Source organism: Aristolochia californica, unplaced genomic scaffold (genome assembly GCF_029961685.1).
Source record: "Aristolochia californica isolate CCGP_79_NKW_82.1479 unplaced genomic scaffold, dmAriCali1.0.hap1 SCAF_10, whole genome shotgun sequence".
In the NCBI taxonomy this organism is placed as follows: Eukaryota; Viridiplantae; Streptophyta; class Magnoliopsida; order Piperales; family Aristolochiaceae; genus Aristolochia; species Aristolochia californica.
This window is the reverse complement of record NW_027181771.1, coordinates 23005997-23078085: the sequence shown is the minus strand read 5'-3', so window position 1 is coordinate 23078085 and position 72089 is coordinate 23005997. Positions and strand designations below refer to the sequence as shown.

The window sequence follows — 72089 nt, the reverse complement described above, 5'->3', positions numbered from 1 at the left end:
CAGAAGATATTAAAAAGATGATGAAAGAATATTTTCAAGAATATCTTAAAGAACAAGGTTATGAGAAACAAGACTCAGAAATATCCAGTAAATCTAGATCTACTAGTACTAAGACTCTTCAGTGTTATTCTAAAGAAGAAGACGAAGGCTATGACTTTGACTAAGAAGCTATACACAATTTGACCACTTTAGATGGGAAATAGACAGACAAAAGTACTAAGAACATTATCTAGAAAAGAAAAAGATAATGGATACTTAGACTATTATTCAAGATAATGGATACTGAGAAGATTCTCTACAAAAGACATCTGGAAAGACTATCATTGACTCATAATAAAGATAGACATGATCCTATTTGAGAAGACAAAAAATTCAGCCCACAATTTCAGCACATGGTCTTCTAGTCTATGGTTTCATTATATGGTTTGAGATAAAAGTTTTCAACCCACTGTTTTAGCACATGGTTTGAGAAGATAAGCTTTCCTGCTCGTGGTGGTTTGAAGATGCCCCTGGTTTCCTAGAACCTTGTTTTTGACTTTGAAAAAATTTTGTATTTTTCCTTTTTGGGTTTTGTTTAACCTTAGCCACACACTTGTAAAAATTATGAGATCAGTCATTGATGATGGGGCCCAATGAGCACCCGTATGACAATCTCTACCTATTCCGTGTCTGCAAAGGTTTGTCTATAGATACCTAGTTGTAAGTTATAAAAGATATGAATGAAAAAACCTAGTTCTTGCACACCTCACTTTCTTAACCCATGATTTCTTTCTCTTCCTCTGAATCCCCTGCATAATTCCTACATCAATTGTGTTTCCAAGTAAGTTCTTATTTTTAAAATAGTAATTTTATTTACTTAGGGGTTATCCTAAAGGGAACTCATAAACCTTTGTCTGTTTGAATCCATAATTTCTTTCTCTAATCAGGAGTCAATCCCCTCCATGACGTAAAAGCATTATGGTGATCCCTTGATGTTTCACAGTCCAATGTCCATTAGGTTGCCTGTTTAGCCAAAGGAGGGATCAGGGCTGTGTTGTTGGGAAAAAAAAGAGGAGCCCGTGGCAGAACAAAAATTGCTAGGAAGCCATACAAGTCATCATATCTTTTGTTCTCTATACCCGAAGAAAGAAAGATAAGGATCCAAATAGTAAAGGTTTAGGATGTACCTTGAGAAAATTTCACATCTACTATTTTTCCTCTCTGGTTTTATCTTTATTTATGATACTACTTTGTGTTGTTATAATCATTATTGTTAGTCTTGTAATTCTAACGGCTTTTATAGTTTTTTTTTTTTAAAGTTCTTGTCGTATGTATCTAGATTTTATTTCTAATTTTGTATTACTGATCTTGTTATGCAAATTATTAGCTTCTGGTGTGATACCTAAAATCTTTAGGCAGGGTATACAAGCTTCTATAAAACATAAATTACATTTTTCTCTATTTTACTTGCTAGGGTACCAATTGCATTTAAAACAATATCTTATGGGATGGCCAAAGATACTAGAAGAATTGTTTTTTTGTGATCACTGTGAAACCTATCTATGACCATAAAAATACTCAATGAAAAGAGAAGGTTACTCCAGGAAAAGAATGATTTTCACAAAGAATACATATACACCATTGAAGAAGAAAACAAACAACTCAAGGCAAGATTAACAGGTATTTTTTCTACCCAGATACCTACTAGTGAGGCTAATTCACTAGCTAGTCCAGCTCAAACGGTAGTTGGTTAAGACACATCAAATTCGTTGACGACTGGACATTTTCCCAAAATGTTAGAAGAAAAGAAGAAAGACAAGCAGCAGACAAATCCAGAAGATATTAAAAAGATGATAAAAGAATATTTTCAAGAATATCTTAAAGAACAAGGTTATGAGAAACAAGAATCAGAAATATCTAGTAAATCTAGATCTACTGGTACTCAGACTCTTTAGTGTTATTCTCATGAAGAAGACGAAGACTATGACTTTGACTAAGAAGCTATACACAATTTGACCACTTTAGATGGGAAATAGCAAGACAAAAGTACTAAGAAGATTATCTACAAAAGAAAAAGATAATGGATACTTCGACTATTTTTCAAGATAATGGATACTGAGAAAATTATCTAGAAAAGACAAATGAAAAGACTATCATTGACACAGAATAAAGATAGACATGATCCTATTTGATAAGACAAAAAATTCAGCCCACGGTTTCAGCACATGGTTTTCCATGCCATGGTTTCATCATATGGTTTGAGATAAATGTTTCCAGCCCACTGTTTTAGCACATGGTTTGAGAAGATAAGTTTTCCAGCTCATGGTGGTTTGAAGATGCCCCTGGTTTCCTACCACCATGTTTTTGATTTTGTAAAAAGTTTGTATTTTTCCTTTTTGGGTTTTGTTTAACCTTCGCTGCACACTTGTAAAGATTATGAGATAAGTCATTGACGATGGGGCCCAATGAGCACCCGGATGCCTATCTCTATATATTCTGTGTCGGCAAAAGTTTGTCTATAAATACCCAGTTTTAAGTTATAGAAGATATGAATGAAAAACCCCAGTTCTTGCACACCTTGCTCTCTAAACCCATGACTTCTTTCTCTTCCTATGAATCCCCTGCATAATTCCTACATCAACTGTGTTTCCAAGTAAGTTCTTATTTTTAAAATAGTAATTTTATTTACATAGGGGTTTTCCTAAAGGGAACTCCTCAACCTCTGTCTGTTTGAATCCATAATTTCTTTCTCTAATATGGAGTCAATCCCCTGCATGACGTAAAAGCATTATGGTGATCCTTTGATGTTTCATGGTCCTATGTCCCATATGTTCGCCCATTTAGCCAAAGGAGGCGTCAGGGCTTTGTTGTTGGGAAAAAAATGCGGAGCTCGTGGCAAAAGCAAAATTGCTAGGAAATCATACAAGTCGTCATGTCTTGGGTTCTCTATACCTGAAGAAAGAAAGATAAGTTTTCAAACAGTAAAGGTATAGGATGTACCTTTAGGAAATTTCACATCTACTATTTTTCCTCTTTGGTTTTATTTTTATTTATGATACTAGTTTTTGTTGTTTAATCATTATTGTTAGTCTTTTAATTCTTACGGCTTTGATAGTTTGTTAAAAGAAAAAAATATTTTGTTAGGCTGGAAAATACTGGGTGAGGGCTAGTATATCTGAAAGATCCCGCTGCATTGAAAGAAAAGGACCGCTCCTGATTGTCACAACGCCACAAACTTCCTTTATATTTTGTATGCTTATTCTGTTTATAGTTTGATTTATAATTTTGTGTGCAAAAATTTATCTATTTTTAGCAATTCTGTATAAGATTTTTTATATAGGAAAAGCCTTCAGAATATAGCCTGTTTTCTTATGTTAGTTATTTCATTTACTTTAGCCATAGTTATAATCAATCTTTCATTAAGAAACCCCTTCTTAATACCAGTTTATTCCGTTCTTTTGCTTTAGCCATAGTTATAATCAACTTGTCCCTATTTTTCTGTATTTGTATTGTATTGTCAACCTATTCCTATAGAAGAATTATAGTACCCCCCAGACAAATTGGTATCAGAGTTATTAGAAATTATATCAGTAATACAAAAACAATTCTCTCTCTCTCTCTCTCTCTCTCTCTCTCTCTCTCTCTCTCTCTCTCTCTCTCTCTCTCTCTCTCTCTCTCTCTCTCTCTCTCTCTCTCTCTCTCTCTCTTTCTCTCTCTTTCTCTCTCTGTCCTTCTTTCTCTTCGATATGGTATTGGGAGGGTATAGGGATTTTACCTAGGGAAGGACAGCCTTGCCCCTTGTTATTCACGCAATAACAATATTATTTTAATTATTTTTCTTTAATTTACTTTATTTTATGCTAGTTAAAAAATTAATAGGCCACATGGGTATTTTTGGAATATTTTATTTATAGGGGTATTTTTATAGTATTTTATCTTAAACCTTGAAAGGGTGAACCCTATTTAAGGGGAAGAGTAATGAGAAAGGTAAGCATTGATTTAGAGTACACAAGGCTTTTGAGTTCTCCTCAACGAGCTCAGGGGTGTGTGTTCTCCTCAAAGAACTTGGGGTTTTCAGGCTTCCCTTTGCCTTGATCTTCATTTTTCTCTTCTTCCTCCCTATGAATCTATGTGTCAGATCCAGGACCGTAACACCCCCTCTTCTGAATGGAGATATGACTTCCAAGACTTGGGAGGGGGACACATTTCCTTGGTCTATTTTTTTGTTTACTCTGATTTTTGTTTTTGTAGATTTTTATTATTTTGATAGTGTAGAAGAACTTATGTTGGTGATTTTGAGAAACATATATATATTATTTCACATTATTATAGTTTTTAATGACCAATCCATTTTTTCAGTTTTTTCTTTCCTATTTTTTTTTTTTTTTTGCTATGCTTAATTCACTCTTCGCGGGCATTAAAACTGCAAGTAAAATCTCAAGCTCTTGCTTGCTACTTTTCTTGGACATGATATCTAAACATTTTTAAAAGTTTTTTCTATATGTTGATTTCCTATTTTACTGATTGGTAATCCAATATATAGATGATCTACAATTAAGGTATGTAAAGTCTGATAAAATGGTAGTTTTTTTCACTTTTATTCTTAACTTTAACTGCTTTTACTTCGTTCCTATGTGCTTTTAATTAATTCAAAATCCAAGGTCAATTTTAAAGTTCATATTCACTATGAGCAATGACATTCGTAGAAGCAATTACAGACAAAGTACACATAGGATTTTTAGGGTGGTTTGAAATCCTTCTAGTTGATGCCAAGTCTACCCCCTCGAGATGTTTCATAATCTTAAGGAGCCACTAATCTTGGCTTGCCCAAAAACATATAAATCAAATCACCTCTAAGGCCAATTGCGATGTTGCCCACAAATGGACATATGCTATTCAATTGACCATAACAACCAACTTACAATGGTATTCCCTCAGATTTAACAACTAATTAGGCATACATGCCTAGACCCACAAAGAGATTTTTCATCAATTGACTAGGTAGACAAGCACATAGATTTTCAACAACTCACTAGGCACACCAATCTAGACCCACAAAGAGATTTTCAGCATCACCTACCTACACAGGGTTTTATGACTCGAACAACTGCAAACACAACTTCCCACCTTCAATTCTTCAGCCACAATTTTTTTATCCTGAATAAATTTGGGGTGAGGATGGTCTTACCTAAGGAAGGTTTGACCCAATTGTAAGTATTACTTTGTTACAATGTAACACGATATTAATTATCTCCCAATAGAAATTTTTTATTAATCTTGGTACAAACATATATGTACATCTATCCAATGTAATTAGTAGCTTAAAATAGTCCTTAGTAACTTGATTTTAAAATGAAAACAACTCATAGTAGTCATTTATGATTTGATTTGAAAATATAGGCAGCAAAAGATGTGTTCATTTGAAAGATTGGCTCAATTTAAATATGGGATAGGCTTTTCAAGTTGCGAGACGTAAACAATTCAACCCAAAAATAATAAATTTCAAACAATAGCCCATAAGTAGCATTATAAATTATAGTGAATGATTTTTTAAAGTGTACTTAGCACTAGTTCATTGTACTCGACTAATTATCATTGATATATCTCAAAGTATATAATTGTAAATACTTGGATTTGAAATTCAATCCCAAAGTTTCAATACATAGTAAAAGCTATTTCAAAAACCCCAACAAAATAACATATAAGCATGCATTAATATGATATGAAAATCGAGGAGGTTGTAAAACTAATTTCAAATGGTTTTCAATAACAAAACTACTCACAATGCAATGGTTGAATCAAATATGGTCTTAAAATCCCTTAGCACATGTTTAACTAACTGAGATTTAAATATTTAATTGAACAACACATAATTTCTTAGCTCAATAAAGAAAACTATCAACCTTTTAAGCTTTGGAGGAGGTAAAAACTTCTTAAATCATGTGCAAGAGATTAGGAGGTTTGGCTTTCACTGTGAGAAGAGAGAATTTCATTAGAGGCGAGTTTGGGTTAAAGAACAAATTCTTCAACATTTAGTAAAAGAAGGTGAAAACAAAGGTCTAAAAATTATGAAAAAAAATCAATAGTTCCTATTTTTACTACCGAACATATTATAGGTTACTTACATAATTTGGAAACCTAAATTTTTTTGATTTGGACCCGATATTCAGGAAATGGAATTGCTAGAACATGGCCTCCACAACTTTTCGTCTAATAGCTTGATTCTGTAGTCGAATCCTCCACAGTTTGAATCCTCTCCACCCCAGGGTTCAACTCCTCTTTCTCTTGCACACTATAAGGGTCCATTGAATTTTTTTTTTTTTATTTCAGAACTTTTTATTGCATAGAGTCAAATCCTTTTTGCCATTTTTTACTCAGATGAGGTCAACTCCTTCCATGTTGTCGACTCTTGCTATATGCACTTCATTACAATGATCAACTCCTCCCACTATGGTTTTGCTCACTCCATCATGACTTGAGGTCAACTCCTTCCATAGGGGTCAACTCTTCGTGCTCTGATTCACCACATGCTTGACTGCTTAATTTTGTATTTTCACTCTAGGCTTTCATCTTTTTCACTTATTATGCTTGACTTTTATAGATGGGTTTGACTCCTTCAACTGTTGACACTTCAATTTTTATTTCTTCCTATATGGTCATCTCCTTTTGCTCATGCTATTCTTCTTGCCTTTTTTTGGACTGGTTGTGTCCAAAAAAAAATGATTCTTCCTTTGTTTTTTAGTCAAATGGTGCTACTAGATGTTGATGGTGTGCTTTCTAGTATGAGGAAATTTCTTCCCTTTTCTATGGATTGTTGAAATGGGCCATGGTGGATCGAACGAATATGCTGCTAGAAATTTTTTTTAAAGGGTTTTTTTTTATGCGCCTCATACTTGACACACATCATTAGTAATTCAATTGTTTATTGTCATCAAAATTATCTTAATGGGGATCTTGGGACCAACACAATATATAAAATGATTTATTCTTTTCTGATTATATACTTTTTACTCCCTTCGCTTGAACATGATTGTGTCCCATTCAAGTAAACACGACTTCATGCAAAAGCTACAAGTTTAGACATAATTCAACTTACATTCAAATCATGAAATCTAAGTAGGAGTGTGCTTGTCAGAAGTAGTTCATAGCCATCTTCAATTGAGTTGATCTAACTTCTTATGCTACAAGAAAATTGATGTCTCTCAATGTTTTTTCTTCTCCATGAAATTATTTTTTTCGAGATAAATATATATTTATCGATGAAATTTGAATGTCGTGGAGAAAAATATTCCCACTAAATGGCGAGAACCAATAATTCTGTATGAAATTTAAAAACTCACCAAGATATTCTAGGCGAAACTATCCCGTCAATAATAAGTTAGGAAAAAAGAAAAATAATTCACTTACTCTTGAATAAATTCTAATTTTAATAAAAAATATTTACTATTTTTGGAAAAATTATTTCGTCAAGAATAAGAGGAGAGATTAAAAATAAAAATATTCACTTATTCTCAAAGTAATTAAAAAATCAACGAGAAATATATAGTATTCTCAACAAAATAATTCCTCAAGAATAAGTGAGAGAAAAAAATATAAACTTATTATTGAAAATTTTAAAAATCTCTTAAAAATATATGCTATTCTTGGTGAAATAATTTTAACAAGAAAAAGTAGGGGAAATTAAAATAAAAAAATACTCATTACTGGTGAAATTAAAAATCTTTGTGAAATATATACTATTCTCAATGAAGTAATTTATCTTAGAAATATTTAGGAAAAAATAAAAAATATCCACTATTCTCAATTTTTTTATTTAACATTTCCTCTTATTACCAACATAGTGCTATATAAGTCTTTAATCAACTATAATAGTGCTTTTATGTGAAACAAGATAAGATTTTTATCAATGAAATAAATAAAACAAAAAGCATTAGAATTATAAATTTTCAATAATAATAATAATTATTTATTTGTAGTATTATAAAATTTTTATTTAATTGAAATATTTAAGTTAAATTAAATAAAAATAATTAACTGATCAATCAACTTAATTTAGTTAACATAATATAAAAATTAATTAATATAGTTAAATTAAGTTATTTATTTGCTATTATTAAATTTTTTCAATTATCCTTGTATATAATAATTTTGATAAAAACTTTTACTATAGATTTGCTTAAAATCAAAAATAAAATTAATTAGTGATATTCACATAAATTCTTTGTATATTGATGGAAATACTTTAAAAATTAGAAAAATTAAACTATAAACTAAACATAACTAATTGGTTCAAGATTTAAATTATTAATTAGTGAAATTATAATAATTTGGATGATCATATTGATTCACATTATAAATTGATCAAGTCATGTTAATGTAATATGACTTGCGTAGTAACTAGTTGAGTTATCGATCAAGTAATTAGTTGATATCAATTATTAACTATAATTTATTACATAATTACATTATTATCTCATAGATGAGTTATTCTTATCTCAATGTTACAAAAAATATTTTTAGGTAATTATTAAAATATATAAATTAAAGAGTTGGTTATTATTAAATGATCATTAATAGGATTTAAAAACCACAAACGTTATATGTATTTAAGCTATAACTTATCTTATAACAATAGAATACTATAACTTGATTAATTAATTTATAATAATCCTCGGGAAGCTATCATTCGGACCACAATTGGTCATATTAATTTTTATAGAGAAATAGAAAAAGCCATCAAGTGTTTTGTTGGGAAAGAGCTAGGAGAGTAACGAGTGTCAGGGTTTATCTTAATTTTTATATTCCGTGGCAATTTTGTAATGGAAATGTTAAAATATTTCTAATAAGAAACAACCATTGGAGGAAGTTAGTTGTGATCGAACGGTAATGGGCGATGCAATGCACGATAGCGTACTTGATTGTCTCATTAGATATAAATCGACAGTTTGTTTAACTGCTATAACTGAGTTTTTTCACATCACTTTGTAAGCATTGAACCGGATCTAATCTTACCTAGTCCAATTACGATAGGACAAAAGGGTCAGGTTCGGTTCTATGCCATTAAATTTCTGCTTCCTTCCTGAAATGGTTACTAAGTCAACAACATCTGTCAAACCCCATCTTTAGGTTTGTGACAACCAATTTCCTGGTGTCTTACAAGTTATGGCTAATTTTCAGGTTTGTTACACCAAATTTTACAAGCGCATTCAATGACTGCGTTGTTTGTTATGGTCAGAAATGTGTAACCAAGAGTTATATAAAGCAGGAGAGACTTAAGAGCGATGAGAGTAGGGAAAAATAATCAAGAGTGTTTTGTCTTTACTTTCATCTTCTTCTTCTTCTTCTTTTGCATTTTTGTAGAAAATTGCTGCAAAGATGAGGAACAACATTGCTATACTACAATCGATCCATTTGTAAGCCTTTTCTCATTGGTTCGTCTATTTACAATGTGCAATTCTGATGCTCTCTCCATTGCTATTTGAATCTTTCTTTGTTTTTTTCTTTAATGGTGCTTTCTTAAATCATCTGAACTCTATTTAAGTTCGTTTGCTTGCTTATCATAGGTAAACACTACGGAGTCCTAACAAGAATTTTACTGGAGCTCCGCCATTACCTAAAATATTGACAAGTTGAACTATCCAGTTTTTCAAATTGAAATGCTCAACCCAACCAGTCTAGATGCTGAACTGGTTGGGTTGAGCATTCGATATGACAAACATGATGGTTCAAGGTAGTAGCTGAATGGGTTGAGCATTCAATTTGAAAATTTTGAGTTCAAGAGGTTTACATCCTTGGATAGATCGAAGAAGATGATGATGTCAAGGATGAGCATCTTGGTAACTTCATTCAAGGAGGGGATCTTTGGATACTGGCTGGTCAGAAACTCTACCCTCATCAAGTCTATAATAGTGTTATAAATCAATAGGGGCTTCCACATGTTTATCAAATGCCTCGATTGAATTGATGTCATCACTGAACACTTCAATGGAAGAAAAGAGAGTAAGTGGTGAATAATATTTTTTTGTAGCTTGATGATACTGTTAGTCTTCTCAATGAAGGTTCTCTTATGCTGAAAGTCCATTGACTAACTTTTTGTCTCTTATGCACTGCTATTTTTGAAATAACAAAAAAAATATTATGTTAGTCAATGTATTTTCTCTGCAAAAACTTGAGTTCAAGTGGACTACATCCCTGGATAGTTCGAAGTAGAAGTCAAGGTCAAGGGTGTGCGTCACGATAGCTTCATCCAAGGAGGGGATGTCGTTGAAAGTGGGCTTGTCACAAACTTGGCCCTTGTTCCCAAGTCTCTTCAGGTTCGGCTTACTTATCTCCATCTCTTCATCCGAAGATGATCAATCTTCAATGCTTTCGTTTTCACTATATAGTAATGAATGTTCTCTAGGATTAATATTTATTCCACAACTTGTCCCCTCAACAGGTTTGTTTGTTGCATTGAAGGGATGATGCACTACTTCCTATCTGAGGTATTTTACATGTCCCAGTCGTAACTACGGCTCACCTCATCTATATTTATATCTATTTATGTATCTAGATCTATCTATATACCAAAAGAACGAGGTCGAGAGGAAATCGGAGTTCACCAACATCGCAACCCCTCCTCTCACCACGTCAGCCTCTTAAGCAAAACAAGAGTTGAGTGAAAATCTGAGAGATAACATAAAATCAGATCGATTTTGGATCTTCAAAGAAACGAAAGAGATAATGAAAAAATCGTAGAACCAAGTTGCAATTTCAGTGTGACGAGATAATGACTATAGAGAATTGAGTTTGTAAAGTTGGGTCCAAGGCTTATCCAAAATGACTTGACCCCAAGATATAAAGTAAAAGTCAATAGTATACAGTAAAGGGAACCAGCTTAAAGAGTGGAAGAGGTTGTTCTCGGCAATTAACATTTTTGCATCTTTGTAGACGACTCAATGCCATTGGAAGGTATACAGTAAAGAGATTTAAAAATGGGAAAGTACCACGATTGTCACATCAATCATCCACCAGTGTAATCACTATCTATTTCCTCCTTGAGATAGTTGTGAGATTTGGCGCTGATTTCTTGTCTTCCTATGCTTGTTCTTTTTTCTGGCGCCAGGAACCAGCTTAAAGAGTGACCTCCCCCTGAAAGTATGAAGGGGAATCATGACATTGCCAGGCGAACGATAATCAATAGGGTTGTGAAGACTTTGATCATTTTTGGCATCTCCTTCCAGGGAAAGACCAGGGCCATCCCAGAAAGTATGCAGGTGCTTCACTTCAGTATTTTTTAATTGAATTCTCCTTATCTTCTTCATAATTGTTCTTTTTCTTGTTTATGATCTTAAAGATTGCTACTTTGCACTGAAAGTTAGGAGTGCTTAGAAGGTGGGAGCATCAACTGTTTTCATTGCGGATAACACTGAAGAATCGGCCACATATGTGCACAATATAACTATCGCATATGTTTTTGTCAGGATAAGTTTTGGCTAATCAGATTACATAAACCCCTATTTATAATAGAGGAAAGTAGTAGAGTCTAATTACAATTAAACTACTCTTGTCCCAATTACACCAAAACTCTAACACTTAAAGATAAGTCCTAGATTAATTAAATAACTCAACATAAATAGAAGACTAATATAACTAAAACACCTTTAAACTTAAACTCTTCTATGAGATCTCCTTCATAATAAATTTTGGATTTGTAAGACTTCTTATAGTGAGAGTCATGTAAAAGGCTTCCATATCTTCTCTTCAACAGATTCCTTGCTACCAAACAACATAAAATAATTTTTTCTCTCCTTTTATTTTATTTTCTTTTGTTTTATGTGGGTTCCATATAGGTCCTTAGGGAAAGAGGGAGAGAGAGAAAGCGAAATCTAGCGTTCTTTAGAGAATGCACTCTTTTGTGTTAATGTGCTCAAGTGAAAGTACACTAGAAAATAATTTTGTGTGTGTTAGAATACTCTTTAAAAATATAATGGAAAGTAAAAAAATAATTTACTAATAAAATACTTTTAAGTTAAATAGTTTATATCTTACTTACTTAATAATAAAAAATTTAAAATAAGGTTTTATATTTAATTAAATATATCAAATAAAAAATTATCATAAAAGTACCAAAATACCCCCATAATTAAATGTTACTTTTATAATATTTAATTTCTCTGTAAGTTATTAAATAAATATAATATTAAAAATCATGAAATCATATAAATACATAAATAACCCTTTGTTGAAATTCTAACCTTTTTTTTCTTCAAATGATTAAAATCTAACTTGGATCTATGTGACTCATCAACTTGTTTTACTTGTTGTTGAAGAAAATGAAAACTTATGGTTTTAAAAAATAACCAAATCTTCAAATAGTGGATTTTAATGGAAGAAATGTCTCTTTTTATTAAAAAGAGATATGAGTGTATCACAACACAAGTAGATTCAAAACAGAATTGGTTGAGTAATAAATACATAAATTGCTTACAAACACCTAAAAATGATTCTGATGCTAAAAACGATTGAATAATAAATACTAAAATTATTGATAAAAACTTAAACAACTAACCTAATAATGATCCTAAATTTTTTGTTCCCCGCCATGAAATTCTATTCTATGTCATCCACCCGATGAATAGAATTATGAGCTTGTTTCCTCATCATCTCTGATGCCTTTTCCTCTTCATGATGGGCAGTAGAGCAACAAACACACTAGAAAGCTACAAAATCTTTTCCACTATGAGAAAGAAAGAACAATCAAGTCAACTCAGCATGGCATCTTCCCTTCCTCGTTATCTCCTTGATTTGAGAGGACAAAGTCTGATTTAACCAAAATTTAATACATAAGTAGATTTAAAGAGACGAGACAAAGAAAACCCAAATGTAGAGTCAAATTCTATTTTCAGTAGATCTCGAAGAGATCTGAAACAAGGAGAAGCGAAATCTGCTCAACTATTTCCCATCATTGAAACCAGCGATAAAAGCATGTTCAAAAGGTGAAGATCTATACTTTTTCAATCCAATAGAATTCAACAAAAGGAAGTGATCCTGCATCTACAAAAAAATAGCAAAACAAGTGAACTAAATTTAATAGAAGTCCAAGGAATGCATTTCACCTTTAGAAGATAAGTGCCCGTGCTTCAGTAGTTTGACCAATGACAATTTCTATTTTTCATGTTCTTGGAGGACCTGGGAATATAAGAAAAGTGCAATGCATAATTAAAAAAATAGTTAACTTCAAGAGGATTTAACAACATAAACATTGTAGTCACCATACAATAGAGTTGCCACTTGCCATATGCACACAATCAGGCAAGAGTGATGAAGAGGTAGAGATTTTCACTATCCCAGTTTTGAGAAAAATTCTCTCCTTCGTTAAATACTAAAGGGTCAGATTCCTATATGCCGGCACTAGAAAAAATTTTCAAGAGGGCTCTAGCTGCCACAAAATGTAAAACATTTGCATGACTAATGCACCAGAAGTCATCTTGGTGACATGACATTCAGTGATATCGTTGTATCTAGATATCTAATAAATGAATGAAAAATGAATGAAAAATGATGACTCCATTGACTACTTATGTATTACGGGTATGACTCCAGTGTTCGGTTGATAAAAAAGTGATAAATTGAGCAAGCAGCCAATGAGGGGTTCCACTTAAAAAAACAACCAAATTTATTTCCTCTTATGTGTTGCTAGTGGAAATAGAAAGTCAAAAAATAGGAACAAAATTATATGATTACATGCCTAGGACATTTATAAAAGTTCACCTGTGTATAGATCTTTTCTTCTGAAGGAGAAAAAGGACAAAAGGGTGTAACTGAAAAGCTTAGACATCTTAGGTTGATCAACTCCAAATATGTAAAAGAACGTCGTCACATGACCCTTCAGCAAGGAGTATCATAGACGAGGAACTAGTCAGGTTGACCAAACCAGAATATGTATTTTTACAAAAATAGAAATGGGCAGATGGAAATGTACCGGATGAGTACTTGTGACTTTAACTTCTAGGGAGCTTACATGTGAAAGCTTCGTCAAGAAATTCTGCCAGAGATGCAACTTGTAGTCAACCTCATCATGGTTGAGCAGTAGGGTAGCTTCATTTATGGAGGAGACATTGAAAATATGATTGTCACAAACTTGACCCTTGTACTGAAGATTCTTCAGGTTTGGCATTCTTATCTCCATCTCTTCAATATCAAAACATGACTCTATTGGTAATCTCTTCAATTGAAGATGGTCAATCTTTATTGAGTTTAGGGAGTCACAGTAACTGATAGTTAAGTCCTCAAGAAGAGGGGAGCCAAGAATTATCTCACCTAATTGAACACCATTAATTGTCACACCATAGAGAGCAACACTTCTTAGGGCTTTGTAACCCTTTAAATCATGCGGAGCTCTAGTATGCACCAAGTTAAGTCGAGAGATGATATTGATAGACAAGAGAAAAAAGAGTTTGGCATTCTCATTGAAGGTTCTCTTATGGGAAATGTGTTTTTTTTTTTTTTTTTTTTTTTGCAAAGATATGATGCTACAAAAAGGAAACAACAAAAAGTTGACATAGTGGGTAAGATAGTATATATTGGTATCAGGTAACATATCGAATAATATTCGATCTGATACATACTGTCTGCACCATGTGTTGCACTTTATAAGACATGTATCATATTTCAGGGCTCTACGATACCATATTCCAATACGTCTCACTTGATATGTTATATGTCTTGGTGATTTAGGCACCCTTGGGTAAGTGGACCAAATTAAGAAAATCCATAACTATTTAAAAGTGCTTGAGGGAAGAGAAGATTATGTTCACATAAAAACTAATTAAAAGATAAAAAGAGGCAAGCATAGTTGTGGCCAAGAGGAAGTAAACCAAAATTTGCATATGAGTTCTAGTAAAATCACAAAAGTTAAGCGTAATAACTTCTTATTGGAAGCAAAATGTGAGGAGCATGCCTATGTCAATATTTAAAAGACAAGATTTGGGAGAAATCTCATCATGGAGGCACAAAGAAGCTTTATGTCCATGACAAATGAGGTGATAATGAGAGGTTTCAACTCAATATGGTCACAATAAACTTTGTTTAAAGGGTGCATCTTTTTACAATTGGATTATTGTCAATTTCATATTTATGATAAGATGATTCTTGAGGCATTAAATCGTTGTGTTAAGTTATTTTATGCTGTTTATATGTTCATAATTAGCTTTAAAATATCTTAATGCAATTAGATCTAAAGGGGGAATCAACTAGGGGTCTTAGCTTATTCCTTTATTATTTAAGTGCCTTATCTTTGAGTATATTTTTGTTACCACAATTAGTTATCAATAGGAATAGTAATGCTTCCACTAACATTTTTTCTTAAAAAGGTCTCAACATGAATTCTACTTTTAATGAAGGGAAGTGAGTAGTAGGCAAGAGAAAAATGGAGCTGGTACAATCTATTAGGTCCAATGAAGGAGAAATCTTGGGGGGGGGGGGGGGTGTTGGGCGTTCATGCCACTAAATTGACAACAAAACTAACTTACAAAAATTCATCTTCACTTAGATTTACAATCACAAACTAGGCACATAATCCTGACCATTAAAGGGGTTTCTAGTAGCAAAGTAGACTACACAAGCCTAGAGCTTCACAAGGATTTATAATAACTTATTAGGTACTAGCCTAGACTTAAGAATGAGAGTTTCAAGAGTGCTTGCCTACATGAGGACTTATATCACACAATCATAGTAGCAATTCTTTACAACATTTCTTTTGCAACCACACATGAAATTGAGGTTAGGATGGTCTTGTCTACCCAATGCTTGACCCAATTTACAAGGGTTACTAGCTTCCTAATTGGTAGATTTTATAATCTAAGAGAAAATAATAAACACAACCAATTCTATGTACCTATATATGTAAGAAAATCTCAAATAGTCTTCAATCATTAGATTTCAAAATATAACTCCAAGGTAAATCTTGGATTGGTTTTTAAAGCAAGGGTTGCACTCACCTCAATGGAATCAATGGTTTGAAAGTACAGCTCATGTGTAGTAGTAGTCTAAACATCAGCGATTGATTTAAAAGTACGATTACACTACTTTAGTATTCTCAATCAAATACAATTTAAGATTTAAATGCAAATGCATGTATATACTTGGATTTTTAATTTCTACCCCAAACTTCTAATACTATGTAAAAACCATTTTAAATACCCTAATAAATCAACACACAAGAATGTATAATGTGATTAGAATATAAGAAGCTCAAACATGGGGCTGATAAACTAGTTTTGAGTGGTAACCATTCAAACAATCAATCGAGTATTGATTCAAATATGATCTTTGAATCAATAGGCTCACATTCAACAATCATAGTTCTAAATATTTAAACAATATTTAAAAGAAAAAACATTGATACTATTATCTCTAGGAGGAAATACTCAAATTCAGGTTTTGACTTCCTTTCAGAGCTTGAGATGGTTAAAACCTCAAATTTGAGTCTAGGAGCATGAGCACTTCAAAACATTTAGTATGTTGAAAACAAGTTTGTGGGAGATCTTCTTAAATAGAAATCTCTCCAACATTAAATAAAAACCCATTAGAGTTAGAAAATGATATTTTGTCACTTAGAAAAACAAGGTAAAAAATAAGTCAAAAAAATCAAATCAAATATATATTAAATCCTTTTTTATTACAAAACATATTGGTATGTCACTTATTGATCATTTGGGAGTGTTGTAACATCCAAATCTGGGCCTAACTTTTTGAAAATTTGAATTTTTGAAATAAGGGGTCGACTCTTGTATTGGGGCCGTAATCTTGTTTTGAAAATTTGGCTTGTTTGAGCGACACATGTTGTTGATCCCTTCCATGGGGTCGTCTGCTTTCTTCTTAATTCACACATAAGTAACTTAAGTGTATGTTGTCATAAAAATTATATCCATGAGAATCTTGAGACCGGCACATTCATCCTATTGCTCATGTGAAATGATCCTTCTTAACTAAGTTATTTTGGTCGGTAGTAATTAATTTAGCCCATAAGGTTCTTGATAACTACTATATGAAACATAAATATGCCTAAATGTATTTATTTATCATGCATTGTCTCAAGTATATCTAGTTGAGCGTTCCTAACTACATTATTTTGGAGAGTACTAACTAATTTAGCTTCAACGATATTGGCTAACTACTATAAGAAACATTCATATGCCAAAAGGTATTTATTTTGAATGCTTTCTCACAAGTAAAGTATATCTAGCTTTAATATTGATTTGGTAACATAGAGTTCATTGCTTCCAAGATTCTTTTATGTGATTAAAGGCGTACATAGAACTGATATTTGGTATCACCCACAACTATGATTGCTTGGAAGACTTGTGCACGTAACCACCCCCGAAGGAGGGACCTCAACCACCGCATACTCATTTGATTTTTTTATCTTACTTTGATCAAAACTTAGTGGATTAAAATTTGATTTGGAAGGGTTAGTATTTAAGTGTCACTCAAACAATTTTGAATATAGAAGTACCACAATTTCCATATCCTAAAGATTGATTTGGAGATTTAATTCAACAACTAAATATATTATAAGATTGGTGGTACACATGATTTACTTGCATAGGGACTTCGATGGTTAATTAAGAAAATTAGATACTTCCTTGTATTTGGTAGTGTTTATGGCCAACTCAGAAGGATGAATTTCCTTTGACACTTTATCCAAAAATCTACAAAGTATATGTACGCAATTTTTCTTTTTCCTTATTTAGTATGCATTTCTATCTCAATATGCATGGTCTAAGATGTGTACTACATGTTGAGTACGGTGAGTCTTGTTTTGAATTTTTCAAGAGAGCAACTTTAAATGGTTTTATCAATCAATTTAAACCAAGAGGATGTAAACCATATGTTGTGCCCTTTTGGAATTGATAATATGGGTCAACAAAAAGGGGGCAATTCAATGAAAATTAGCACAATAGTAGGTACTATATTATTTCCATATATCTTGCATTAAAGGCCAGATTGAGCTACCGTATTGCAAGTTTCTCAAGAGTGTGCTTGCTTTGTTGAGCGTATGCCATTTGGAAAGAAATTTTATCAATGTTGCCCATGATAGAGGTGGACGACACATTGACTTTACTTTAAGAGAAATTGACTGAATTGCCTTGTTATGTGAAATAGATAATTTCTTCTCTCAAGTATCTATTTTCTCCATCGAGATACTCAAAATGGAGTTGTATTTTCTATGCAAGCTACCAGATTGCAAGCCGCCTAGGAGTGTGATTGTCATGTCGAGGTCTTTGATGTTTTCTGTATCGGCTGTAAGTGACTTCAAGATTTTGAACCACTGTGGAGAATGAAACTCTTTGCTTCAACAAATTTTTAGAATTTTGGTGATGAACCGGGTCCTCTTGTTAGGAAACTCAAGAGTTTTATCTTCCACTCAACTTTTGCTAGAAAAAAATATTCCTTTGTGACTAAGAAGAGAAAAACGCAATGACAAGAACACAAAGTTTGCATTGTCCTTCTTTCGACCAATGCATTGGATCGAATGACTTTGATACCTTTTTTTTTCGTTTTTTTTTTCTATGCTTAATTCACTCTTCACGGGCATTAAAGCTGCGAGTAAAATCTTAGGCACTTGCTTGCTACTTTTCTTGGGCATGATTTCTAAACATTTTTAAAAATAATTTCTATATGTTAATTTCCTATTTTACTGATTGGTAATCCAATATATAGATGATCTACAATTAAGGTATATATAGTCTGATAAAATGGTAGGTTTTTTAACTTTTATTCTTAAGTTGAACTGCTTTTACTTCGTTCCTATGTGCTTTTAATTAATTCAAAATCGAAGGTCAATTTTAAAGTTCATGTTCACAATGAGCAATGACATTCGTAGAAGCAATTACATACAAAGTACACATAGGATTTTTAGGGTGGTTTAAAGTCCTTCTAGCTGATTGCGAGTCTACCCCCTCAAGATGTTTCATAATCTTAAGGAGCCACTAATCTTGGCTTGCCCAAAAACATATAAAACAAATCACCTCGAAGGCCAATTGCAATGTTGCCCACAAATGGACTTATGCAATTTAATTGACCATAACAACCAACTTACAATGGTACTCCCTCAGATTTAACAACTAATTAGGCATACATGCCTAGACCCACAATGAGATTTTTAATCAATTGACAAGGTAGACCAGCACATAGATTTTCAACGACTCACTAGGTACACCAATCTAAGACCCACAAAGAGATTTTCCCCATCACCTACCTACACAAGGTTTTATGACTGGAAAAACTGCAAACACAACTTCCCACCTTCAATTCCTTAGCCACAATTTTTTTTTCTTGAATAAATTTGGGGTGAGGATGGTCTTACCAAAGGAAGGTTTGACCCAATTGTAAGTATTACTTTTTTACAATGTAACGCAATATTAATTATCTCTCAATAGGAAAATTTTATTAATCTTGGTACAAACAAATAGGTACATCTATCCAATGTAATTAGTAGTTTAAAATAGTCCTTAGTGACTTGATTTTAAAATGAAAACAACTCATAGTAGTCATTTATGATTTGATTTGAAAATATAGGCAGCAAAAGATGTGTTCATTTGAAAATATCGGCTCAATTTAAATATGGGATTGGCTTTTCAAGTCGGGGGATGTAAACAATTGAACTCAAAAATAATAAATTTCAAACTATAACCCATAAGTAGCATTATAAATTATAGTAAATGATTTTTCAAAGTGTACTTAGCACCAGTTCATTGTACTCGACCAATTATCATTGATATATCTCAAAGTATATAAATGTAAATACTTGGATTTGAAATTCTATCCCAAAGTTTCAATACTTAGTAAAAGCCATTTCAAATGCCCCAATAAAAATAACATATAGGCATGCATTAATATGATATGAAAATAGAGGAGGTTGTAAAACTAATTTCAAATGGTTGTCAATAACACAACTACTCACAATGCAATGGTTGAATCAAATATGGTCTTAAAATCCCTTAGCACATGTTTAACTAACTGAGATTTAAGTATTAAAACGAACAACACATAATTTCTTAGCTCAATAAAGAAAAATATCAACCTTTTAAGCTAGCTTTGAAGGAGGCAAAAACTTCTTAAATCATGTGCAAGAGCTTAGGAGGCTTGGTTTTCATTGTGAGAAGAGAGAATTTCATTAGAGGCGAGTTTGGGTTAAAGAGCAAATTCTCCAACATTTACCAAAAAAAGGTGAAAACAAAGGTCTAAAATTTATGAAAAAAATCAATAGTTCCTATTTTTACTACCGAACATATTATAGGTTACTTACATAATTTGAAAACATATAATTTTTTGATTTGGACCAGATATTCAGGAAATTGAATTGCTATGACATGGCTTCCACAATGTTTTCTTCTAATAGCTTGATTTTGTAGTCGAATCCTCCCCAAAATTTGAATCCTCTCCGCCCCAGAGTTCAACTCCTCTTGCTTTTCCACCCTATAAGGGTCGACTGATTTTTTTTTTATTTCAGAACTTTTTAGTGCATAGAGTCAAATCCTTTTTGTTGTTTTTTCACTCAGATGTGGTCAACTCCTTCGATGTTGTCGACTCTTACTATATGCACTTTAGTACAATAATCAACTCCTCCCACTGCTGTTTTCCTCTGTTGTGGACTCAATAGCACACCAAGTCACACAACAAAGGAGGCAACAACAACTCACTCAATAGGATTTATTTCGTATATTACTTTGAGTAGGATTTATTTCTCATATTATTTTAAGTACGAGTTACTTCTAATTACTTTTATATGTAGGGGCATTATGGGGAATTATTGTAACCCTAACCCTAAAACTCCATGACGTGATCTATTTAAGGGAATGGAATGAATGAAATAGGTAAGCTTTGAGATTTTAGAATAACCTAGTGTAAACAGGTTGAGATCACCTCTTGAGCTTGAGTTTAAGGTTTACTCCAAAAATCCAACCTATCCTTCACCGTCCATTGCCATCCATCTTCACCCAACTTCATCCATCATCATCCATACTAAGAAAAGGAACTTCCTGCCCCTTTTTTGAGCCCAAAGAGAGGGTCTTCCCTCCTCATCAACGTCAACAACAAGTAGGGTTCAATTCCCTCTTGACAAGCAGCAAAAAGGGAAGAGTCCTAGTTCTTTCACGTGAAGGACTAAAGCAACTCTTCTTGTTGGGAAATCATCATGGAAATAGAGCAAGAACAACCATCAACGTGAGGCAAGGTTGCTCCCTAAGCTAGGCCTTCAAATCCTAGCACGAGTTGCATCAAATCAGGGTTGAAACCCTGATTTACCAAGAACAGGTATTTTTCCATTATCTCTCCACCTGAATTAATTCCATTCTAGCTATAACTTTAGCATTAGAATGAGTTCGTAAAAAGGGAGACTGATCACTGGTGGAAGATTAGCCAAAGAAGGGATCTTTAAACCTCCTTACCGAGTCCAGCAACTCAGTACCAGTGGTGGATTAATAAATCCCATGCCGTGTCACTCGAACCATGACCAAGGACCGTAACTACTTGGTATCAAAGCAGGGTAACATGGGGGATAATATCAACAACGAAAAAATCCAAATCAGGATACAAAAGATAGAAGATAGCCTTGAAATAGCACAATCAGTGTTGGGGAAGGTTTGTGGTTTGAAAGAAGAGATGAGCTGAGTCATCAGCATGCTAACGGAGTTGAGGGCAGAGAGACATCAGAGTCCAGAGGTGAGAGAGGTTGCTCAACCATATCACAGAAGAGGGGAACAGTAGCATGGGTGCACTGCTGTCCAAGGACCTAGCATGGAGGCACAGTTCCAAGGTACACTAAGTTAGAGTTTCCCTCTTTCAATGGTTCAGTTGATCCCTTAATTTGGTTGCATAGATGTGAAAAAAAAAATTGAACCAAGGGACTACTGAATAGAATAAGGTGCAACTAGCCTCGTTCCATATGACAGATGAAGCCATGTTATGGGTTACTCAAGTAGAGAAAGAGAGACCAGGGATGACTTGGAGAGAATTTAAAAATCTATGCACAGTTAGATTTGGTCCTTCCCCAACAGCAACCCCCGGGAGAGTTACTCCTAATGAGACAAATTGGTTCGGTGGAACAATATCAAAAACTGTTCTAGGAAAAGTTGGCTCGTGCTGGTGAGAGGGTATTGGTTGACCAGTAGGTCTCCCTATTCGTAGCGGGTCTCAATGAGTATTTACGGCTAGAGGTAAAACTCCTTATGCCTACGGATTTAGCTTATGCAATGGAACAACGACAATAGTTGCAGCAACGTAAGTCGGGTTGGTCAGGTGAGAGGAAAACTTCCTCCACGTGGCAAGGGAGCCGCTATAATTCATCTCAGGGAGCATCTCTGGGTAGCCCCATCGAGACACACTCCGACGACGACTCGGGTAGCCGATCCCCGCCCTGGGTAGCCGATTCCCTACCAAGCTTTATAAAAAAATTAACGAGTGCGGAGATGGCAGAAAGGCGATCCAAAAATTTATGTTATAACTGTGATGAGCAGTATCGGGTAGGACACCAATGTAAACAATTATTTTGGCTCGAGGTGAAGGATTCAGAGGATCGAGAGGAGCCAGAGGATATTATTGAGGAGGAACCACTGGAGATATCCTTGCATGCTATTACTGGCCAGAAATCGCCTAATACAATGCAAGTGTGAGCTCATGTCATCGACCGAGAACTGGTGGGACTAGTCGACTCAGGGAGTACACACAATTTTTTGAGTTTGACAGCCGCATAGCATCTCCAGCTCCAGATACACACTCATCCGACAGCCACCGTCTCAGTGGCCAATGGCGAGAAGGTCCCTAGGTATGAGAATAGTAAGGCGGTAAATTTTTCCATTGGCTCTACTTAGTTTAATGTTGATTTTTTTGTTATTCCCCTGGCAGGATTTGATATGGTATTAGGCACTAAATGGTTACAAACATTGGGGTCCATTCTGTGGGACTTTTCGGCTTTAACCATGAGCTTTGATTTGGCCGGGAGTCGGGTGCTCTTACAGGGCTGTCAGGTGGATAGGGCCCACCGCATGCACACTTTGTAGACACATGAACAACGTGAGAGTACTAATGAGGGTCTGGTTGAGGAGTTCTTTGACCTCTTCCAGGAGCCTTTGGGTTTGCCTCCCATGAGGCACTGTGACCACAAGATCTGTTTGAAACCAGGATATGAGGTAGTGGTTGTGCGACCGTACCGTTACCCACATCTTCAGAAGGGCGAGATAGAGCGTCAGTGCCAGGATATGTTGAAATAGGGTCTTATTCATCCCAGTCGCTCTTCGTTCTCTTCACCCGTCTTACTTGTGAAGAAACATGATGAGAGATGGAGGTTCTGCGTGGATTACCGGAAGTTGAATGTGCAGACAGTAAAAGACAAGTTTCTGATTCCGGTAGTGGATGAGCTCCTGGATGAGTTACATGGGTTGTGGTTATTCACTAAACTCGACCTCCGTTTGGGATACCATCAGGTTCGGATGCACCCCTTTGATATCAAGAAGATGGCGTTCCACATGCACCATGGCCACTTTGAGTTCGTCGTCATGTCATTCGGGTTATCCAATGCACCCTCCACTTTTCAAGCTTAGATGAACTAGGTATTTAGCCCCTATCTTCAAAAATTTGTTCTTGTATTTTTCGATGATATTTTGATATATAGCAAGTCGATTGAGGAGCACTTGGCACACTTGAGAATTTTTTTTGACTTGTTATGAGCACATCAGCTCTATTTGAAACATTCCAAGTGTTCTTTTGCGGCTTCACATGTGGGGTATCTGGGACACATTATCTCACATGAGGGGGTTACGGTGGATCCTGAGCAGATCCGAGCTATTCACGAGTGGCCGCAGCCACAGTTGTGTTCTACATTAAGGGGTTTTTTGGGTCTTGCGGGCTACTACCACAAATTTATTCAGAACTATGGGCCAATAGTAGCACCATTGACCAGTCTACTCAAGAAAAATTCCATTATTTGGAATGAGGAGGCCACCAAGTCGTTTGTGGCACTCAAAGGTGCCCTCGTATCCGCGCCAGTATTACAACTTCCCAACTTTGCCAAATTGTTCGTGGTAGAGTGCGACACTTCGGGCGTGGGCATTGGGGTCGTTTTACAGTAGTTGGGCCATCCTATTGCGTATTTTAGCAGACAGTTGGCAGTCCGTCATCACAAGCTGGCAGCCTATGAGCACGAATTGATTGGGTTGGCCAAGGTGGTCCAACATTGGAGGCCTTATCTCTGGGGCTGGGCTTTTCTCATACGCACTGATCACTATAGCCTTAAATTCCTACTAGAACAGCATTTGACGACCTCGCCACAACAACACTAGATCAGTAAGTTGTTGGGGTTTGACTTCTAGGTGGAATATCGTGCGGAGAGATTAAATAAGGTGGCAGACACCTTGTCACAGTGTTTTGAGGATCAGCAGTCGGTCTATTCGATCAGCCAACCGAGATTTCTCATTGTGGACTTGGTAAGAGACGCACATGCCACTGACCCTGCACTGTAGGGACTGCATCAGAAGATTTTAGAAGGCACAATGAATTCGAAGTGGTCCATCCAGGATTCACTTATTTATTACGAGTAGCGGCTTTGCCTTCCTCCTAAGTCCGAGTTGATTCCAGCTATTCTCTCGGCCTACCATGACAATACACACGAGGGGATACAAAAGACCTTACACAGAATTCGAGCTGATTTTTACTGGCAAGCCATGAAACCCTCTATTGGGACTTATGTGGGCGACTGTGAGGTCTACCAGCACAACAAAGCCAAGCACTTGAGTCCAGCAGGTCTTCTCCAGCCTCTGGCCCTTCCTAACCAGGTTTGGGCCGACATTTCGATGGATTTTGTGGAGCACCTTTTGGCGGGAACTTTTTCGCGAGCACCTTTTGGTGGAAACTTTTTCGCTTGAGCTCGACTAAATTGAAGTTCTCCTCCGCCTATCATCCATAGACAGACAGACAGACAGATAGAGGTGGTGAACTGCACCATCGAGATGTATCTACGGTGCTTAGTGGGTGATCGTCCGTGGCAATTGGTTCAATGTCTTTCGTGGGCCAAAAACTGTTACAACACTTCGTTCCACTCTGCCTTGCAGGCCACTCCTTTCTGGGTTATATATGGCCGGGGTCCACCTTGCCTTCTCTCGTACATCCTAGGGTCCACCTGCTGTCAGCAGTCTCTTGCGGGACCTCCACGTCATAAGCTCTCTCCCCAATTTTTTTGACCGTTTCTCATTCTTTGACTCGTGGGACCAGTCGCCTATCAACTCAAATTACCGGACATGGCCAAAATTAATGATGTGTTTCATTTCTCTTTTGAAGCCACATTCCGCGGCGCAGCCTACATCCGCTTCATTCCTACCACCGGTTGATCATGGCAAGTTTATTCTTAACCCAGTCACGGTGTAACGCGCGCGGTTGCCCAATGACCATCGGGAGATTCTCGTTCAATGGACGAACACTGACCCCAACGCTGCCACATGGGAACGTGTCGACATCTTCAAATTGGTCTACCCACCTTTTGAGCTTGAGGACAAGCTCTTTCTCCATGGGGAGGCAGAAGTTGTGGACTTAATAGCACACCGAGTCCCACAACGAAGGAGGCAACAACAACTCACTCAATAGGATTTATTTCTTATATTACTTTGAGTAGGATTTATTTCTTATATTGTTTTAAGTAGGAGTTATTTCTAATTACTTTTATATGTAGGGGCATTATGGGGAATTATTATAACCCTAACCCTAAAACCCCATGATGTGATCTATTTAAGGGAAATGAATGAATGAAATAGGTAAGCTTTGAGATTTTAGAGTAACCTAGTGTAAATAGGTTGAGATCACCTCTTGATATCGAGTTTATGGTTTACTCCAAAAATCCAACCTATCCTTCACCCTCCATTGCCATCCATCTTCACCCAACTTCTTCCATCATCATCCATACTAAGATGAGGAGCTTCTTGCCCCTTTCCCGAGCCGAAAGAGAGGGTCTTCCCTCCTCATCAGCGTCAACAACAAGTAGGGTTCAATTCCCTCTTGACGAGCAGCAAAAAGGGAAGAGTTCTGGTTCTTCCACATGAAGGATTAAAGAAACTCCTCTTGTTGGGGAATCATCATGGAAACAGAGCAAAAACAGCCATCAACGTGAGCCAAGGCTGCCCCCTAAGCTAGGCCTTCAAATCCTAGCACGAGCTGCATCAAATCAGGGTCGAAACCCTGATTTACTTGAGCAAGAATAGGTATTCTTCCATTATCTCTCCACCTGAATTAATTCCATTCTAGCTATAACTTTAACATTAGAATGATCATTGGTGGAAAATTAGCCAAAGAAGGGATCTTTAACCCTCCTTACCAAGTCCAGCAACTCAGTAACAGTGCTGGATTCACAAATCCCACGCCCTGTTACTCGATCCATGACCCGGGACCGTAACATGCTCACTCCATCATGACATGAGGTTGATTCCTTCCATAGGGGTCAACTCTTCTTGCTCCGATTTCACCACATGCTTGACTCCTTAATTTTGTCTTTTCATTTTAGGCTTTCATTTTTTTTCACTGATTATGCTTGATTTTTATTGATGGGTTTGACTGCTTCGACTATTGGCACTTCAATTTTTATTTCTTCCTATATGGTCATCTCCTTTTGCGCATTTTATTCTTCCTGCCTTTTTTGGACTGGTTGTTTCCAAAAAAAATGATTCTTCCTTTGTCTTTTAAGTCAAATGGTGCTACTAGATGTTGATGGTGCGCTTTCTAGTATGAGCAAATTTCTTCCCTTTTCTATGGATCATTGAAATGGGCCATGGTGGATCAAACGAATATGCTGTTAGAAATTTTTTTAAAGGGCTTTTTTTATGCGCCTCATACTTAACATATATCATTAGTAATATTATCTTAATAGGGATCTTGGGACCAACACAATATATAAAATCATTTACTCTTTTCTAATTATATACTTTTTACTCCCTAGCTTGAACATGATTGTGTCCCATTCAAGTAAACAAGACTTCATGCAAAGGCTACATGTTTAGACATAATTCAACTTACATTCAAATCAAACAACCTAAGTAGGAGTGTGCTTGTCGGAAGTAGTTCATAGCCATCTTCAATTGAGTTGCTCTAACTTCTTATGCTATAGGAAAATTAATGTTTCTCAAATTTTTTTCTTCTCCATGATTTTTTGTTGAGATAAGTATATATTTCTCGATGAAATTTGAATGTTGTCGAGAAAAGATTCCCACTAAATGGAGAGAGCCAATTATTCTCAATGAAATTAAAAAATCACCAAGATATTCTAGTCGAAACTATCTTGTCAATAATAAGCTAGGAAAAAAAAGAAAAATAATTCACTTACTCTCAAATAAATTCAAAGATTAAAAAAAATATATATTATTTTTGAAAAATTATTTCGCCAAGAATAAGAGGGGAAATTAAAAATAAAAATATTCACTTATTCTCAAAGTAATTAAAAAATCACCAAGAAATATATACTATTCTCAACAAAAAAAAAAACCTCGAGAATAAGTTAGAGAAAGACAAAAAAAATATAAACTAATTATTGGAAAATTTTAAAAATCTCTTAGAAATATATGCTATTCTCGACCAAATAATGTCACAAAAAAAGGGAAAATAAAAATAAAAAATCACTTATTACTGGTGAAATTAAAAATATTTATGAAATATATACTATTCTTAGAGAAGTAATTTCTCTAAAAAATAGTTAGGAAAAAATAAAAAATATCCACTATTCTCTATGAAATAAAAAATCATTGAGAAATATATTTTTTCTCAACGAAATAATTTTGCCAAGAATAAGTAGGAAACATTAACGACAAAAATTAATTGAGAAATATCTACTTATTCTTGATAAAATTCAAAAATTTTGGTAAATATATGCTATTCTCGATAAAACAATTTCATTGAAAATAAGTAGAAAAAAAAACATTGCAGAGAAATATTCACTTATTCTCAGCGAATTTCAAAAATCATCAAGAAATATATATTATTCTAGATGGAATAATTTTATCGAGAATAAGTTGGGAAAAAATATAATCACAGATAATTAATCACCTATTCTCACATATAGTTATATTTAACATTTCCTCTTACTACCAACATAGTGCTATGTAAGTCATTAATCAAGTATAATAGTGCTTTTATGTGAATCGAGATAAGATTTTTATCAATGGAATAAATAAAACAATTAAAATTAGAATTTAAATTTTCATTAAAAATTATTATAATTTATTTTATTGTATTTTAAGAAAATATTTAATTAAAATATTAAAGTTAAATTCAAAAAAATTAAATGATCAATCAACTTAATTTGGTTAACATAATATAAAAATTAATTAATATATTTTAATTAAGTAATTTATTTGATATTATTAAAAATATTCAATTATCCTTATAATCATTTTGATAAAAACTTTTTCAATAGATTTTCTTAAAATGGAAAATAGAAATTAATTAGTGAGATACACATAAATTCTTTTTATATTGATGGAAATACTTTCAAAGTTAGAAAAAGTAAACTATAAACTAAATATAACTATTTGGTTCGCGATTTAAATTATTAATTAGTGAGAGTATAATAATTTGCATGATCATACTGATGCACATTATAAATTGATCAAGTCATGTTAATGTAATATGACTTATGAAGTAACTAATTGAGTTATTGATCAAGTAATTAGTTAATATCAATTATTAAATATAATTTATTATATAATTACATTATTATCTCATAGATGATTTATTCTTATCCCAATGTTACAGAAAATATTTTTAGGTAATTATTAAAATAAATAAATTAAAAACTTGGTTATTATTAATAATCCTCGGGAACCTTTCGTGCGATTTATGGACACTATTTAATAGTGAAAAGTTAAAAAAAGAAGAAGAAGAAATCCTTTTTATTAACATTCGAACTGCGATTGGTCATATTTATTTTTATAGAGAAATAGAAAAAGCCATACAAGGGTTTTGTTAGGCCTAAGCTATGTAATCATGTGATACTAAGAGAGCAGTAAAATTGTGATGTAGTTTTGAGAGGGAAAGAGCCACGAGGGTTACGAGTGTTAGGGTTTACATTAGCTTTTATATTCCGTTGCAATTTTTTAAAAATATTTCTAATAAGAAACAACCTTTGGATGAAGTTAATTGTGATCGACCGATAATGGGAGATGTAGCGCACTCAATCGTCTCATTAGATATAAGTTAGCAGTTTGATTGACTACTATAATTGCATTTTTTCGCATAACTTTTGTAAGCATTGAATCGGACCTAATCTTACCCAGTTCAATTATGATCGGACCGATGGGTCAAGTTTGGTTCTAACGGCACTCGTCCATGTGGCTGTTTGCCTAATGGCACTTTTTGCTTCCATCCTGAAACAGTTGCTGACACAGCAACATCTGTCACGCCCCGTCGTCAGGTTTGCATTGTTTGTTACCATCAGAAATGTGTAAACAAGAGATATATAAAGCAGAAGAGACATAAGAATAATGAGAGTAGAGGGAAAGAGAATCAAGAGTGTTTTATCTTTCTTTCATCTTTTCTTCTTTTACGTTTTGTAAAGAAATTGCAGCAAAGAAGAGGAACAACATAGCTATTCAAAGTTGTGATTACTGTACTGCAATCGATCCATTTGTAAGCCTTTTTCTCATTCATTCATCTATTTAAAATGTGCAATTCTGATGCTTTCACTATCGCTATTTGAATCCTCTTTGCTTTTTTTTATTTAAGGGTGCTTTCTTATATCATCTGAACTCTATTTAAGTTCATTTTCTTGCTTATAACAGGTAAACACGACGGGGTCCCGACAAGAATTTTATTGGAGCTCCTCTATTACCTAAGATATTGACAAGTTCAACTATCCAATTTTTCAAATTGAAATGCTCAACCCAACTGGTATAGATGCTGAAGTGGTTGGGTTGAACATTCAATTTGACAAATGTGATGGTTCAAGGTAGCAGCTGGCTGGGTTGAGCATTCAATTTGAAAAACTTGAGTTCTAGTGGTTTACATTCATGGATAGATCAAAGAAGAAATCGAGGTCAAGGATGAGCATCTTAGTAATTTCATTCAGGGAGGGGATGTCTTTGAAAATTGGCTTGTCAAAAAATCTACCCTTCTACTCAAGACTCTTCAAGTTTGGCTTACTTATTTTCATCTCTTGGGCCGAAGATGATCAATCTTCACTACTTTCACTTTTTAGAGATTTCACTCCCTTGAAATCGTAATGAGGCTCCTTTATGCATCAGGTAAAGTTGAATGCAGTTATTGATGGACAAGAAATAAGAGTATGTGATGACATCAAAACATGACTCCACTATTAATCTCTTCAGTGACTTCAGGGAGTCGCGGTAACTTAAAGTCAAGTCGAATTATCTCACCTAATTGAACACCATTAAGGGTCATACCATAGAGAACAACACTTCTTAGGGCTTGGAAACCTTTGAAATCATGCGGAGAGGCTCGACTATGCACCAAGTTAAGTCGAGAGATAATATTGATGGACAAGAGAACAAAGAGTTTGGCATTCCTCATTTATTCATCCCCCACCTGATATCATCATCATCTGTCGTGTCGGAGTGCCTTACACTTCCACTCAAATCAAGCACAAGCTCTCCAACTCCTTTGACTTTGAGATTTGAGTCCCTTGAAATCGTAATGAGGCTCCTTTTTTGCATTAGGTTAAGTTAACTGAAGATATTGATGGACAAGAGAATAAACAGTCTAGTTTTTTGAATTTCTTCATCCTCTGATAATCATCAAGTTCAAACTACTTAACCCCACTCAAATCAAGTTCAAGCTCCTCAACTCCTATTGTAGACAAATCAATCCACATCAAGAGATTAAATGAGTAGCTCTCATTGGGATCAAAGAACAGATGAATAATATTGTCACACAGGTTGCTGATCTTGTTGATGTTGTTTATCATACAAAGTCAATATTTTGTAACTCCCCTAATTCTCAAATAAATTGTAAAGACAAGTTTTCAGTGTATAATAATGAATCTTCTCTAGGGTTAATATTTGTTCCATAACTTCTCCCCTCAATAGGATTGTTTGCTGCATAGAATTTTGTTTGTTTAATTTATTTCCTTTTTAATTTTCTTCTAGTTAATTTACTAATTTTTATCTTGCTAATTAATTTTATCTATCGTCCCTTTGATTGAAGTAATCGTAAGTCTCTTTCATAACCCTCTTTTATTTTTCTCTCCCCTTCCTCTTTTCCTTGTCATTTTGATCTCTTTTCCTAGAATTATGGTAATCCAAGAGCTTGTAACGTAATAGTCATATTTTCTCTTTCTCACTTGAAATGAGGACGAGGTTGAGAGAAAAGGAAATGAAGTTGAGACAAGGTTTAGAGAAAGGGGAATGGTTGGGTTTCAGGGTCAAGCTTTAGTATTGGAATTTAGGTTTTCAAGAACTCTACAAATCCTACGTGTGCCCACCCCTAGGATTCGATATAGCGAGGAGAGGAGTAAACATGTAAATAGGGATTTCAAATTTGTTAGTGATATTAGTCCCCTCTAATAACATGAAAAGGATAAATAAAATTGGTCTACATGGAAGAATGGTTTGCCCATGGGAAGGGAACCAACCCATTGCTAGTACATATGTACTAACAAATCTCACAAGCTATTAGCAAAAACTCCTAACCATATATATCCAACGTACCCTTACATCAAAATGTAATACCTTAATTAAAATTATAAAATACTATTTTACACCTAATAAAAAGTAAAACTTCCCAATGGAGCTTCTTTGAAAGACATACAAATGACTCCAAGGCATTAGTGTATACAATGTAATCCTTAATGTTTGTATTATAAGATGAGCAAGGAAATTACTAGGGGTAAGTTAAGTTTAATAGGGTCATTTTTGGCATTTGGACGCCAAGCATGAGAAAGGGAGGGGGGTGCCACCTTCGGGTTAAATGGGAAAAGTTTTGTTAAGAAAAGCCAAAAGGTTGGTTAATGTAGGAGTTTTAGGGGGTCGGTCTTAATTTCTTATTAGGCGTTTCATAATTCTTATTTGATATAATCTCTAGTGTTGTATTTGATGTATTTGAGTCTGAATTGAAGTAGGAATTGCCATATTATTGTTTTCAAGACCCAAGGGTACTAATAAAAAGTCTCAAAAAGATTTCAAACACCCATATAAATAAAACGACCAACCAAAGCAATGCTGAAAGGTTTGGCCAAAAGGGTGAGTGAGAGTCAAATAAATGACGATAGGAGAAAAGAGTGCCAAAGGCTAATGGTTAATGAGGAAGATAGGGTGTGGAAGTTGGGTTCACTATGTGTTTTATTTTTGTAAGAAATTCAAATCTTCATTAGAATAACCAATGACGATAACAATCAGTAAATAATGAACCTAAGACAAGCAATTGAGGAGTTTTTCTTCAATAAGAATGTCTCAATCAAAGAGACACAATAGTAGCAAGACAAATGGGCCAATGCCCAAATAACCGGTAAATAATGGAAGTCCTTCAGAAAACTGGATTGTTTGTTCTCTTGTCCATCAATATCTTCACTCGAGTTTACTTGATGCATAAAGGAGCCTCATTACGTTTTCAATGGTCTCAAATCCCTAAAAAATGAAAGCAATGAAGATTGATAATTTCGGCTGAAGAGATGGAACCTGAAGAGTCTTAAGTACAATGGTGGAGTTTGGAACAAGCCCACTTTCAACAACACCCTCCCTGGATGAAGCTACGGAGATGCTCACCCTTGACCTCGAATTCTAATTTGAACTATCCAGGGATATAGATCACTTGAACTCAAGTTTTTGCCCAAAAAATAGATTGATTAACACAATACTTTTTTTGTTTTTTCAGATCACAAATAGTAGTATATAACAATCAAAAAACCAGTCAATGGACTTTCTGCATAATAGAACCTTTACTGAGAAGACTGAAAATATCTACAAGCTACCAAAAAATATTATTCATCACATACTCACTTTTCTTCCATTGAAGTGTACAGTGATGACATCAAATTTGTCTAGGCAATGGATAAACATGTGGAAACCCCTATGATTTACAACACTATTATAGGCTTGACAAGGAGTTCACAACAAATTTAAAGAAGGCATATTATGTACAAGTTGTCTACCAACTTCTACAACTCCATACTCTGGACAAGATTAACAAGTTTTACCCGTTCTTTTGTTCCGGTGACAGATACTCATCCGATCTCACAGAATGTATTAAATTTGTCAAAGTCGAAGGATTTGGGGAGCTTGTGCTTGATTTGAGTGGAAGTGTAAGGCACTCAGACTCAACAGATGATGATGATATCAGGTGGGGGATGAATAAATTCAGAATGTCAAACTCTTTGTTATCTTGTCAATCAATATCATCTCTCAACTTAACTTGCTGCATACTGGAGCCTCCGGAAGATGTCAAGGGTTTCAAAACCCTAAGAAGTGTTGCTCTCTATCGCATGACCATTACTGGTGATCAAGTAGGTGAGATAATTTGTGGCTCGAGGACTTGAGTTTGAGTAACTACGACTCCCTGAAGTCAATGAAAATTGATCATCTTCAACTGAAGAGAATAATAGTGGAGTAAGTTGCTTGAACTTGATAATATTCGATGGATGAAGAAATTCAGAAAATTGGACTGTTTGTTCTCTTGTCCATTGATATATTAACTCAACTTAACCTGATGCATCAAGGAGCCTCATTACAATTTCAAAGTTTTCAAATCTCTAAAAAATAAAAGTAATGAAGATTGATCAACTTTGGCTGAAGAGATGGAGATAAGCAAGCCGAACCTGAAGAGTCTCGAGGTCAAGGGTCGAGTTGTGACATGCCCACTTTCAAAGACATTCCCTCCCTAAATGAATCTACCGAGATGCTAACCATTGACCTCGACTTCTACTTCGAATTATCCAGGGATGTAGACCACTTGAACTCAAGCCTTTCAAATTGAATGCTCAACCCAGCCAGCTGCTACTTGAACCATCACGTTTGTCAAATTGAATGCTCAACCCAACCAATTCAGCATCTAGACTGGTTGGGTTGAGCATTTCAATTTTAAAAATGGATTGTTCAACTTGTCAATATCTCAAGTACTGGCGGAGCTCCAACAGTGTTTACCTGTGATAAGCAAGCAGGCGAACTTAAATGGAGTTGAGAATATTTAAGAAAGCACCATTAAAGAAAAAAAACAAAGAGGATTCAAATAGCAATGGAGAGAGCACCAGAATTGCACATTTTAAACAGATGAATGAATGAGAAAAGGCTTACAAATGGATCGATTGCAGTATGGGAATCCAGTCTCCTAGAAGAAAGAGGATCACAAGTTTGAACAGCTATGTTGTTCCTCTTCTTTGCTGCAATTTCTTTATAGAATGCAAAAGAAGAAGAAGATGAAAGGAAAGACAAAACACTCTTTATTCTCTTTCCCCTACTCTCATTGCTCTAACTCTCTCCTGCTTTATATAACTCTTGTTTATGTATTTCTGACTGTAACAAACAATTCAGATATTCAATGCACTCATAAAATTGGTTGTAACAAACCTAAAAGTTGGCTGTAACTTGTAAGACACCAGCAAATCAGTGGTCTCCCCTACTCTTTCCTGCATTATATAACTCTTGTTAATGCATTTTTGGCTCTAACAAACAATGCAGTCATTGATTGCACTCATAAAATTGGTTGTTACAAACCTGAAAATTAATTGTAACTTGTAAGACACTAGGAAATAGGTTGTTGCAAACCTGATGATGGGGCGTGACAGATGTTGCTGTGTTAGCAACCATTTTAGGATGGAAGCAGAAAGTGCCAACAGCCACATGGATGAGTGGTGTTAGAACCAAAACTGACCCATCGGTTTAATGATTTTTTGTTTCTTATATAGGGAAAATAGATTTAGCTTAAAACCGGAAGATCTGGCCCGTTACTCTGGTCCTATCGTAATTGGACCGAGTAAGATTACGCCTGTTTCAATGCTTACAATGTAATGTGAAAAAATTCAATTATACCTTAATGGGGTTTCGTTGAGTTATGAAGTTTCTTTCCACATGATTTTCGAGATTTCTTTCAAATAATTTTCTGAGTTCAATAAACTAAATGAGTTCCTAGACTATAGAAATAAGAAATAGAATGTGGTTACCTGATCCAGTGCAATGACACATACATTGAGTGAAATATTATGGGTAAAGTCACTTCTCTTTGAATATACCTTGATGAAACTTCATTGTGACAATCAAACAATTATCTACAATTCAGTCTTTTCTAAAGGAACAAAACATTTTGAGATTGATTATCATTTTTTTGAGAAAAATAAATCAGGTGGGATTATATCCCTTGAATATGTCTCTTCCCAAAGCCAAGTGACCGATATCTTCACTAAAGAGATTCCAATGAGACCACTTTTGTATACTTGTTCCAAGTTGTGCGTCTATGTTGTGTATGCACCAACTTGAGGGGGAGTAGTGGAGAAGTGAAAAGACTAAATCGTAATTTTTTTTCTTGATTTTTTTGTTATATGTCTATCCATCTATTTCACTTATATAAAACGGCAACTTTGTCTAAATTCAGTCTTTCCAGGGGAGAAGAAAGGAACATGCTCTAAGTTTCTCTTTCTTTTCCTCTTAATTCTCTCTCTCTTGTGTAGCTTTCTCCTTCCTCTTCTTCTTCCTCTTCTTTCTCCTCTCTTCTTCAATTTCCTTCCTTCTTCTTCTACACTCAATCTTAAGAGAAAACTCAAGATAAATTAATGGAATTCTAGAATATAAAATTTCTAATTTTATATGAATAGTTAAAGTGGACCATAGCCAATCAAATGGATATACTACTAGAAATTTCCTTTGAAGGATTTTTAAACTACACAACATACTTAAAGCATATAATTGGTAACTTAAGTGTTTGTTATCATCAAAATTATCTCAATGGAGGTCTTAAGATCAACATTCCCTCCATTTTTATGATGACAAACACTCATAAGTTTATAGTGATACATATGTTACGAGTGTATAAAATGAATACAAAAATTTTCTTTGAAGAATTTTTAAACTACATAACAACCTTAAGCCATATAATTGGTAACTTCGGTTTTTTTTATCATAAAAATTATCTCAATGGGGTTCTTAAAACCAAAATTCCCTACATATTTATAGAAGACACTCATAAGTTTTTAGTGATACAAATGTTATGAATGCATAAAAGGAATACCAAATATACAAATCAAACTCTTTCATCGTGACTCCCCAAAGTTCAATGCTATGTTGACTTTGTGTGGATTTTTAAACGTTCTCTCCAAATTTTCTCCCCCTTTTGATATCATCAAAATTTATAATGGGGACTCTAGGTATGCTCCCCTTATAGTGATGCTCCCCCGACGTCATGCGATGCTCTCTCTTTTGCTATTGCATTCTACTACCCCTAAGATATGTACATTAGCTTGTAATTGTACTCCCCCTTAAATTTTGCACTCCCTTTATTTTCATGCATTCAAGCATCCTTAAGTAGGTTCAAGTAATATCACAATCAAAACACAACTCTCTTTTTAGGGATCTTGGGACTACATGTCGCATTTCATACTCGTAAAACCATATACAATGACTAAAACACTGGTAAAAATTGTTAGTCAATTTTCACTTCTAAAGTTGAGCTAGCATGGCTCTACTGTCACCTAGATTTACTAAGTGGTTCCCTAGAAGCTAATTTTCAAGACCCTTGTCTAGAGTATATAACCTCCTTTTGGGCGACATTTTTTCGTTCTTTCCCCTACTGCTTCTTTCTCCTTTTCAATTTTCTTACCAACTATGCTCAATTGACACTCTTGGTCTCATGACCAACTTTCTCAACTTAAGGTGACTTCATCATCTCTTTTATGCACCACCCTTCATTTGGTTTCATGCACATTTCTCCCAAATTCTTTTATAAACTAGCCCAATGCTCCATTTCTTTCACCATACTCTATAGTTCCTTTTGAGCCTTTAGCTTTTCATTTGAAGACATCAAATGAGATTTTGGGATTTTAGCTTTTCAACTTATCTCATTTTTGTGGCTTCTTTATTTGCTAGCCTCTATCTCAAACTCCTTATGAGGTTGCTTTCTTCTTCTTTTACTAATTCAAAAAAGATATGTTGATTTTAGAATATGAGTTCTATCTCATTTCTTCATTCATGCTTCTTGCACACTATTCATTGCCTGAATTTACCCTATAGACTCAAAACAACATAGCAAACAAATCACAAAATCACACAAATATATTAATGGATTTTAAAATAAATACAGCCAAAACATTTATTATATCCAAGATGAATCTCATCATCAATAATTTTAAAATTTACGATATTCAAGATGAGAACATCTCTATGTGACTTTCTTACTCTCACAAACTTACTCCTAGTTTGAAATCAAAAGAAATGTAAAAGAAGATATTGAATTGCTACGTGAACTCTAATGATTTATAATATCCAAAAATATTCAAGAAATAAAACAGCTTTATGAATAATTTTAACTTCTATTGCCTTTAGACTGAAAAATCTTAGCTAAGGTGTAGTTTTGGGAAATTTGGTATCCCATAAAAATGATATCCTTTCACATTAATTAGAAATGACAATTATTATTTTGTAGGTGACTTTTCAATTTTATCCAAAACTACACCTTAGTTAAGATTTTTTTAGTCTTTGTAGTTTAACTTGCTATAATTAGCAACACTAAAAAGTAGACAAGGTGGGTAATGTGTTAAGTATCAACCTCAAGAATTGACGTAACTGATAATATCTGTATCATTACATCTAATATGCATCATTTTTTGGATTGTATTAGTTATGTATCATCTTTCGAAGCTAATCAACACAGCCAAAGTCCAACACATATTACTCGATACATGATATAAGTGACAAACGCATCCCTTGGTAAGAGGACTAAAAGCTCCAGATCCAAAATGATGTTTTTTAAGTGTTTCAGAAGAGAAAATCACAAAAGGCATCCCATTAAATTTCATGTATGGTCTTCCTCAACCTTGTCTAGGATAGATAAAGGAGGTGATTGTGAAGTAGCCAATTGATGTGTTGGAAGATGGGCTCCAGCCCACACGACCAAGGAAGGCCCACATATCTAAGAGTATTATAACATGGGCCATCTGACTAAGAAAGGCCCACAAGATAGGCCCAAGGACCATCAACCATGATTACCACAAGCTGACATCCTTATCACATTAGTTGGAAGATCAATAAGGACTCACAAAGGCATCTTTATCTTATGGTCACGTCCTAGAAGAGTTCTAGTTTGAGTAATGTTTGTCTTTTACCTATACTGAGTTATTTAATTATACTAGGACTTATCTTTAAGAGTTAGAGTTTGGGTGTAATTGGGACAAAGGTAATTTTATTGTAATTGGACTCTACTACCTTCCTCTATTATAAATAGAGGTTCATGTACTCTGGTTATAATAAGTCAATGAAGTATTTCTCTTTTTCATAAATTCAACATGATGAAGGTGAGAAAATTCAAGCAATCATGGAAGATTTGAGAAGGCGCTTCAATGCACAAGAACAAGTCTTTGAACCACCAACAGAGGAACAAAAAGAATTGCTTGAATTGAATCAGTGTGAAGACATAAGTATACAAGGGTTTACATAGTTTTCCAAAATCCCACAAAATGGGAATACAAAGGTTTGAATTCCACACATTGAAGTGTCTTAGTGTCGTCTAGGTGTCTTTACCAATTTGAACAAATCAATGGGTTGTTCCTTTCATTCTTCTTCTACGATTATTGGATCTTGATCCTCTTCACTTTAGTGATTCATTTGTCCTTGATTCTCCCTTTTATTGAGTAATTTGTTAGGATAATTATCCTTGATTGATTTTGATTAATTGAGTATGATTTGTAGGAGAATCTTGAATAGCTAATTTTTCTTGTGGTGTGACCCTCATGTGGGTGATTGTAGAATAACTAATTAAAGAAGATCCTTGAGGTGGCTGAGATTCATCCATGCTTGAAGACGTCCCCCCTTTGCATGTTTTGCATGACTGAGAATAATGTCTCCTTTGCATGGGTGTGAACCTATCTTCTTGTAGGTTTTCCATGGGCATGATTTCTATGTTAATGATTCATTCCATGGGCATGTCTTCTATGTTCATGTTTCTTCGTGTAGCTTTAGGTTGTGCAGCAGAGGGGAAGAGTAAGACTCAGGAGTAAAGATTCCCTTCCAATACATGTGTGTGCCACACTCACAAGAAAACAAACACAACTAAGAACTAGTTCCTATGGTTTTTCCATCACAATGCTATTAACACTTGGCATGAGACTTAAGACAAAGTTTGAAAAGGATTCGTTCAAAGTAAACTTATAGGGGGTGAATAGGTTTACTAAAAAATTATGAACTTTAAATCAATCTAGCATAATTACATCCACAACACCGATATTTAAAGTGGTTCACAATCACTATCTTAGATTGTGGCTCTACTCCCAGGGATCTCTTACCTTGGAGTTAAAGGATCCACTATGTCAAGCCAAACGACATCTACAAATTAGAACCACACAGGTTCAATTACAACACCTTCCCCTAACAATTAGGGGCTTATAGTTAACAAACTCTAAATAAAAAACCTATAACAACACTTTTTTTCACACAAGGACTTACTAAAACAACAATAACAATAACAACAATAACAACAATAACAACAATAACAACAACAACAACAATAGCAACATCAACAACAATACTTGCCCACATATGGACTTATGGAAACAACAACACTTGACCGGACATGGTTTTATGGCAATAGCAAATACTAACCCACATAGATCTTATGGCAAAAACAACACTTTTCCACGTAGGGACTTACGACAACACTAAGTATAGATGCTTAGCAAGTTAACAAATGACAAAGGTCTCTTGCTTTTCAATCAAGCACAATATGTCCCTTGATAGACAGATCGATCAATGGAACAACATAATATAATATAAAAAATACTTCAGTGGTTCTACCAATATGATTGGCACCACTATGTATAAAAATTAAAAGTATACAATAATCTCTTCAAAGAGTTTTGATATCAAAATTCAAAACTCAGATAAAGTAATTTATCAAAACTCAAATCAACCAAACAAAGTACTAAAATAACTATGAATGTAAAAGAAAATACTTAGCATGCTTGAAAAACTCAAGTTGAAGACCTCCATTCTTCTAATTTCAGAGTATGGGACAAGTGGATCACAGAGTATAAATGTGAGGCACTTCAAATTCATGGCTAAGTGTTGAGCATAGGTTGACTCCTATGTTATTTTTTATGATAACATAACTAAATTGATCAAACAATTTGAAAAACTAAGTATTCAGATATTTCACCTTCAAGAGTCAATGCATCTCAAGGTTTAAAACTTCAAAACGATCAAGCCTACACAATATCTCGAGCATCAATGAAGGACATCACTAGAAGAAGCACCCACGAGGAAGAAGACAACGAGAAGACTAGAGTTCAAATGTAAAAATTAAATGTCCATACTCAGTCACAATGTAAGAGAGTATTCCTAAACTCCCTTCGTTAAGTGCAATTGTGAAATTGGAGCTTTAAGTCACAAAATGCATATAGATATGTTTAAGAACATCACTTAGAACTTGTTAGAGAACTTAGAGAAAAAACATTCTCATATTTTAAATGTCAACATAGTTGAAGTGAGACTGGAGTGATCGATCATCTAGAAGTGCAGGGGCCAGAAATATAAAGCATGATTGAGAAACCATAGTCGATTGATCCATCATCTAGAACATGACTATTTCATGCTATGGAGCCTGATCAATCATCCCATTTGGATTGATTGATCAATTCTACCCAGGCAAACAAATTTTACATGGAATGATTGATCACCCCACCTGATTGATCGATCAGATATAATCTTGCCAATCAAACAAAATCTTGCAAGTCTGAGGCATAAAACATGATTGATCATAGGAAATGCACTAATCGATCATATTTGTATTGCATAGTCAGAGGGAGTTCTGATTGATCGATCATCCCGTAGGCAATGAATGAGTAACTTAACTTTTCTAGACCAACTATAACATATTGATCAATCAGTCCATCGATCAATATGTCACTGTCTAATAAAAAAGTAGTTGTTATGATCAATTGATCGATTAGTCACATAACAATGATCAATCAATCAAAGTACTGATTTTTGCTAACGGGAAAAATGACTAGTTTGAGTTGGTAAAGTTTTTAATACCCCACCAAACATTGTATTGAAAATTTTAATGAGCATTATTTTCAAATATCCTAAGCATTTACTCTCAATCTTGCAAAATCTCTGAAAAATGATTTAGAGTGAAGGAGTGACTCATATTCTTTGAAATTTCAAGTCTCTTTCCATCCCATCCTTGCTTTCATATAGTCAAGCTCCTTCAATCACTTCACATTGTGTTGCAAAGGAAGAGGAAGCTTGGATCTCTCAAGGAGAATGATCTCTCCAAGTAAGGGTGTACACTTTTCCTTTATATTTACTTAAATTTATGAAAGGTATACCAAGAACCTATAGAATCTAGATACAAAGGGCCAGCTAGAGCTAGAATCTAATAGCAATCTCTTGGGAAGATTGGTGTTGTAAAATACATGTATTGAGCTACACGTGCTTTAAAGAAAACTGAAATTTCTTTATGTAATTTCGGCTATTAGAGCTTTTGAATAGTGGAATTTCCCAAGCAATGGTTCTCTCGCAGTGAATACCAATAGGGGAACTTCAATAACAATTTTTTTTTTGTCTCCTATGGTGTGTGCATGTTTTGTTTTACATCGAATTACTTTTATGCATGATTTTTATTACACGTGCAACTTAATGTTAATTCAATATTCTCAATTCCTCCTCCCCTTGAGAAGCCATTGGGCCAACAATTGGTATCAGAGTGGGTCCCGATTGAAAATGAATTCAATAAGCTAACTAGGAAAGAGAAAGGGCAGCTCAAGACAAACTCTAAGGCCTTCCACCTAGAACCAAATGAGTTCAATAGGGTCCCCACATGTAAAATTTTCAAGGAAATTTGGGAAAAACTAAAGGTCACACATGAAGGAATCACTAGAGTAAAAGACTCTGGAATTAGCTTATTGCTAGCCCAAGAAGATGAATTCAAAATGAAACTACGTGAATCAATAGCTGAGATGAACTCTAGGTTCACTCATATAATTAATGAATTGAACATTCTAGGAGAAGAGATTTCCTTGTATAGACAAAATGACAAGCTACTCAAGGCACTTCCAAAGTTATGAGAGGCAAGGAAGATAACCGTGCATGAGAATGATAACTTTAGAACTATAAGCTCAGAATAGCTACTATGAATCCTTCTCACTTATGAGATGGAACCTCAAGATGTTGAGGAAGAGCAAGCTAAAAATATTGCTCTTAAGCCCAAGACGAGTGTTGAAAGTAACTCTAGTGAAGAAAGCTTTGATGACGTAAGTTTCATCACTAGACTTCTTCAAAGAATCTATAGGAAAAAGAAGAATTTCATAGAAGGCTAGAACTCAAAATGACAAATTCTATAAGGAAATTGATGTTTGTTTTGAGTGTGGGAAACTAGGACATAGAAGGAACAAATATCCAAAGCTAGAAGAAAGAACCCCATCTACAAGCAAAGATCCCAAGAACAAAAAGAAGAAAGTCTTGATCTCAGTTTGGGAGACAATTGAAGAAAAAAGTCTATTCTTTGTCTAAACAAATATAAAGAAAAATGCAATGCTCAATTACATAATATTGCAAGGCTCAAGGGAGAGCTTGTTGGAGGGTAACGAAAGATATATAGCAAATGCCTCAAGACAAAATGAATTGATAGACAAGCAATCATGTGATTGACTTGCATTTTAAAAGAAGAGTTTAGACTTAGAACATCAAGTCAAACTTCCATCTCTCAAATCCACATCTAAGAAGAAAGTTGGAAAGAAGAGTACAAAGCAAAATAAGAAAATTTCTCCCATTCCTCACATTAGATGCCACTATTGCAATGAGATGAGTCACTATGCCCACATTTAAGAAATTAAGAATGAAAAAGGCATCAAAAAAACATGGGATACCCAAATCAACCAGAAAGGTTGTAGTAACCCAAAAGAAGTTGGAATAACAAGCTTGGAAACCCAAATCAACTAGAACCTCAAATTTTAACCCAAAAGGATCCAACCTAAAATAGATCTCTAAGGGTTAGACTTTTCGTGATGTTGGTATGTCTCCAAGCCAAGGCTCAAAAAAAATTTGGATTTTGGATAGAGGTTGCTCCCTTTCCCTCGACTCCATCATATTCGAAAATATATTTAGGTTTTCAAAAAACAACTCAAGCAAGTAAAAGTTCCAAAAGTAGAAAATTGATTCTTACCCACATGTGTTTCTGTTTCCTTGACCTTATTATCAACCAAAATCTAACCCTCACTCCAAACATGACCTCTAAACCCCACCTTGGCCAATTCCAACCCTGCTCATTTCTTTTTCCCACAACCTTATTTCTTGACTTGTGTGTTCAAGACCATGTTTTCAAAAACCCAATTCTGAACCACAACCCTAAACCCTAAACCTTAAATACAAATAATAAATAAAAGTTAATGTCTAAATGCAATATGCATCAACTAATGCATCATACATATAAACAATACGTTCTTGATATGCCAATATTTATCATAGATACAGAGAAATCCTCTCCTCCTTGCTTATCTTCCTCGTTCGTATATGAAAAACTGCCCTAAAGCAGAAAATACTGAAGAGAAGAGAAACATAGCTGAAACGGAAAAGAAAGAAGAAGAACAGGGACAAAAAGCTGAAATGGAAAATAAAATAGAAGAGAGAAGAGCAAAGAGACTAACATGTGGGAGTCAAAGCTGAGCGTGCAGAGACGATGATTAGATGAGCAGCGAGTTACAACAGCAGAAAGACGTTTGCTCGGTAGATTTTCGACAAAGAGTCATAGTCAAGATCGAACCTAATTGAGTTTAACTGAAATCGGTTCCAACTTGTCAAACGGAAATCGCAATTGGGTTTTGAGATTTTGTCATTATCACTTTCGTTTCTTTGAAGATCCAAAATCAATCTGATTTTCTGTTATCTCTCGGATTTTCACTCAACTCTCGTTTTGCTTAAGAGGTTGAGGGGGTGAGAGGAAGTAGCGAATCATCTCTTCAATGCAGCAAACAATCCTGTCGAGGGAACAAGTTAAGGAATAAATGTACAGCCCTCAGAAGATTCATTACTGTACACAGAAAATGTGTCTTTACAATTTTATTGAGAATTTGGAGAGTTACAGAATATTGATTTCGTATCACAAACAACACCAACATAATATTCATTTGTTTTTTGAACCCTATGGATTGATTTGTCTGCAATAGGAGCTCAGTAGATAGAACTTGATGATATTCGATGGATGAAGAAATTCAGAAAATCGGATTGTTTGTTCTCTTGTCCATCAAAATATTCACTTGACTTTACCTGATGCATAAAGGAGCCTCATTACATTTGCAATGGTCTCAAATCTCTAAAAAATGAAAGCAATGAAGATTGATAATCTTCGACTGAAGAGATGGAGATAAGTAAGCCGAACCTGAAGAGTCTTAAGTACAATGGTTGAGTTTGGAAGAAGCCCACTTTCAACAACACCCTCCCTGGATGAAGCTACAGAGATGCTCACCCTTGACCTCGAATTCTAATTCAAACTATCCAGGGATATAGATCACTTGAACTCAAGTTTTTGCCCATAAAATAGATTGATTAACACAATACTTTTTTTGTTATTTCAGATCACAAATACCAGTGTGTAACAAACAAAAAGCATAAGAGAACCTTTACTCAGAAGACTGGCAATATCAGAGGGCTACTATAAAATATTATTCAACTACATCCACTCTTTTCTTCCATTGAAGTGTGCAGTGATGACATCAATTCTATCTAGGCAATGGATAAACATGTGGAAACCCTATGGATTTACAACACTATTATAGGCTTGACAAGGAGGTCACAACAAATTTAAAGAAGCTATTATAGGCTTGACACTATTATGGATGTACAAGTTGTTTACTAACTTCTACAACTCCATACTCCGGAGAAGATTAAGAAGTTTCTCCCATTCTTTTGTCTCAGATACTCATCCGATCTCACAGAATGGATTAAATTTGTCAAAGTCGAAGGATTTGGGGAGCTTGTGCTTGATTTGAGTGGAAGTGTAAGGCACTCAGACTCAACAGAGGATGATGATATCAGGTGGGGGACGAATAAATTCAGAATGTCAAACTCTTTGTTCTCTTGTCTATCAATATCATCTCTCAACTTAACTTGCGGGATACTGTAGCCCCCACAAGATGTCAAGGGTTTCAAAACCCTAAGAAGTGTTGCTCTCTATCGTGTGGCCACTACTGGTGATCAATTAGGTGAGATAATTAGTGGGTCCCCTCTTCTCGAGGACTTGACTTTGAGTTGCTGCAACTCACTGAAGTCAGTGAAGATTGATCATCTTCAACTGAAGAGATTAAGAGTGGAGTTAAGTAGCTTGAACTTGACGATATTCGTTGGATGAAGAACTACATAAAAGTGGACTGTTTGTTCTCTTGTCCATTGATATCTTCACTCAACTTAACCTGATGCATACAATTTCAATGGTTTCAAATCTCTAAAAAATGAAAGTAATGAAGATTGATCAACTTTGGCTAAAGAGATGGAGATAAGCAAGCTGAACCTGAAGAGTCTCAAGGTCAAGGGTCGATTTGTGACAAGCCCACTTTCAAAGACATCCCCTCCCTAAATGAAGCTTTCGATATGCTCACCATTGACCTCAACTTCTACTTCGAACTATCCAGGGATGTTGACCACTTGTACTCGAGACTTTCAAATTGAATGCTCAACCCAGCCAGCTGCTACTTTGAACCATCACGTTTGTCAAATTGAATGCTGAACTGGTTGGGTTGAGCATTTCAAATTGAAAAACTGGATTGTTCAACTTGTCAATATCTCAGGTACTAGCGGAACTCCAATAAAATTCTTGTCAGACTCCGTAGTGTTTACCTATGATAAGCAAGCAGATGACCTTAAATTGAGTTGAGAAGATTTAAGAAAGCACCATTAAAGGAAAAAAACAAAGAGGATTCAAATAGCGATGGAGAGAGAATCAAATTAGCACATTTTAAACAGATGAATGAATAAGAAAAGGCTTACAAATGGATCGATTGGAATATAGGAAACCACTCTCCTAGAAAAAAGAGGATCACATCTTTGAACAGCTATGTTGTTCCTCTTCTCTGTTGCAATTTCTTTACAAGACAGAAAAGAAGAAGAAGATGAAAGGAAAGACAAAACACTCTTGATTCTCTTTCCCCTACTCTCATTGCTCTAACTCCCTTCTGCTTTATATAACTCTTGTTTACACATTTCTGATTGTAACAAAAAATTCAGACATTCAATGCGCTCATAAAATTGGTTGTAAAAAACCTGACGATGGGGCGTGACAGATGTTGCTGTGTCAGTAATCATTTTAGGATGGAAGCAGAAAGTGCCATTAGGCAAACTGCCACATGGATGAGTGGTGTCAAAACCGAAACTGACCCATCGGTTCAATGATTTTTTTTTCTTATATAGGGAAAATAGATTTAGCTTAAAACTGGAAGATCCGGCTCGTTTGTCTGGTCCTATAGTAATTGGACCAAGTAAGATTAGGTCCGGTTCAATGCTTACAAAGTAATGTGAAAAAAAATTTGTTATACTTTATTGGGGTTTCGTTGAGTTATCAAGTTTCTTTCCATTTGCTTTTCAAGATTTCTTTCAAAAAACATTTTGAGTTCAATAATATAAATAAGTTCCTAGACTGTAGAAATAAGAAATAGAACGTGGTTACCTAATCCAGTGCAAAAGCAACATAGAGAGCAATGACACATACATTGAGTGAAATAGTATGGGTGAAGTCACTTCTCTTTGAATCTACCTCAATGAAACTTCACTGTGACAATCAAACAACTATTTCAGTTATCTACAATTCAGTCTTTTCTAAAGGAACAAAACATAATGAGATTGATTATCATTTCATTTGAGAAAAATAAATCAGTTGGGATTATCTGCCTTCAATATGTCTCTTCCCAAAGCCAGGTGACTGATATCTTCACTAAAGAGATTGCAATGAGACCACTTTTGCATACTTGTTCCAAATTGGGTGCCTATGATGTGTCTGCATCAACTTGAGGGGAGCATTGGAGAAGGGAAAAGGCTAAATTATAATGTTTTTTGTTATATGTCTATCCATCTATATCACTTATATAAATGGGCAACTTTGTCTAAATTTAGTCTTTCCAAGGGAGAAGAGAGGAGCATGCTCTAAACTTCTCTTTCTTTTCCTCTTAACTCTCTTTCTCTTGTGTAGCTTTTCTTTCTCCTCTCTTCTTCAATTTCCTTCCTTCTTCTTCTTCTACACTAGACCTTAAGAGAAAACTCAAGATAAATTAATGGAATCATAGAATCTAATATTTCTAATTTTATATGGATAGTTGAAGTGGACCATAGCCAATCAAATGGATATGCTACTAGAAATTTCCTTTGAAGGATTTTTAAACTACACAACATACTTTAAGGCATATAATAGGTAACTTGAGTGTTTGTTATCATCAAAATTATCTCAATGGAGATCTTAAGACCAACATTCCCTCCATTTTTATGATGACAAACATTCATAAGTTTGTAGTAATACAAATTTTATGAGTGCATAAAATGAACACAAAAATTTTCTTTGAGGAATTTTTAAACTACATAACATACTTAAGACATATAATTGGTAACTTGAGTGTTTGTTATCATAAAAATTATCTCAATGGGGTTCTTAAAACCAATATTCCCTACATTTTTATAGCAGACACTCATAAGTTTTTAGTGATACAAATGTTATGAATGCATAAAAGGAATACCAAATACAAAAATCAAACTCTTTCATCTTAACTCCCCAAAGTTCAATGCTATGTTGACTTTGTGTGGATTTTTATACGTTCACTCCAAATTTTATCCTCCTTTTGATATCATCAAAATTTATAATGGAGACTATAGGTATGCTCCCCTTATAGTGATGCTCCCCCGACGTCATGCAATGGTCTCTCTCTGGCTATTGCATTCTACTACGCCTAAGATATGTACATTAGCTTGTAATTGTACTCCCCCTTAAATTTTACCCTCCCTTTATTTTCATGCTTTCAAGATTTCTGTAGTCTCAAGTAATATCACAATCAAAACACAACTCTCTTTTTAGGGATCTTGGGACTACATGTCTCATTTCATACTCACAAAACCATATGCAATGACTAAAACACTGGTCAAAATTGTTAGTCAATTTTCACTTCTGAAGCTAAGCTAGCTAGGCTCTACTTTCACCTAGATTTACTAAGTGGTTCCCTAGAAGCTAATTTTCAAGACCCTTGTCTAGAGTGTATAACCTCCTTTTGGGCTACAGTTTCTCGTTCTTTACCCTTCTGCTTCTTTCTCCTTTTCAATTTTCTTACCAATTATGCTCATTTGACACTCTTGGTCTCATGACCAACTTTCTCAACTTGAGATGACTTCTTCATCTCTTTTATGCACGACCCTTCATTTGGTTTCATTCACATTTCTCCCAAATTCTTCTCTAAACTAGCCCTAGGCTCCATTTATTTCACCATACTCTGTAGTTCCTTTTGAGCCTTTAGTTTTTCATTTGTAGACATCAAATGAGATTTTGGGATTTTAGGTTTTCAACTTATCTCATTTCCGTGGCTTCTTTATTTGCTGGCCTCTATCTCAAACTCCTTATGAGGTTGGTTTCTTCTTCTTTTACTACTCAAAAAAGATCTGCTGATTTTATAATATGAGTTCTATCTCATTTCTTCATTCATGCTTCTTGCACACTAGTCATTTCCTTAATTTACACTATAGACTCAAAACAACATAGCAAACAAATCACAAAATCTCACATATATATTGATGGATTTTAAAATAAATTCAGCCAAAACATTTATTATATCCAAGATGAATCTCATCATCAATGATTTTAAAATAGATGATATTCAAGATGAGAACATCTCTATGAGACTTTCTTACTCTTACAAACTTACTCCTAGTTTGAAACCAAAAGAAATGTAAAAGAAGATATTGAATTGCTACATTGGGAACTCTAATGATTTAGAATATGCGAAACTATTCAAGAAATAAAACATCTTTATGAATAATTTTCACTTCTATTGCCTTTAGACCAAAAAATCTTAGCTAAGGTGTAGTTTTGGATAAAATTTAAAAGTCACGTACAAAATAATAATTTTCATTTCTAATTATTGTGAAAGGATATCATTGTTATGGGATACCACATTTTGAATCGTTAAAAAAGAAAACAAAATATATATAAAAAATGTTTTGCCGCCCCTAACCGTTGCATTACGAGGGACAAATTAGCTAGTGGCAAAGGAAAAATGGAAAAAAATGGGTACTACACGAGGACTGCCTAGGAGGTCAACCATCCTAGTACTAGTCTCATCCAAGCGCACTTAACTTCTGAGGTCTGATGGGATCTAGTGCATTGGTGCTAGTATGTTCGCACTCATTTGTGTTACCCTCTCCATGCTACCAATCCCTTCCTCGGCTTCACTATACCCCCCTGTTTTGTCGGTCTTTTCCACATTCCCTACATAAAATAAAATAAAAATTATAATCTTATGCAAAAATCGAGATTTAAAAAATAAAAAAGGAGCGCCATTTTGTTGGGTTAAAGAATAAAACATTGATCGTCCGTGTCGAAAGTGTAGCGAACTGCATTAATAAAGAAAAACTAAAAAAAATCATACTTTTTTTCCTTTTTTCCCCTCTTCTCTCTACCCAAAAGTTTCAAACTGTTTAAAAAAAATAAACTATATATACAAATGTGTTTTGTCACCCCCTAAACGAAGCAATGCGATGGAGAAATTAGCTGGTGGCAGTGGAAAATAAGGCAAAAAGGGGTGCAACACGAAGACTTCTCAGGAAGTCACCCATCCTAATTATATAACTAGAATGTGTTTAATTAATTAGATAAGTAAGTTATTACTACTTTTTCTATTAAATAATTGATTATTTATTACATTGAATAGGTCACTTGGCCGATTAATTAGCATAAATCATCGGGTATTTAATTATTTCTTACTTAATCAGTAATTATATGATTAGTAAATACATAATGTCATTAATTAATTAGTATTAGCTATGATCAAGATAGTTATGTATTACATTAAATGTGTTATTTAATTAAGCCTGACCCAACCCTTGCCCCCCACACAGGCGTGGGTGAGGATATAGGTGAGGTGCGTGGGTGAGCCACATAGGCAAGGCACGTGTGTAGGTGAGTGGCACACATGCATTCAAACTGTAGAGGCTGGCTATCAATTTCTTTGTCTCGTTTAAAATTTAAATTTTAACTCGGATCGATTCAAATGCTCTTGCATTATATTTTATGAGCTTATTTAGGCATTTGTGACAATGCCAAGTTTGAATTTAAATAAAGGGGTAAACCTCGTACTTAGGTGGGAAGATCATATTGATCCATCTAAGATGAAGGGATAAGGATTCTTATCCCTAGTTTGCATATAAGTAGGCTTTGTAACCACAAGTGTAAACCATCTTCATTTTGTGCAAATAAGTTTCCCTTATTTTCAAAGCTCTTTTTTTTGTTCTTTAAAGTTATTTCTTCTTCATTTGGGAGGCAAACTAGCCTTCTTTCATCATAGTAAGTTAGGCCATATGTTGGGATTCTAAGAGTGTCCATGAGGAAAGATTGTTTTGCTCGAAGGCCATATGAATATGATACTGCAGTTAACTCCAACTAATTTTCTAGTTAAACTCCATGGTACATTCCCCCTTTCTCCAAGGTATATCTCCATTGTATTTAATTTATTATTAAAATTCTTGTAATTTTTTTGAGTCAATTGTTTAGTCAAACTCTTGTGGTCAACATTTTTAGTCAATTTTTGCTCCTTTGGTTAGTTACTATTCTGGTTAATTTTTTGTTATCATTCTACTTCTTTTGTCACCTTATTGGTATAAAACAATGGTCACTTTTGTTAGTCCTCTAGAAATTCTAGAATTTTGAAATAAGTAATGATATTTCTTGTATTTTTTTTATCACTTCAGAGCACTGGCTATACTTCCTACATAGAACAAGAGTGCACCCAACAGTCAGAGTGAGTTAAGTTTTTTTATTCACCAAAGTAGTATATTTTTGTGAGCTACCATTAAAATTGTGAATACTCTTTCTTTTTTTCATGCACTAAAATTGGGTATGTCTGCCTTTGAAATTGAAAGGAGTCTTTTTTCAAACATATACCATTTTGAAAGGAATATGGAGTTTTATTGTTTGGCTAGAGTGATGCTTTCTTCTCTCATATTTGCTATGTACAACTTGGGCCTCTTTAAATGGAAAGGGTTACTTAATGGAGAGAAGTAGAAGGAGAAGTTCAAAAGAAGAGGTGTTGAGAAGTGGTGGTAAAGAACATCTAAGTAAGGAGGAGGATAGAGATGAAAATTTCTTTTCATGCGAAGGTTAAGAACTCCAATTTGAGAGGAGTGTTGAAGAAGCGAATATGGAAGAGTCTAATATGATTTTCATGGTAAAGAAGTGTCATGGTGGAAGAATTAGTATGAAAAAGTCTTTTTTGAGTCTCATGGGAAAGAATCTTGCATAAGAAATCTTTTGATTCTATCAATTTTTTGTAATAGTGATTTACTTTGTTTCGTATTTGGAGTTTTATTCAAGTTGTAAGTGGAACATGGGATGGTTTAATTATAAATAGAGAAACAATGTACTCATTATGCAATCAATTAATTGTTTTCTCTCTTAATATTTTAAGAATCAATTCCTATGCCTAATATTTTTAATGACTCAAATAAAAAAAATAGCAAATAAAACATGGTATAAAAATAAGATATCCAATTATAACTTCAGAACTAAAAGCATGGTTCTCCTCATTTGTGCTAATTTAACTCATGACATTACCAGAGGATTTCATAAAGAACAACAAATTGAATAACCAAAAACGTGTCAGTACTTTATCAACTAGAGTCTAATACGTTAATCTTATAAAAAAGAAATAGAACATGAGATAAAGAGCTGATATGAAAGAGTCATATATGACCAACCAAGAGAAAACGTGATGACTTTGCTAATGAAAGAGTCATATATGTCAGTGCTATTTAATAGAAGAAATGACCAACAAAGAGTTTTATTATTACCATTCAGAGGAATAATATTGGAGGAATCAAAATTCGGAACATATAAAGTTTGAAGAATAACAAAATAAACAACAATGCTTACTAAAACATGCAATGGAACAGTAAATTGAATATTTACCCACGTAAATAAATTCAAACAAATAAATCAACATGTGATTAGGCTTAGATTATGACACATAAACAATTTATATCACTTTATAATGGCATCATAAATTTATCTCTAAAGGAATTTTCTATTGTTGTGGGCGAGTAACTAATTGTTTTAAATGTTTCTATCCAATCCAAATTACTCACTTAAATATAACAATTACTACATGAGGTTAAATTATAAGCTTTCCATGGTTATTCTCAAGTTTGTATGTCATTAACTTTATGTGACTAAACTTAATGTCACTAGAAATTTTTCATAATTAAGAATGTTGTGGTTATTACTTAATTATTCAAATGTAAACCAAAATATTACATCAAAATAATTGACTAAAATTTATGCCAATTATTAATTTCTTATATTTAGGTCGATCATAATATGCATAGAAGATTAAGTATGCATAAAAACAAAATAAATTTTTATACAGATAAAAATTAACTAACACATGCATATTAAAAATTCATATATGTATTTCCAATTATTTAATTCATATGAACTAAAATGAAAAAGAATGAAAAATAAAATATTCTATTTTCCTGTTATTTATATATGAATTAAATGTATCCAATGATAACACTGGGCTTGGATGGGCCATGAGCACGTTTGGTGCTCTTGCGCGTATAGTGGTGCGGGACAGCTGGCGAGCACGATGTCGTGCACCAGGCCTTGGCTGCGCTCCAATGAGAGCACGGAACACCGGCACACAAAGCACAGGTCTCTACTATGTTCGTTCATGCTGCTCTCGGCTGCTCATAGCCAGGCATCTCGTCTGTTCGGGACTCTACTCACCATCCCCATGACACCGTCTCCTTCCTCTGGTGCTATTGTCGCCGGTGTGCGTCCGACGAGTGCAACACGTTGGTGTACACATGCTTCCATTACAACGTCTCTCTCTCGGTGCTTTGTGATTGCTCCTCTTTGTTGTGCTTCGACGCAAAATCTGGTGTTCATTGCCACCCACCGAAGCAACATTTCTCGATCGAGAATCAGTTATGTGCAACGCCGGTCTCCAGGCGACTGGAAGTGAGGAACGGGACCAACCGGGAGTTGGGAAGAAAATGCACAAGAAACGTCGATGGTTCGACGCCAGCGCACACAATGAGCCATGTCGTTCGAATCCCCTCGTCGACGATCCCCTCTGCAAACCCCCCGAACAATGGCTGACGACTGGCTGTGGGCATTTTCTGTTCCCACTAACATGCCGGCACCTCCAGCGCACTAAGTGCAACCTACTCTGACGCACCAGTGCAGTCATCCTATCTGGCCGAGAATGCTGTTCGAAAACATCATTGCCTCTCTTGGACGTTGTCTAGCCAGGGAGCGCCAACATGATTGAGATCCAATAGGCACACAATGTATTGACAGTCGCACGTGCCACCACTGGTGATCGAAGAAGCGCGGGGCTCATAAGGCCTCATCGTAAGGCTACATCCTCCTCTACTCTAAAACGACAAGTAAATTTTTATTTTTTTTACAGCAGAATAAAAACATAGATAACATTTTACGAAAATAAATAAATAATGGAATTGTAATCAAGATGAGAGATTCCAAATGAAATTCAGAATTTTGAAAGCAATATAAAATTCATAAAAAGAAAATCGGAAACCCAAGATGCATACCTTCAGTCATGGTAGACAAAATTCCAGGAATTTGCAGAGAAACCCATTGATGGAGAAAACTCAGGCTTATTTCTAGACCAAATCCCTTTTAACATATAATCCAAACTCAGGCTTACTATCCTTACATCTATGGGAAACTACCTAATAATGGGTTAAACCTAAAAAAGGGAAACAACTATCAAAGGGGTCATGGGCCATTCTGAAAGGAGGGAGTGGAGGAAGAGTCATGAGATACTTGGTAATGGGATTGTAGAGATAGTAATTGAGCTTGAGATTAGTGTGGATTTTCTTGCACTAGAAGATGACCCCATTGCATAAACCCATATTCTTGATGTTCTGATGTGAAGGGAAGATGAGGGAGTCTTGGAGCGTGAGTGATCCTTTGTCGTCCAAGCGACAAAACATACATTCACGTATGAAGCTATAGTCGTAGTATTTGAGATAGACTAAACCGAAGTCAATTGATTTGGCAATGAAAGAAGCTTACTTTCTTGATCATATTATGTCATTTCTTTAAAATAGCTTCACAATTGAGATGTCTTTGTTGAGGACTATGGAGTCTGGTCCACAGCACACGACTCTGTTGCCAAAATAGAGACGGTGTACGAACAGAGTCCCTCAACCGGAAGACTTTGTCTCTATTGCCAAAACAAGGACATTACGCGTAGAGAGTCTCGTATTTCATTGTTTGTTCACTATTGAGAATAATCATAATTTGTTTTATTTTTTGTGATTTCTCGTTTGCTTAGACAAAGAGGGGGTGAGGGCACATAGAATACATTTTGAAAAGATTTTTGGCGGGAACAAGGTAGGTCTATTACGCACTTTGGGCGGTTGATTGGGAATGGCAAGTCACCTCATTGTTGGCAAACTGTGTGTGCTCTTTCGTGAATTGCGTGGCGACTTGCGAGTTGGGCTGGAAACCGAAAAGTGACAAAAAAGTATAGAAAAGGCAAGATTTAACAGGCACTCTGTTGGCTGGACGCCGATGCCGGAGCTGTTGTGTGATGCCATTGGCGTCGCCGTTGCCGGTGCTGTAGGGCGGGACTTCAACTTTTTTTCCGAAATAGAAATAGAGTACGAAACAGAGTCTCTCGACATAAAGAGAGACTCGAGAAGAACGACGATGTTTCCTTCACTGTTGCAGGAGTTACCATTCGTCCCCGTTGTTGTCGCCGTTATCGGTGCTGCTATTTGAGGCTGTAGTCGAAAGAACAAAGTCTAGGACTTACTGGAACTGAGAGGTTTACAGAACTCCCTCGGAATTTCGTATCGGTGCCTGTGTGTGCGCCAGGAAGATGAATCGGGGAGAAGTTTCGGTCTCACCGAAACTCATTGAGATGAAATAGAGAGAAGACTCTCTCGGATAGTATTTCTGGTGTGAGAAACATACTGTATTGTCAAGGAAGAGGAAGCTTGGATCTCTCAAGGAGAATGATCTCTCCAAGTAAGGGTGTACATTTTTCATTTATTTTTACTTAAATTTGTGAAAGGTTCATCTAGAACCTATAGAATCTAGATACAAAGGGCCTCCTAGAGCTAGAATCTAGTAGCAATCTCTTTGGAAGATTGGTGTTATAAAATAAATGTATTGATCTAAAAGTGGCTTAAAGAGAGCCAAAATCTCTTTATGTAATTTCGGCTATTAGAGGTTTTTATTTGTGAAATTTCCCAAGCAATGGTTCTTGGGCAGTGAATACCAATAGGAGAACATCAATAACAAAAAAAAAAAAAAATTGTCTCCTATGGTGTATGTATGGTTTGATTTACTTTTATGCATGATTTTTTATTACACGTGCAACTTAATTTTTATTCGATATTCTCAATTCATCCTCCCCTTGAGAAGCCATTGAGCCAACAATTGGTATCAGAGTAGGCGAAACACTAAATTGAAATCAAAATCCTCTTGATTTTGAAAAAAAAATAAATGGCATCTCAAGATAAATTGTTCCTTACCGAAGAACAATATGCCAACTATCCACCTTTGTTGAATGGAACAAACTAGGGATATTTGATGGTAAGAATGAAGTTCTTTCTTCAATCTATGAATTTGGAAATATAGCATGTAACCAAGAATGGTCCTTTTGAGCCTCAAAAACTTGAATATGGCCTTCCAATTGAAAATGAATTCAATGAGCTAACTAGGAAAGACAAAGAGCAGCTCAAGACAATCTCTAAGGCCTTAAACCTAGAACCAAATGAGTTCAATAGGGTCTCCACATGTAAAATTGTAAAAAAAATGTGGGATAAACTAGAAGTCACACATGAAGGAATCACTAGAGTAAAAGACTCTAGAATTAGCTTATTGCTAGCCCAAGATGATGAATTCAAAATGAAACTAGGTGAGTCAATATCTGAGATGAAATCTAGGTTCACTCATATAATTAATGAGTTGAACAATCTAGGAGAAGAGACTTCCTTCTATAGACAAAATGACAAGCTACTCAAGGCACTTCCAAAGTCAAGAGAGACGAGGAAGATAACCTTGCATGAGAATGTAACTTTAGAACTATAAGCTCAGAAGAGCTACTGTGAATCCTTCTCACTTATGACATGGAACCTCAAGATGTTGAGGAAGAGCAAGCTAAGAAAATTGCGCTTACGGCCAAGACGAGTGTTGAAAGTAACTCTAGTGAAGAAAGCTCTGATGACGTCAGTTTCATCACTAGACATCTTCAAAGAATCTATAGGAAAAAGAAGAATTTCATAAAAGGCCAATATAGAACTCAAAATGACAAATTCTATAAGGAAACTAATGTTTGTTTTGAGTGTGGGAAACTAGGACTTAGAAGGAACAAATATCCAAAGCTTGAAGAAAGAACCCCATCTACAAGCAAAAATCCCAAGAACAAAAAGAAGAAAGTCTTGATCTCAGATTGGGATGCAATTGAAGAAAAAAGTCTATTCATTGTCTAAACAAATATAAAGAAAAATGCAATGCTCAATTACATGAGATTGCAAGGCTCAAAGAAGAGCTTGTTGTCATGAAGGAAGCTAATGAAATATTTATAGAAAATGCCTCAAGAATAAATGGATTGATAGACAAGCTACCATGTGATTGACTTGCATTTGAAAAGAACAGTTTAGACTTAGAACATCAAGTCAAACTTCTCTCTCAAATCCACACCTAAGAAGAAAGTTGGAAAGAATAGTACAAAGCAAAACAATAATTTTTCTCCCATTCCTCACATTAGATGCCACTATTGCAATGAGATGAGTCACTATGATCACATTTGTGAAGTTAAGAATTAAAAAGGCATCAAACCCAAATCAACCAAAAAGGTTGTAGTAACCCAAATGAAGTTGAGCAAACGAGTTTGGAAGCCCAAATAAGCTAGAACCTCAAATGTTATCCTAAAGGGTCCCAACCTAAAATGGATCTCTAAGGGTTAAACTTTTCATGATTGTTGGAAGAAAAGGCTCAAGCCCACACGATCAAGGAAGGCCCACATATCTAAGAGTATAATAAGATGGGCCAAATAACCAAAGAAGGTCACAAGATGGGCCCAAGGCCATAATAAGTAGGGCCCACAATGATTACCATGAGTTGGCATCCTTATCACATCAGTTGGAAGATCAAGAAGGACTCAAGAAATTATCTTTATCTAATGGTCACGTCCTAGAAGAGTTTTAGTTTGAGTTAGGTTTGTCTTTTATCTATATTGAGTTATTTAATTATGCTAGGACTTATCTTTCAGTGTTAGAGTTTGGGTGTAATTGGGACAAATGTAGTTTTATTGTAATTGGACTCTACTACCTTCCTCTATTATAAGTAGAGGTTCATGTACACTGATTACAACAAGTCAATAAAATTTTATCTTTCCCATAAATTCAACACTGATGTAGGTATGTCTCCAAGCCAAGGCACCAAAAAAAATTTGGATTTTTGATAGAGGTTGCTCGAGGCACATGACCAGTGATAAGAAGAAGTTCATTGAACTCAATCCCAAAGATGGGGGTCATGTAAGTTTCAGAGACAATAACAAATGTACCATAAAAGGAATTCGTAAAATAAGTACCTCAACCTCTTTCATATCTGATGTGTATTATGTAGAAGGGTTGATGCATGACTTGCTTAACATTAGTTAATTTTTTTATAAAGGAAACAAAGTTTCATTTGAAAAGGACAAATGCTTAGTAAAGAAAGAAAATGATGAACTAGTTCTAGAGAGACATAGCAATAGAAATCTCTATGTAGTGAACATAGTCAATTTACCCTCAACTAGTGCCATCTGTTTGGGTGCAAAAATGGATAAATCTTGGTTATAGCATAAGTGACTAGGACATATAGGAATAAATTTCTTGAACAAACTAGTGAAAAAGAATCTAGTGAGAGGACTACCAGATCAAAAATTTGTAAGAGAGAGTCCTTGTGATACTTGCCAATTAGGAAATCAACACAAAATTTATTTCAATGCCAAGAATATAGTTTCAACCTGTTGTCCACTTCAAATAATCCACATGGACTTAATTGGACCTACTTGACCAATAAGCCTAAATGGGAACCGTTTCACCTTAGTGCTAAGGGGATAAGTGAGAGTCAAATAAAAGATGGTAGGAGAAAGACTGCCAAGTAATAAAAGGATAATATGGGTAATGAGGAAGATAAGATGAAGAAGTCGGGGTCATCATGTGCTTTATTTTTTCAAGTAATTCAAATTCATCATCATACGAACCAATGCCAACAATAGTTAGCAAATAATGAATCTGAGGCAAGCAACTAAGGATTTCTTCTTCAATAATAATGTCCCAATAAAAAAGACACAATAGTAGTTGCGGTAATGAGCCAATGCCCAAATAACACGTACCAAATATGCAGTTATATAGTAACGGATAACTGGTGAATAATGAAATTTCTTAATAAGGACACATGAAATAAACTACAATGAGTCCATCCTTGAATAAGGAAGTTGTACACCAAGTAATAAGTTGATGATAATCCAAGGTAATAATCCAAGTAAAAATAAAATGAGTCACGCCGAGTCAAGGGCCCAAGTCAAGATTCTGGGTGAAGTTGAGTCAAGAGACCAATCTGGCTCTACCAAAAATTAAGACTCAAAATAATGGGCTAAAATTCAGAATAATGGGTTCATGAGTCTGAGTTAACCTGGTTCGAGTCAGGCTGAGTCAAGAGACCCAAGCTTGGAACTTGATTCGGTATTATCAAGCAAATGTTAGGGGCTCTGAAGTGTCACTCGTGCCTTGAACTGCACAATCCTGGCGTGCCCCAACCTTGGTTTCAGAAGTTAGATGGAAGCCAAATAAACCAATTGAGATTCATGGCTCAGAATAAAACTACCGGCTGGGATTCATGGCTTGGAATAAACTTCCAGCTCATATTGAAATCACTTTTGAATGAATATACCAGCCAATGACGCTGCTAATCAAGAAAGTTTTTGAATGAAGATACCAACCAGCAAGATACATAGCCAACTTGATGAAGCCTGAATAATAAGGATTAATCCAATTACAGAGACGTCCAAAACTGCAATAGAGATCTTCAGTTCCAACTGGGATTAAAGTAAGCAAAGATATAGAATAAAGATACTTCGGATATTAAATTATCAATCGGAGAAAAAATACTCTGTTGCCAAACCAGCCATGACTTCCTCCATAAGCTCAACACTTTTCTAAATGAAGAAACACAGATCAGGATTTTTTTATCTGAAGGAATGGTTTCATCTGCGAGTGTTGGACCAGATAAAAAACTAGCAGAAGATCAAAAGATTAAGTGGGCCTTCTGGTAAAAAAACAACTTTCTAAACAATGATTAAATCTCCAAGGTGGCTCGGGAGATAATGGAAAGGCCAACGAAGGAGACAAGCCAGAAACAACGAAGGTTCCAATAGAAAATAGCAATGAAAAACAAAGAAAGATATGAAAACAACAACTTTCTAGTTTAAAATATCCAAGCCAAGCAACACCGTGACGTAATGTTGTCAATCCAGCAATTTTCCAAGATAGCTTAAAGTAGAGCTTTCCAAGATAAGGAACAATGTTGTTCAATCCTTAATTCAGATAAATCACTAACTTTTCAATAATTACGATGCCAACAGAATGCTAGATTGTCCAGAGAACAATCAGCGAAGTCCAACAGGAATGCTAGCTCATCCAGAGATCAATCAGTGAGGTCTAGTAGAATACTAGCCAACTGGATGATTAGCATGCTGATACTAAAATCTGCCAACAACAGAATCATTGATGACCAAACATAGTAAGTAATGACTTTCGATGAACAAAATAGAGCAAGTTACTGAAAGAGTAATCTTTTTTTTCTTGGATTATTAGCAAAATAATCAACAACAACCAGAGAGATTATTCAGCAAACAATCGATTATTAGCATACGTGGAACCAAGATTAGCAGATGGATGCTCCAACTTTGCAATTGAATCTTCAATTCGAGCAGATTTCCAGAATTTGTCAAGCCTCACAAGAATTCAGATAATGATCATTAGTAGTTTTCAACAAAATAATCTAACATCTTACAACAACAAACACACTAGCTTTCCAGGATCTCATACTGCTTCTCTTACAGTAGTAGCAAACTAATCATTCTGAATTTCAGAGTGGATGAAACAACAAAAGTTTTGGAATAAAAAAAAACTTTACCAGTATAGTAAATTAGCGTTCAACCATTAGCGGATAATCAACTGAAGATCACACATTTGTCTTCCTGCTTCGGTCTTGTTTTCCAAAAATAAGAAACACCAATCTTACTGAAGCAAATACCAAGAAACAAATACTCTTGCATGAAATAGGTGCCAAGGACCAGCATGATATATCTATTGTTTCATAGAGAAGTCAATAGAGGGAGCATATCTTCTTCAGAACAGCATGGGCAGTCTTCTTCATACAGAACGCCAATGAAATCTTCAACACCGAACAACGCCTTAATACCTCATAATCCGAGCAGCAAAGAAGTCCATAGCAATGAGTCCTGAAAACCAATCACTGCTCTGATACCATCTTGGGTAAAGAAGAGAACACATGCTGAGGAGAACAAGGAGGAAGAATAGGGTTATGGAGTAACAATATTACAATTATCCTAGTAAAAGTCATGAAGAGACAAAAACATATATTACATCAATGACACTCTAATTACATCATATCTTCCAACAACCTCAAACATCAATGAAAGACATCTCTTGAAGAATCACTCTCAAGGAAGAAGACAACGAGAAGTCTAGAGTTCAAATATAAAAGTCAAATGTCCAAACTTAGTCACAATGTAAGAGAGTATTCCTAATCTCCCTTCTTTAAGTACAATTGTGAAATTTAAGCTTTAGGTCATCAATTGCATATAGACATGTTTAGGAACATCATAAACATCACAGAGCACTTAGAGAAAAATATTCTGATGCTTAAAAAGTCAACATAGTTGAACTGGCACTGGAATGATCGAACAACCTCTACCAATGATCGATCATCTAGAAGTATGCAGGCTAGAAAAATAAAGCATGATTAATCAACCATAGTAGATTGATCCATCATCCATAACATGGCCATTCCATGCTATAAAGCATGATCGATCATCCCCTTTGGATTGATCAATCAATTTTTCCTTGGCAAACAAATTTTACATGGAATAATCGAGCATCCTACCTAATTGATCTATCAAACAGAATCTTGCCAGCCAGGGACATAAAGCATGATCGATCATGAGAAATGCACTGATTGATTGTACTTGTTTTGCACAGCCCGAGGGAATTCTAATTGATCGATCATCTCCTAGTCAATGATCGGTAAACTTAAATTTTTTATACCAACGATAACATATTCATCAATCAGTCCATCAATCAATAAGTCACTGTCTAAAAGAAAAACAGTTGTTATGATCGATTGATCGATCAATCAAAATATCAATTTTTGCATATAGGCAAAAAATAACTAGATTGAGTTGTAGAAGTTATAAATACCCCACCAAACCATGTATTGAGAAGTTAATGAACATTTAGTGGCAAATATATTAAGCCTTTACTCTCAATCTTGTAAAATCTCTAAAAAGTGTTTTAGAGTGAAAGAGTGAGCCATATTTTTTGAAATTTCACATCTCTTTCCATCCCATCTTCGCATTCATATATAGTCAAGCTCCTTCAATCACTTAACATAGTATTGCCAAGGAAGAGGAAGTTTGGATCTCTCAAGGAGAAGGATCTCACCTACTAAGGCTGTACATTTTTCTTTTTATTTTTTCTTAAATTTTTGAAATGTTCATCTAGAACCTATAGAATCTAGATAGAAAGGGCTAGTTACAGCTAGAATCTAACAACAATCTCTTGAGGAGATCGGTGTTTTAAAAGCGTGTATTGAGCTTCACATGGCTTAAAGAGAGACAAAAATCTCTTTACATTATTCTGGCTATTAGAGATTTTGAATAATGCAATATCCCAAGCAAGGGTTCTTGGGCGGTGAATACTGATAGGGGAACATCGATAACAAAAATTCTTTTAGCTCCTATGGTGTGTGCATGTTTGATTTACATTGAATTGCTTTTATGCATGATTTTTTATTACACGCACAACTTAATTTTAATTTGATATTCTCAATTCACCCCCTCTTGAGAAGCCACTTGGGCCAACACTAAGATGATTTTTAAAGCTAGAGAAGGCTTGTGCATTTATAGAATTGAAATTCTATTAAAAAAAAGTAGTTGTTACTTGTTTTCTGGCTTGTTTCTAGATCTTGCCAAAAACTTAGTAAATAAAATTTTAAAAATATGAAAAAATAATTAAAATAAAACATTTGTGCTAAATGTCATTTTGGTATAACATTTATAAATTTTTGAGGTCTACAACCAAAGATATTGCATGTTGATATGCTTGAAATTCCATTTCTGGAACATGGGGTCGAGTCCTTTGCTTTGGGATCGAACCCGTTTGATCCAATGACCCTTTTCAGGTTTAGTCATCTTATGTTTTCCTACAGGAGGTTGACTCCTTGGAGTGGAGATAAAATCCTATACCTTGGTTCCTCCTATAGCGGTCAACTCCTTAATTAAATCAAAACCATTTGTAAGTTAGATTTGACTGATTTTAGCTTATTGTTGAGTGCATGGGTTTGACTCCCTAATTATGCAGTCAACTCCATATTTCTAAATTAATATTTTTTGGATTTTGAATTTTTTGAGTCTGTGTTTGGCTGTTTGTGCATGTGCTCGACTCTTCTTTTCAACCATTGTTTATAACGACTTTTGAACTCCTTTCTTAACAATTGATGATTTTATTCAGCTCCAGAGACATGTGCTCGACTCCATCTATCATGTGCTCAAATCCATCAACTTTTAAATCATTGCTTGTAACGAATGTTTAAACTTTTTTGTTGACAGTAGTCAGCTCCATGGATATGTGCTCGACTTCATCATCTTACAATTGAGTTAGGCAATGCAACTTTGAATATTATAACCTTCTACTCATTCATGTTCTTGACTCCTTTCTTGTGGAGTTGACTCTTTTTGAGAAATTCATACTTTGTTCACACTCAAAATAAAAAAATCAATAGCCTATATTTTTTATCATCAAAACATGGATTTATGGAGAAGACTTTGAGCTTACTCTTCCTCAAACTTCTAAGTTGATGATTGGTTCAATATAAAATTACAACCTTATTAGGAACCTTTTTTTTCATCTAAGACAATCAAAATCTCTTATCAAGTGTATTAGAACTCAAATAGGTATGATGAAGAACAAATCTAAAGCGGGTGGGTTGGAGGGTTGGTTCAATTTAAAGTACAACACCAATATTCAAGCAAAGTAATCAGGTACATGTGGAAGCAATACAAACAAAGTACACATGACTTTTAGAGGGTTCATAGTCCTTTGTAGAATGCTAGTCCACAATCCAAAATGATTTCCACCTTAAGGCTCTGCTAACCTTGGGTTGTCCTATGACATCTATAGCAAATCACCTCTAAGGCTAATTGAAATATTGCCCACATAGGGACACAACTTAATTGACCTCAACAACTAACTTACATACCACTCTCTCACTTAGATTTGCAAAAATTAATTAGGTACACTGGCCTAGACCCACAAAAGGATTTTTCAGTAGCTAATTTAGGCTACACAAGCCTAGATTTAAGGGATTTTCAGGACCACCTACTTACACAAGGTCTTATTCTCACACAACAGAAAATACAACTTCTTACCTTCTACTCAACCACAATAGGTTCTCCAAAACACTTTGGGGTGAACAAGGTCTTGCTACATAAGGCTTGACCCAAATTGCTATGATTGATTATAATATAGTTCATTGTGAATTAGCTCTCAATAAGTAGATTTTAATAATCAAAACACAAACAAACAGGTACTCTAATCCTATATACCTAGTCAATGTAATCAACAATTCAAAATAGTATTTGACTTGATTTGACAATATACTTAATAATGATGATTTAAAAATATAAGTTCAATAGAAATTTGGGATTGGCTTTCAAAATGAACAACGAGTTACCTTGGGTTGTCCTGCATTTATCAAAATGTTAAAGGATCTCAACAAGTTGTAGAGACAAGCAGAGATGGTAAAGCATCAACTAGAGAAGGTTAAGATTGGCTGGTGGAGTTACATTTTGAAAGTTTTGATGAGCTTAACAGTTGCGAACCCCTTTTACTTTTTCTAGGTCACAGGTTCTTCCGCTGAGACGCTACAACCTGTATAATCATAGAAGCAGTCGCCCCACTTTCCTCTCCATTTCTGCATGGCTTTCAGCTCCAGTCCAGGTTAGTCTCTCTTCACCAGGTTCTCCAGGTTAGTCTCATTCTCAACCATGTTGTACATTGTTCATGTTCAATAGTCTTCTCCTTCCTTTGGTTATTTATCATCCTATTGTCGGATTAAACCTATTCTTATCATGCTAATGGTCATGGACACAAAGCTACTTCATGCCCTCATGATGAGACCTTCAACAGCTATTAGGTATTAGTACTTATATCTAATTATGGGATTTTCAGTAGTTACCGATTAGTTTATTCAAGTCTTGATTAATGATTTACAAATGCAAGGGTTGTTTGTCTAAGTTAAAGCACAATTGAGCTTCTTGATAAACAAATATTATAATGAAACTCAAAACAAGATTACACTCAATCATAAGGTGAATCTACCAAAAATTTAGGAGCTCTAATGAATAACTATTAAACTAAAAGACATTAAAAATACAGCTGCAAAGCAGGTAATGCTAGGAAGTCTACTAATCAATCACTCAATACGAAGATGTTGAGCCTTCTATGATATGAAAATCAAATGAAAAACTCCCATAAATCAAGTAATGAAGTATTTGAATCATATTTTAAAATCCAAGAACTAAAATATTTAGCTTTAACTGAAAAACTTTATAAAATGTTAAAAGACACCCATGTGTGTAGGGGTGGCATGGCTAGTAAATAATTATGCAAGTTGGTGTATGTCCTCTTATGTCCTTTTCCTTTTGAAGAATGTAGCCCTAAGGGCATTTTAGTTATTATAAACACCCCCACAACTATAAATATAACATCAAGGTACGGAGTAGAGCATTCAAGCATCTTCCTATTGGCACAAATTCATTCATACACATCTATCTTTTTTCCTCTTTTTTCTCTTCCTTGGTTTCTTCTCTCCTCTCGATTCTTCTCTCCTTTGTTCCTTGGTTTCTTCTCTCCTCTCCTTTCTTCTCTCCTCTCTTCCTTGGTTTCTTCTCTCCTCTCCTTTCTTCTCTCTTCTCTTCCTTGGTTTCTTCTCTCCTCTCTTCCTTGGTTTCTTCTCTCCTCTCTTCTCTCCTTCCTTTGAGATCTCTTGTGTTAGTGTGTTGTCCTTTGAAATCAACATGGTATTAAAGTGGGCAAAGATTTGACATGGAAAAGGAGAAGAAGATGGACAATAAAAGGAGGAAGAAGAAGAAAAATAAAAAGGAAAGGAAAAAAAGAGTAGTTTCTCATTTTTACCTTTAGTCTTCTTTCCCATTTTTTTTTCATTGGATTTCTCACTTCTTAAGATGATTTTCATATAGAAAATTATATACTTTTGGAAATATATTTGAGTCTAAATTCCAATTCAAAAAGAATTATTGCAATTAGATTTTTATAGAAAGAGAAATTGACATTTGAAGTAGAAATGGTCAAGTAGCAACAAAAAGCCTGAACTTTCTGAACAGTTTATACCAACATGACTGAAAATTTATGTTGAGAATTATATTTAAAACTGACATAGTGTTGAGACCAAGTTTTCATTGATCTTGCCATGGCATCCCAACGACAATATTTTTAAAATAGTTTGGGTGGAGGAATTTTCCTCCTTTCTCCAATCCAAGTAGTTCAATTATATCAACACCGGTAAGGGAGATGGTCCTATGGGGTAGGAAAGAGAAAATTATGTAAAATGACAGCCACATGTGTAGGGGTGGCATGACTAGTAAATAAGGAGAACTTCCATAGAGATGAGAGAGAATTCTAAATATACAAGCTGGTGTATGACCTCTTATGTTTCTTTCCTTTTTAAACATGTAGCCCTAAGGGGATTATAGTCATTGTAAACTCACAACTATAAATATAGCCTCAAGGTATGGGGTAGAGCATTCAAGTCACTTCCTCTTTGCTCAAATTCGCCATACCTCTCTCTCTTTTTTTCTTTTGTCTCCCTTAGTTTCTTCTCTTCTCTCTTCCTCGACCTAGAGTCTCTTCTCTCCTCTCCTTGAAATCTCTCGTGTTAATGTATTAGCACTAGAAATCAACATGGTATCATAGCGGACAACGATCTGAGATGGAAAAGGAGAAGAAGATGGAGAGGAAAGGGAGGAGGAAGAAGAAAAAAGGAAAAGGAAAATAAGGGGAATTTCTCGCTTTTTTCTTTGGTCTTCTTTCCCAATTGTACTTTCTGATAGGTGGAATTGTAATTTCTATGGCGTGAGTGTCAAACATAAGCAAGTGGTATTGACAATCCCTTTGTCTATTCTTGTATAGCCTATTTAGTTGCTGGAAGATCCTTTTGTGGGTCTAGGCTAGTGTGCTTAATTAACTATTGTAAATCTTAGAGAGAGTGTGGTATGCGAGTTGGTTGGCGAGTCACTGTGGATAACATTATAATTGTTCTTAGAGATTATTTGTTGTAGATTTTGTAGGACTACCCAAGCTTAGAAGTGTTAAGTTATGGAGCCTAATCAGTTCCTTACGTTGAGTCGGTACACAGATCCACGATATATTAACTGTTGTTTCATTAAGGGCAGCTTGGGAATTTTACTCTTGTATCGTGGTTGCCTAATTTTCTCTTTATAATTGAGAGACGTTGTTGTTAGAGTTTTATCATCACCAAGAAGGAGCTGGAGTTGTATCCTAAGAGAGGTTAGAGAGAACACTTGTAAGTGTGTGTAATTTCTCTTGTAAACTATTTCATCTTGCTAGTGGATTACTGCAGCAGTGGAAGACAGGACGTAGTCTCACCTTGAAGCGAACCTGTATAAATCTTGTTATTTTTCGTGTTTTCTTTTCCTTTGTTCTATATTTATTATTATTGCTATCATTGGTTTGGAATTATGGTGTCTAATTCCTAACAAGAATAGCTTCAAGGTGTAAAAACATTTATGGGGTGGACAAGCAATCCACATAAGGATTGTGAAGCCTCTAAAAATCCATTGTGTACTTTTTATATAATTGCTTCCATGTGTACCTTCATTACTGTGCATGAATGTAAACTATGCAATTGACATTATAATATACATAATCACACCTCCACCCCCCCCCACCCCCCCACCATGCATGTATGTGACCATGCATATATGTGAAGGTTCTAATACACTTGTAAGAGAGATTTTAGTTGTCATGGATAAAGTCAAAGCTCCCTAATAAGGTTGTAATTTGAGATTGAACCAGTCATCAACCTAGATCCCTTCACAAGAGTCTTACACATGCCTGCATCATTTGGACACTTCACAATCACCTTCATTATCTATCCTATATGCGAAATTTAATGGGTTGTCTTTGTAATCGCTCCCCTCAAATACTTATAACATCATTTGGAATTTCATTCCTTTAGTTCTCTTACCAAGGGATACCATTGTCACTTATATCGTGTGAGTAATATGTGTTGGACTTTAGGGGTGTTGATATTAGCTTTGAGAGATGAAATATACCCAATCGAATCCAACACATGGTGAATATTAGAAGTAACCATACGGGCATTACATGTTATGGTGATTCTTGAGGTTGATACCTGCAACATTACTCTAACTCACCTTGTCAACTTTTAAGTAGTTCCTAATTGTAGAAAATTAAACTAAAAAACCACCTTTCCCATAATAAAGCTATCCTTTAACATTAATTAGAAGTGACAATTATTATCTTGTAAGTGTTTTTCCAATTTTATCAAAATTACACCTTAGGTAAAAAAAATTTAGTCTAAAGGCAATAGAAGTGAAAATGATTCATAAAGCTGAATACAAGTATCTTATACAATGTTTCTACGTTATTTCTTTCAATTTTTAATATTTTTTATATCTAGAATATTTTTGGATATTCTAAATCATAAGAGTTCCCAATGTAGAAATTCTTTATATTCCTTTACATTTCTTTTGGTTTCAAACTGGGGTAAGTTTGTGATCGTAAGAAAGTCACATAGAGATGTTTTCATCTTGAAAATCATCTCTTTTAAATTAAAAAGGTGATATTAGAAATGCCAGCCCTTGCTTCTCCTGCCATAAGTGTCACCAAATAGTGATTTTATCTCTTCAATGAAACTCATTTAAGGGACAAAAGACAGCCTCCGATTTAATCTCCTCAATCCCATTATATTTCATTTAGTAAACAGAAATTGAACATGCCTCTATAAAAAATTAGGCATAATTGAATAAGATATACCATTTTTATATTTTCTTGGTTATTTCTAGCCTTTTTTTCATTCGATCTTTTAGAGTGGACGGAGTTTGTATGCCTCGATAAAAGAAATCAAGGAGGTTGATCTTAATCTGAATGGAAGCATAAGGCACTCCAAATTGATCGGTTATGATATTCGTTGGATGGAAAAATTTTGAATGTCAAATTGTTTGTTTTCTTGTCATTGATATCTTCTTTGAACTTGACTTGTTGAAAAATGGAGTTTCCTTCAATTTTCAAGGGTCTCGATGTCGGCCTAACATAACCTTTGAGATCATTTTGATGATCAATGTACACCAACATTACTAATGATATGCTTTAAGTATCTTGTGTAGTTAAAAAAACATTGAAAAGAAATTTCTGGCAATATATCCATTCGACTGGCCAGGGTCCACCCAATGGTCCTTACAAAAAGAAAAGTAAGTAGCTCATTCTAGAGAGTACATCACCTAGACAACTCAACAACAATGTCTAACCAAGCAAGAAAAATGGAGATTTATTTCGTACAAACAGTGAACCCAAAAGAGACAAGAAGAGTAAAATAGGCAAGAAGAGTCGATCACATAACAAGACATCAGCTACTTTTGCTAGAAAATTGAAGAAATTGAAGTGCCAAGAGTTGAAAGAGTCAAGCTCATGCATAGAAGTCAAGCACATTAGTAAGAAATATGAAGCCCTCAACCGAAAGAGAAAAAACATGAATTAAGCATTTGGTTAAAATGAGCAAAAAGAGTTTACCCTTGTGGAAGGAATCGACCCCATATCATGGCAAACATATAAAGAGAGTTGAGTGCAAAGAAATAGAGAATTTTGAAGGTGAAACAGAGTGGACCCCATCAAAGGAATCAACCCCTCGGTAAAGGAGTTGACTCCATCAAGAGGGAGGAGGAAAAGGATTCAATTATGACCAATAGAAGGTTTTGAAAGAAAATAGAGTTGACCTTCATTATCCAAAGTCAGCCCTTTAGCATAGGAGTTGACCCCTATAGAAGCAAAATGAAGGAAAAGACAGAAAAGAGTCAGGCACAAGGAGAGACACTCTAAAACAAAATAGATTCCAAACTAGAGAGGCTCTACATGGAAAGACTCACTCTCAATTGAGGTCCACGTGCTAGTGAGGAGCGATCTTGCTTGGTATTAATAGTCTTTGGTGCATCACCCTCAATAATGCAGTATTGTGTTTGTCAAACTAGTAAGGTATTTAAACAAAATTTTGAATAAAGTGATCAATTGTTCATTGTCACTCTAAATGGCAGGGCCACTTAGACTATAGCATTACCTTCACTATCTCTAATACCACTCCCACCAATGATTCCATGGAGGTGACCTAGAATCAATCTATAGAAAATTTAGTTTAAATTCCCAATAAAATTTTGGCTCCATCTGGCAACACGAAGTTGATTCAAAGGCAGATTCATCGCCACAAGCCTCAATTCTAAAAAGTTAGATCTCATGTAAAGAATAGTAGTTGAACTGACAATGGAAGGATGAAATTTCAATAAGTCAACATCTCGAGAAACAAGGAAATAAGGTGATATGTGTTGTTTTAAATCTTTGTCGTTCCTCTATTTCCATATGGATCACATCTTTGTGTGAAGACACAAGATCACAAAAGTTACTCACACATCTCTCTCCATGCAAAGAAGAACGCCTGAATTCATGCAAAATAATAATCAACCTCCTCTATCTCCCATGAAAGATAAAGTACAAGACATGCCACCTACAAGAGCTCACTCAAGGGACCCCTGTTCTCTCTCCTCCATGCAAGAAAAATTACAAAACATGCCAGCTACAAGATCTCACTCAAACGACCCATGTTCAGCTGTATCAAAAATACATGTGGTTCAGAAAAATTCTTTCATGCACGTTCCTCGTATCAAGAAGAAGAGATATTCACCAACTAGGCACTTACCTAAAAATACTCAATCAAGATCACACAATCTAGATCACATAAACAAGGGTCAAGAATAATTAAAATTTAAATTCTTACATAAATTCTCTAGACTCTGATGGAAAGAAACCTAGACCTTATCCAAAGATTTTAAAATGCTTCCTTATTTCATTGTAGAACATAGGAAGTGTATCTTGTATGTTTCTCTCATTAATAAATCATGTTTGATAGTTACAAGTATAATTTGAGGTGTTTTAAATTTGAAAGGTTTTCACATGGTATCAAAGTTGACAGTCTGATCCAAGGAAAAGTCATTCAATTTTGAAAAAGAAGGAAACCTCACATCCATCTTGCATACATACGTCCTCTCCTTCTTCCTCTCATTCATCATCATTCTCTTTGTTCACTATTTTCTCGTCTCAAACACCATAAATAACTCCATCTTTTCTTCTAATTCATCTGGACCTCCCATTTATGTAAATCCATTACAACACTCATTTTTGTTAAACTATCTTTCAAAAATTATTATTGTGGAGAAGTCAATGGATTCAAGTCTTCTGGTCAACCCAGACACTTACCTAAAAACTCTCACTCGAGATCACACAATTTAGATTCTATAAGCAAGTGTCAAGAATAATTCAAATTCAATGTCTTACCTATCTTGCCTAGACTCAAGAGGAAAGACATCTAAACCTTATAAAAAATTTTTAAAAGCTTCCTTATTTCACTATATAACATTGGAAAGAGAGTTGTATGTATCTTGTATGTTTATCTCAATCAGTCAAGCTTGATAATTACATTTTTAATTTGAGAAGGTGTTTTCATTTTGAAAAAAAATTCATACTTCGCCAAAAAAAGGGTGTATCAAAGATGCCACATTCCATTATTAGAAAAGGATTGACAAAACATTCAAAAGCTTGTTTTCAAAAAAAAAAAATAATACAAACCTATTATCCTTGGCATTCAAAAATCTTGTCGCATGCTAACAAAGAAAAATCCAAGCAATTCAAGAGAGCTCAAATATGCTTTGTGGACTCTATAGCTTAATGTCATCACACACAAGCTTCTGATAACTTTAAGCTACATCCATTTGTGATATGGTACAAGAGGCAATTTATCCTTCAAAGTTACCCATAAAAGCTTCTAAATCCCAGAGTAACATTTATTTTTTAAAGTCACTCACAAATAGTCTAAGGTGCCTTACAACTCTGTACATGAGTAATTCATTTTTTTTTTATCAAATCTACAAAGTCATCTATCAGGGTAGGGATATTTAGTCATCTCCACATTCTAAATTATTTCAACAATACATGACACCCGAATGCGAATTTTATAAACCGTGTAGACAGATCAAGAAGAAAATTAATGTATTAAGTATATGGTGGTTGAGACTCATTTGGTAGGTGATAGCAAATAACAATACTATTTCCATT

General features: G+C 34.9%; 3 protein-coding genes and 1 pseudogene across 3 annotated transcripts; 3 read left to right on the top strand and 1 right to left on the bottom strand.

The window, feature by feature from the left end:
* The first annotated feature begins 32859 nt into the window (after positions 1–32859).
* LOC137942921 (F-box/FBD/LRR-repeat protein At1g13570-like) lies at positions 32860–33481 on the top strand. The gene is made up of 2 exons (XM_068788643.1): positions 32860–32990; positions 33166–33481. The coding sequence occupies exons 1-2, from the start codon at positions 32860–32862 to the stop codon at positions 33479–33481; spliced, it is 447 nt and encodes a 148-aa protein (XP_068644744.1).
* A 6886-nt stretch (positions 33482–40367) lies between these two features.
* LOC137942920 (uncharacterized) lies at positions 40368–42208 on the top strand. Its single transcript, XM_068788641.1, has 2 exons — positions 40368–40424; positions 41822–42208. Exons 1-2 carry the CDS (start codon positions 40368–40370, stop codon positions 42206–42208), a joined length of 444 nt encoding a protein of 147 aa, XP_068644742.1.
* Positions 42209–49389: 7181 nt separating this feature from the next.
* On the bottom strand, positions 49390–49508 carry LOC137943341 (5S ribosomal RNA; annotated as a pseudogene).
* A 6170-nt stretch (positions 49509–55678) lies between these two features.
* LOC137942919 (uncharacterized) lies at positions 55679–56448 on the top strand. Its single transcript, XM_068788640.1, has 2 exons — positions 55679–55687; positions 55996–56448. The coding sequence occupies exons 1-2, from the start codon at positions 55679–55681 to the stop codon at positions 56446–56448; spliced, it is 462 nt and encodes a 153-aa protein (XP_068644741.1).
* Positions 56449–72089: the final 15641 nt, after the last annotated feature.

Coding starts and splice junctions, on each gene's coding strand:
- LOC137942921 (XM_068788643.1), top strand. CDS start 32,860: ATGGACTTTCTGCATAATAGAACCTTTACTGAGAAGACTGAAAATATC. Junction 32,991..33,165: donor ATGACATCAAATTTGTCTAG/GCAATGGATAAA, acceptor TTCCGGTGACAG/ATACTCATCCGATCTCACAG.
- LOC137942920 (XM_068788641.1), top strand. CDS start 40,368: ATGAAGGACATCACTAGAAGAAGCACCCACGAGGAAGAAGACAACGAG. Junction 40,425..41,821: donor AAGACAACGAGAAGACTAGA/GTTCAAATGTAA, acceptor CCCCTTGAGAAG/CCATTGGGCCAACAATTGGT.